Here is a 72,089-nt window from a genome sequence, read left to right on the forward strand (position 1 = left end):
TCCAAGCCTTGACCCAATCAGAGGAGTAGAAGTGGACGAAAAGTCTGTGGAAGCCAACTGCAGCTGAAGAGGCCTTTTTTTGGATTTGAAAGAATTGGGTTTTGGGCCTGATTCTCTGGCCCAAACCATGGCTCCAAGCCCATGCACGAATTTTGGATCTGGATGTATAAAAATAAAAGCTTAGCTCTTTGTTAATGGCAGTTAGGTTAGGAAGCTAATGTTAATGGAGTTTAGGGTTAGAAAAAGTTAGATCTAGATTAGTTAATTACTTAGTTTTCATTCCATTAATTAGTTTCATTCTTTGTTTTAGCTTAGTTATTTAAATCATTGAATATCATTGTTATTTTTTATTAGATCAATAAAGTTAATTATCTTTATTCACAATCTTAGTTTTAAATTTAGTTTAATTTAATTATGTCTTATTGTTATTATTGTTCTTGTGTTGAGAATGGTAGTATAGAAATTTCACACCAAACACATCACTCTCACCATTGTTCCTTTTGGATTTGAGTAGTTGAATTCTATTTAGTCTTGATAGATTGAGAGTGGAACGAATTCCTTACTCATTATATTGCATGAATATGTTTTGAGAGTAAGAAGAATTGATTTAAACGTAAGAACGGTAGGATTTCGTATTAGTGTTCTTGTAGCATTAATATTTAGGATTCTATTGTTTTTACGGTTATCAGGGACTTTACCACTTTAACTCATCCTTACGAGGACATCTTCGATGCCATCAAGAACAAGAACATGTTAAAGAACCCTCCAAAGATGAAGCCCGGTGCTATTGGAGCTAGGAATACTAACGTGTATTGTAAGTTCCATAAACAGGCCGGTCATGGAACTAAGAATTGTAGGTCTCTTAAACATGGAATTCAGGATCTCGTAGATCGAGGTTTACTAGATGAATATAAGGGTACTCCAATTCAGAATACTGCCGCAATTCCTTACACCATGTACACAATGCAGAGACAAGAACGGATAAGGTAGTGATTCACACGATCACTGGGGGAAATTCTAAATGCCCATTTGAAGAGTTGAGTAGAGGGCCAAGGTACCAGGAAAGACAGGTGAAGCATTTGCGAATCATTAACAATGTCACTTCCAAACCGACCAAAGAATCTAACTCCGCAGTTGTTTTCACTGATGACGACGCTAAAGGGGTTTTATTTCCACACTCGGATGCATTGGTTCTATCCTTAGAAGTTGTTGGGTATGATATGCACAGGATCCTCATCGACCCTGGGAGTTCTGCAGATATACTTTACTATCATGCTTTCAAACAAATGCCGATTCTAGAAACGAAACTTCGTCCCGTGAAATCTTCTTTGTATGGATTTAATGGTGACATGATGGCCGATGCAGTAGGAGAGATTGAATTGACAGTCAAAGCTCTTGACGTCGCTCTGAATGTCAACTTCACGATTGTCAGGGGAGTTACGCAATATAATGTTATTCTTTGTAGGAGTTGGCTTCATCGCTTGAAAGCGGTTCCAAGTACTTATCACCAAACCTTGAAGTTCCCTCACAAAGGCAATATCGTGGTGATCAAAGGACATCAACAAGCTTCCAAGCGATGCTACGCAACTCTTCTAAAAAATGGTTCCGGAACTGCTCCAATAACACTGGGGGCAGGTTCGGTACCCGCCAAATAGCAATTACAGAACGAGTCTCCCTCTTAAGACATAGTGTTGGCACCTTTGGATATAATTCCATTAGATTCTATATCTGTGTGTACATATTTTAACAAATAGATATGGGCCGGACACATGACGACATCTTCGTAAAGCTCGGATATGGTCTTGGTGTGGGTAGAAAGTACCATAACACACTTTAAGTCCAAATCCTGACTAACTCACTTCCTAGGTTCGAAAGTAAAATAAGAAGAGGAGGTTCGGAATTGGTTGGAGTAATAGACTCAAAGAACTGGAGGTTCGGAACTGGTTGGCCGGAATTGTAGGCTCGGAGAACCAATTCCTAACTATGAACTCCAAATCCGGAACTCAACTACTATGTTCGGAGCAGGTTCGTAGGCTTTGGAACTAGTTGGAGTAGTAGGTTCGTATAACCAACTCCTAACTATGAACTCCAAATCCGGAGCTCAACTACTAGGCTCGGAGCTTTAACTACTACTCCGAACCTAAACATGTTTTTCTGTTGTTTAAGTCAATAAAGGAGACCTATTTGACTTGGGAAACATGGGGCTTCTAGAACAGTCAAGATGAGTCTTAACAAGAGACGGTCTCCTAGTTAAACACTAATTGGGAAACCTCATCTATTGATCAAGATGATACTTAACAAGAGATGGTCTCCTAGTTAAACACTAATTGGGAAACCTCATCTATTCTTATAAATAGAATAGTTGAACTATGCTTTGAGTTTGATTCCTATTCACGGGGAGACCATTAAAGAACGTGGTTCAACTCATCATCTTCTACATCTCTTCTTCTTCTTGATCCAATACTTCTCATTGTTCTTTGATCATCAACAAAATATTTGTGTTTCTAGATTAGGAAAAATCATCACACAGATATTTTCATAAAAGCCAAAATACGATATTGCATCATTAAGTATGAGTTGTGATTTCCATGATAATTAAGTTTCCTTTCTTCTGTTCCAAAAATTTGCTTGCCACCTGATAGTCTGTCTCCACCTCTATATTGGTGGAAGCAAACTTCCTGCTGCATTTGATTCCTCTGAGTAAGGCTTGGCATTCTGCCTCCTCAGCACATTGATCCCATCCATGTTCTCTTCCTGCAGCAATATAAAACCCTTTATAATATCTCAATACATAACCATAATATGATTTTTCTCTCTATTTTTTGAAACTTGCATCTGTGTTAAGTTTCATGAAATTCCTTGAAGGGGGCTTCCATTGCCTACTTGCATCTTTAGAGCACTAGAGTTTTGCACAAAAGAATAATTATTAGTAGCTAGCAAAAAATTGATGTACGATATCTAAAGCTTATATTATAAAAGTTTGGTGTATGTTTATTGTGAAGGATGGAGCATCTTTCCAGCCAAATGTTCCATGTTCCAGTAGAGCATCATGCAGAATTTTGTCCATATTATTATAGTTTCTATTGGCCATCCAGTAGGTCGTGCATACCATATATCTATCCATTCTTTTACATGTAGATTATTATTAAACCTTGATAGTTGAAATTACAATGACGCTCTTGTAAAATTACAATGAAGAAGAATATGGTTTATAGATTCTATACACATGCCACAAAGGAGACAAGATTTATCAAGTATATACAAAAATAGACTAAGGTACGTGGTCTCTAGTATGAACTATATCATAATAACATTTCCAAGCAAATAAAGTGGCCCTAGGTTTATGTTCATTTTTCCAGAAAACTAAGTTAGATTTATTTGTATTATTAGTAGGTGCTATTTCACTAAGTTTAATGTACATAGATTTCACACTAAATTGTCCAGTATTGATGACAAGGGTCCATTTCAACAATCTTCGATCAAAATTACTTCTGGATAGAAATTTTTTGGATCTCAAGATTTGTGTTGGTACCAAACAAGTTATTAATGTATTTACATTCCATGACTTAGTATGATGATCAATGAGGTCAGAAACCTTAATAGGATTGGAGTTATATTTACAGATGAGGTGGTATTATATAATTAGGTAAGCTTTGGATCTAAGGATCTTCCCAAACATTTATGTTCATATTTGTCATATATATAGAGTTATCTTTAATGTTTTGGATCATATTTTGCATTCCAAACCAAAACCAAGAAATCCCTTTTTTATTATTACAATTGAAGACATTACAGTTATGGAAATACTTACCTTTACGTTGATATGCAAGAAAGGATAAAGGGTTAGTGACAATATTCCAAATAATTTTGCTAAGATGAGCATGTTTTTTTTTTTATTTATTTATTTATTGGCAAGTCTGTTTTAAATGAGATCAGTAACTCTTTGATGCTGGCGGGTTCGACCCCCAGACCTATAATATCATCACCCAAAGATTTTACCGACTTTGCTAGTCGGCACCTGCGATGAGCATGTTTATTTAGAGCCATATCTCTAATACCTAAGCCTCCATTGAATTTTGGTTGGCAAATGAATGTCCATCTTTTAAAATATAAAGGGTGTTTCTTAGATATGTATACCCTTATTTGTGCCCCACCAAAAGTCTCTCTGAAAAGCATTGATGGATTGTGTGACATGATATGGTAGAATGAAAGTATTCATAAAAAAAAACAATGATAGCAGATGAAATAGATTTAATCAACATTATTCTTACTGCTCGGAGAAAAAAGTTTGCAAGCAACCGTAATTGTTGTAGTCATATTTATGACCAGTGACATTACATGTATAAGATGCCTAAAGTATAACATTTGCATATAATGGGGAGCACAAAAGCTTAACTCAAAAGGGGTAGAGAGAGAGAGACAAGTGGTAACTTTGGGACCATGAGATGAGAAAGAAAGATCAAGGGCAAGAAAAAGATCAAAGGAAGAGTATAAAAGTCTATAAGAAATAGGATTAAAAGAGGGATTTCTTCAAGAAAAAGAGGCTACTCCACAAGGAGTAGAGGTGGTAGAGAGGGGAGGTGAGAAAGTAGTAAACTACAACAGCTTGATCCGAAATAGGTACTCAGACAACCTAAAATATTGGTACAACCGATCATAAAAAGAGTCTTAAGACAAGTAATAAGGTCATGAAAACAGTTCATACAATAATCTGCCTGAGATGCACAATAGTACCCCCGGAACTTAGGTCAATTAGCTTTACCCCCCAATTCTTTTATCTAGAGGTTCCCCCCCCCCCCCCCCCAAGATCACACCACATCCAAATCAACTGTTATCTTTTTGGTCAATGCATGTAAAAAGACTTCATTGCCCTTTGCCCTTTTAATAGTTTTCTAGTTTTACTCCCCAAGAACTTAGGCTAATTAGCTTTATCCCCCCAGTTCTTTCATCTAGAGGTTTACCCCCCCAAGATCACAACACATCCAAGTCAACTGAGTTTGACCATAATGTTTTTGGTCAAGACAAATGAAAAGACTCTAATGCCCTTTTCTATGTATAATTACATAAATACTTTGTGACTTTGGCGAAGACAAAATTAGAATTCAAATCATCTATGACACATATCATAATCTTGTGAACTCTATCCGACGGTCATACACCATCACTACTATCACTGTAGCATTATATTCTCCAAGCCATACACCACTACCACATAAAAAGACTTCATTGCCCTTTCACGGTTGGTTTTCTCCTAGCATACATGTAGCTTTTAACAACCGTGAGGTTAATTATGTAATTTCATAATGCTAAGGGTGTGGATATCATTTGATAAGGATTGGTGGTAGCTGTCGGATAGAGTTCACAAGATCATGACATGTGTCCTAGATGATTTGAATTCCAATTTTGTATTTGCCAAAGTCACAGGGTATTTATGTAATTATACCTAAAAAAGGGCATTAAAGTCTTTTCATTTGTCTTGACTAAAAAAACATCACGATCAAACTTCGGTTGATTTGGATGTTGATTTTTGGATGTGAAGTTTAGGGGGGGAGGAGGAGGGAGAGAGTAAAGATGAAAAAACTGAACTATAGTAATTAAACTATAATTGGCTTAGACAATAGTAAGTACTATTAAAGGATGAGGAGGGGGGAGAGTAAAGCTAGAAAACTGCACAATAGTAATTAAACTATGGATCGAGCACTTAGACAATAGTCATACTCATTGATCGATCACATCTCATGCATGATGCTTTGCATGTGGACTAAGTTCGATCTTTCTATATTCAACCACACAAACAGTAATTCTTTTTAAAGATAGTGACATGCATATGGCTCTTTAACTATAAGAATCTTTTTAAGTGGGGAGGAGAGATTGCTGTGCCCATGATAAAGTATAGCAATGGGTGCCTGGGTGGGTGGGCGAATGGACTTGTCTCTCACTTTTTTTTTGTTCTTCAATTTCTTCTTCCTTACTTCTTATTATCTTCGTTGTCCTAAGGGGAATTGATGTAAATTGCATGAGAAACGTTCCAGTGTCTAGCTTTAAAGCCACATAAACATAATAATCATTATGTTATGTAGGACAATTTACTTTTATGAAATTGTTAAAAATTATGTTAGTGTAAGTGGTGGTCCTAAATTCCTAATTATCCATCACCATCTCATCACTTGGTTTGAATTTTATTAAGCCAATTACCGGGAAATCTGGTGCATAAACCTGATTAAAAGCGACATTTATTCCTTAGTTAGTGATTTGAAATGTATTGTTAATAAAAAAAGACCCAATTACTACTGTTTCCCCCTGTACAAATTATACGGGAAAACTGATGGAGATCTGACCATGACATATTTAGTTATTGACATGACTACATGAGACTTGAATCCTGTATTAGAAATTAAAATAAATGCGAATAAATTTTTGAGAAACTTAGTGGAAATTGGAGAAGCATGAGAAGCACTAAACTCTTTAATTACCAAAATAAAAATAAAAATAAAAAGCACTAAACTCGCAAAGGGCCTAAGGGACATGAAGGGTAACTTTCAGCTGCATTTGCAACAGTCCATTTCCTTTTTAACTAGATGTTGAAGGACAACAACCCAGATACTTTTGGCCCATATGGTCGGGTGCATTTCTGTACTAGTGTCTTCTCATAAAATTTGAGAAGCTCGTGCCTACTTCTTTGTAGTCCACAACCCAACCCAACTATCCAAGGATCACACTTAGAGGGTAATATCGCAAATCACAGTAAGTCACAAATGGCAATACAGTATAGCTAGCCAATCAGAGGAATGTTTTGAATTATATTGTAGTTCAACATGGCACATTGAAACCTTGTAACACAATATATAAATTCCTGAGAGCGATCCACTTTGTCGATTGGTAATTGGTTTTGAGTTGAAATGTTGCATGCTCGGAATGTTGGATGCTCCGTTCAACAACTGATAGAGTGGCAATGAAATGGTAGTGGGTTTATTTTTTTGATGATATGAAATGGTAATGAAAGTAAAAAGTACGTGCATTGGCATTGAGGGAAGGAGGAGGCGAAGGAGAATAATTATGGAAGTTGGGAGGAGAAAATCACTTGGAAAACTACAAAATCTGGTTTTTCCTTGAACCACGTCCGTTTGCTTTGTCACAACTCACAATTCACAACCTGACCTCACAAGTCACAACCTGACTTGGTATCTCAAACCTCTTTACCATTCAAATTCTAAATATCTAAAACCTATATGGCTTGAAGTCTTGAGGAAATCTAAAAATATCCATTTCAATAAGTGTTATACATTGAAAAATCAAAATGCAAAATCCATATAGCGTCGAAATCCAACCATGTACAAAGACTTTCCCAAAATCGTGTTAATATATAGCACTTAGAACCTAAAATTATAAATAATTATAAAATTCAACAGCTAAAATCCAAATAGTATGATTTAAGTAGTGCTTAATTATCTCTATGTACGTCGCTAGCAGTATATCATTAAACAAAATTTGTGTATATATATATATATATATAATAATGTGAAGTGGAATGAGATGTCTCACTTACCACATAGGGCCGAGGTACATAGGGGTCATTCTCTATTTTATTACATAAAGGAATGTTAGGAATGTCTCACTTACCACATGCATGCTGAGGTTGTAATGTTCCTTTTTAGACTACTATGCATGTCCTGTGTGTTATCCAATCTTGTATAGTAAGAGAACTGTTGTTTTTTTTAATAACCACATGCTCATATAATCATGTCTTTCTTATAGTTTATTACTAGAAGGTAAACAATCAACTTCATTCTTTAGTTTACCAAAAAAACATCATTCCTTGCTGTGTTTTGTAGCAAGATCTTACTCATGCCTGGAACTATATCTTGATATTCCCACGCACAGATTTGGATTTTGGATGCGCACATTTGAAAAATCTTTGGCACGCCACTGCATATATCTTCAAAACCTCACCCTCAATTTACATTACCAGGAATGTTCATAAGGAAAAAATGTTGAACGCGACAGATTGATTATGTCACATTGGATCTCCATTTTCGCAAATTGACCCTAGACATATATATGCCGTGATTTGTCGATGGACCGACGCACCAGAAATTGAACTTGGCAGAACCTGAACTCCATAATGCCTTCATGCCCGAACAAGCAGAAAACATTGTTATCTGAAAATCGTTATCACAAGGAAAGCTGAAAAAAGGGCGATAGATAAAAGAAATAAGGTCACAAACAAGTGAACAACAATATTTTATCTAAAGCAGTCTTTCTTAATATTGTTGAGTATTTGAGTGCTTTTAGATCAAACAGCTCACATGAGAACTGGTGAAAGTAAAATAAAATTAACATATTCTAGTAAGAGGAGTTACAAAATAACAGCTAATCTTGTACTAAGAAATCTTCAATTCTCATTTCCAAATCATCAAACAATGAATTAAGATTCATGTCTCCTCTTTGCATAGAAACTACTCAGTAATCAGATCTTGTCCAACTCTTCTACCACTAGACTACTAGATCGAGTATGGCCGCCACAGGTTTCTCTATCAATAATTTAATAACATGACACCTTTGTTTCGTAGCACTTGGATAGAATATTATGTCTTATGGCTCTTCTAAGCACGTACTTCACATCATCTTATGGTCTTTATTTCCTTCCACACTTCATTGAGCAGAAAAAAGATGAAGATGGAGTGATGACTTCAAGTAGTGGTAGAACTATGGGCATGAAACAACCACAAGATCAACAAGTACTTAAGTGTCCTCGTTGTGATTCTTCAAACACTAAATTTTGTTACTACAACAACTACAATTTATCTCAACCAAGGCACTTCTGCAAGGCTTGCAAGCGCTATTGGACTAGAGGTGGAACATTGAGGAACGTACCCATTGGTGGTGGGTGTAGAAAGAATAAGAGGATTAAGAGATATTCAGCTTCTGATCTCTCACCAAAATTTCCTACTACAAAATCTAGTACTTCTCAGAATGGTTTCATTAGCGCCGGAAATGACGTAAATCCAGTGTTTTATGGCCTACAGCTCAACAATCAATCTGAAATCAATTTCACATTTCCAAAGTTCAATTCTAGAGTGCTTAATCAGATCACCTCCTGCACTGGTTTTGATACTGAGTCACAATTATTGAGTGCATATGGAACAGGATTTCCGTCTATGGGCATGACCAGTATTGGTGAACATGGTGAGCATTCAACTCAGACCCATGACGTTGTTACTTCCGCTCCAAGTATTCCAAATTATCCGGTTTTTGGATCTTCAGCTAATACTGCTTCCATGATTACTTCCAGCATTCATCAGCAGAAAAGTTTCATCTCTAGTGGTTTGAAGGATACTAGACCAAGTAACAATTTTCAAGCTGTTTTCCCCTTTAATGACTTACTACTGGGAAGTTTGGGAACCGATCGGACTACTTTTACGAAAGCAGAAAAGATGGAAGAAGGAAATGGCGTAATGAGCAATAAGGTAGACTTCAATGCTCCTTCTATTGAACGAATGGATTCTTTAGGTTCGTCGGTCTACTGGAATTCAGTTGGTGCTTGGCCTGATTTCTGTAACTTTTGATCTCCAACCAGTTATTTGGTCAAATTGGACACATTGATCTGAATGCATCTAACTGAGCAAGTTGAAGTTTTAGTATTTTTTTTTTTGTTTGGGAGCTGATTGAGTGGAATTCAACAACAAGGCGGCGTTGGATTCAGAAACATCTAATAAGACACAAGTAGTACTACCACAGCCATGTTATTTTTTGTTACTAAGGCTGAGGAAGTTTTTATATATATATATAGATGGCTGAGGAAGTTAATCTGCTCCTAGAGGACCTGGCGTCCTAAATCTTGATCTGACCAGTTTTTGGTAACTTCATAGCTTGATGCTGCATTAACTAGTCTAGTTAGTATAATATTGCACATTCTTATATAGGTATGTGTATCAAACTATCAATGACATTGTCTTTGTTCTAGTGTATCTATTTAGGTGGTGAATGGGGTCAATAGTGTTGCATGTTTGTAGTCCGGCCTTAACTGAAAAAGGATCTGTTGAGGAACTGAGTTTTTCCGTTTCAATTTTTCTTGTTTTGGGTTTAGGCCGGGGAAGGGGTTGGTATATATAGCAGTTATATATATAGAGGCAGATTAAATTGTTATTGTATTGTGAATTTGTGAGTGTGTACTTAATATGATTATATTGCTTATTGTATCATGTATTCATGTTTGAGCATTCTTTATTGGGTGAACTAGTATTACCCAATAAATTACCCCAACTAGATGAGCCAATTAGAATTTCCCCCACTAGATGGGAAATTAGGGTCTCCCCTAAATACACACAAAAAAATTTCGGTCAACCCACTTTGACTTTTTTTTTGTGTGTATTTAGGGGGGAGACCCTAATTTCTCATCTAGTGGGGGGAAATCCTAATTGGCTCATCTAGTGGGGGGTAATACTAGTTAACCCTTCTTTATTTCCCTCAATCTTATTGATAAGGGAGTAAGGGACTGAGGTTTCTAACTTTTTATGGCTAAAATAAGTACATAATTAAGTACCTTAGCACTAGTAAATCATCCCCGCAAATGCTTGCAGGAAACGGTTTCTGTGAGTTGCATACAGCATAAAGGCAACCTCACTGAATAGATACACTGCAACTCTGCAAGTGGTTGAGATTTCAAAATTGTACTTGAAGGTTGAAACAGTTTCTGTGAGTTGCATACAGCATACAGCATACAGGCAACCTCACTGAATAGAGACACTGCAAGTGGTTGAGATTTCAAAATTGTACTTGAAGGTTGAAATCTACCTAGATAAAAAGTGTATTTTAGCTAGGTGGCATGGCATACATGGCACGTATGCCACTCACAATTGTGCATGCTAGCATTCCTCAAACTCCATTAGCTCAATGCCTCAATCAGTAACTACAGCACAACACCCCTCAAACTTCACATGTACAATCAAATGATTCGGGGAATTTTGCACAAGGGCACATAGAAAATAGAATAAAAGTGGTTGCATCTTATAATAGTTTGTGGTGCATTAGGATTTAGGCCCAGTGACAATGTTTTGTTCAGTAGAGCCGTGTACAAGGACCACTGTGACGACAGAGAGATTCTGGTTTTACCATGTGACCACACTGAAATCTCAGTTCAGACTTTCACAACACACACATGACACACCAGTACGGTATTAGTACCGCAGTACCTTTGGCCTAATTGCAAGCTAGATTTTTTTTTTTTTCCCGATAAAACGATTGCACGCTTGATTTGGCAAGGTTAGAATTTCGAAACAATAAATCAGACTCATTAGTATGTTCTTTTTTTTTTTTTTGGTCAAAAGAGTAATCTTGGACCCCAAGCTTCCAAAGGCCAAAACCTCTGTTAAACCCCAGAATGACTTGTACTTTCTCTGTATCTCTGTCTTCTTTGTCACTGTTGTTGTACTGAAAAGAGAAACAAAAACAAAATGGAGCTTGTGGTCCTCACTTTCTCTTCTACTACTTCTCATTCCTCACCTCTTTCACTTCACTTTTTTTTTTCTTCATTCCCTTCTTCTTCTTTCCACTCAAAATGGATACAAACTTAAGAATTGGAGAAGTGAAGAATAGCTTGAAAAGAAAACAGAAAGCAGAGGAAGATAACTTCAGTTGTGATAAAAAGAAGGCCATGGTTAAGTTTTCTGGACCACCAATTGAAAAAGTCCCCTATGCTGAAAGAGCAGAACGATTGTGCCAAGCTGAAAATTGCATTTTTGATCTGAAGGATGCAAAGGTGTATTATAGAAAGCATAGGGTTTGTCAACATCACTTTAAAGCTCCAGTTGTGAAGGTTTCTGGACTTCTTCAAAGGTTCTGCCAGCAATGTAGCAGGTCGTTTTTCTTCCTTTTAAGTATTATTTCTCTAGTTTCTTGTTTTACAATTTCTTTGATTTAAGATTTTGGGTTTATAGAGTTAGAGTTGTGGTTTTTTGTAGTATTAATTAGGAAATCTGCTTCCATCAGCTCTGAATGTAGTGTTTATGTTTGCAATTTACTTGTGGAGTGTAGGTTTAAGCTTATGAATATGATATTATATTATTGTTTTTACAGTTAAAAAAGAAGAAGAAATAAACCCTTAATAAAAATCTTAAGTTTTGGCATAGTGTGATGTGTGATGCCCCCTTTTGCATATAGTGGTTTGGGTTGGAGAAATTCATCAATAAGTTTGAGGTATATTGTACATTGTAATGGAATTTCATCATCTGATTTCTTAGTTCTTCAAAGTGTCTTTTTCCAAGGGAAAGAATTAGTTTTACCAAATATTTGTATTGATGGAGGACTACTCCTTGCTTCCTATAAGCTGAACATACTATCATTACCATTTGGACACTTTCTGCTAGGTTTCATGGTAGAATTTTAGCATTTACACGTGAAGAGAGAGCTACCATATTGAGAGTTACATAGTTTAAGGTGTGGAACAATATTGAGGGAGGACCCTTTCTTTGTTTATGTACGTAGAAGCTGGCTGTCGGAGTTGAGAGGATGTCGAGACCACTGAATGTCAAGGATAGATAGTACACTAAATTAAGCTAGCTACCCTACTTTGTTTGTGGAAGATGAATACTATTCTTCCCAAATACACAGAGAGCGTACAAACTTGTACCGATGGCATGTCCCCTACAACTTGAAGTCATTCAACATTTCACTGAATGAGATCAATGAGATCAATGCAGGGCAGCTGAGTCGTACATTGTTGAATAAACACGTCTTCAGCTTACATTGCAGTGATCAAAAGATAAACGAAGTTACTTCACCATTTTTTTCCCTCTACATGCCTGATTAGTTCTTACAAAGTCCTTTGATTCTAGAGGAGTCATTATAAGTCCATTTTATTATGATGGATTAGATGAGAACTGGACTGACCTATTTGTATCCATTTGTTCATCATGTCACAACAAAGTGACCTTGCCTAACAACTGAGACCCAGCAAAAAGCCTACATGCTTTAGTGTGGAAATTAGAAAGGCTATCGACACCATTGTGCTTGTTAACTTTAATTTGGACTTAGTCTTGTCTCAGTTTTAGGTTATCTTGGACTTTTTTCCCAACTCCATCTGGATTTAGTCACATGTAGGTACTTCATACTTCATGGTTTGTACTAGGTAGATCAAAATTCTCAACTGTGGTTTTTCTCAATCTAATAATGCTTAATGAGTTAATGACATGTAGGCAACAGGGGTTTTTAGGCAAGTGACACATTCGTAAAGTTTAAACACTCCTTAATTGTTTGCCTAATACTTGTTCTGGAGAATACAATAAATGTTCTGACTCAGAAAGCTATTGTCAAACAATAATAGAGCTCATAGTTAGAGAAAATATATATATTTCTATATATAGAAGCCTAGATAATAACGGCTCTAGTAGAAGCCTTGAGAGCCAAATCTAGGAGCCTTTTATTTGTGGAAATAGCTATCAAGCTCCAAGCCTTTGCTTATTCTCTTCATCCTTCCACCTCCTAGCTCTTCTTGCTGTCCCAAATTTTAATAGAGATGTAAATTGTGAAACCTACCTGGCCCGTTGTAAGAACATATCGTGGTCTCGTGGATTATTTTGAAGTAAAAAAATTTAGAAATCTAACTTCGTATGGTTTATTACCTAGCTGTTTAACGAACATTGCTTCAATTCAGTGACTAGACGAGGATTTGGTAACTAAAACATGACTGGTGCTAGCCTAAGCATTAGTTTTACGGGTAAATGATGCCAAGTTTTGGCTTTTTCTTATTCCATTATCGGTTGAATCTCTTCTAAGTTAATTTTGCATCTGCAAGATATAGTTCAGGTGATGTACCAGTATTATTACTCTGCTATATAATGTACTGATTAGCAAGATAACTAGCAAAGATGTAAGCTACTCCAGCATTGATCTAATTATGTTTGGCATGGCGTCTAAATTCTAATGATGTTCTATGCAGGTTTCATGAGTTACCAGAGTTTGATGAAGCAAAGAGGAGTTGCCGTACACGTTTGGCTGGACATAACGAAAGGCGCAGGAAGAGCTGCACTGAATCTCATGGAGATAGCTCAAGCTGTATAAATATGAGACCTATGCTGGACATAAAGAAAGGCGCAGGAAGAGCTGTACTGAATCTCATGGAGATATCTCAAGCCGGTGAGATATGATGCCTCAACTGAAATCATATAAAACCTAACTGGGTGCTCACTCCCTTCTGTCAATCTCTGCCTTTGGCTAAAGAACCGTAACTAATTAAAACCTAGTAAAAAAGTATAGCTATTTAATGTTTATATTATCCTTGTAGTAGGTGTGGTTGATAACTGTTACTATGTTGTTCCCATGGAATTGGTTGTCAACATTGCACATATCTATGATATCTTAACACCATTACTACTTCTGTTACTTTGGAATTTATAGTGTACTTAGTAGAACTGATGGAAATACTCAAATGCATGACTTTTGCAAGCAATGTTGGGATACAAAAGAATCATTGTAGCTGCACAAGGTAATAGAGCAATGCAGAATAGGCGGATTATCAATTTATCATGGTAATACACAGTGTGTCTATAAAGAATGTAATCGGATTGCAGAACATTTACCTCTTTCCAAGGAGGGCCTCATTCATGCAGCTATGTCAGCGTGGTAATTCCAAGTCTTCTACACGCTTAAATTGAGGATTTGAGAACTATAAAGCAATCTTGGTCACCAAGCTTCCAAAGTCCAAGAACCTCTGTTAAACCCCTGGATCACTTGTACACTATCTCTGTGCCACTGACTCTGAACTGAAAATACAGACAGATAGAGACAAAATGAAGCTTGTGGCCCTCAAACTTCCTTCTACTACTTCTCAGTTCTCACCTCACTTTTTCATTTCTTCATCTCCTCCTTCCCCTCTTCTTTTCAGTTTTCAGTCAAAATGGAAACTAAGCTTAGAACTGGGCAACTGAAGAATAGTTTCAAAATAAAACAAGAGAAAGAACTTGTTTGGAGTGAGGAAGAAAACATAAGTTATGATGAGAAAGAAAAGAGCAACGAGAAAAAAAAGGCCATCATAAGTAAGTTTTCTGGACCATCAATTGAAGAAAGAGCATTATCAGAACCCCAGTGTTAAGCTGAATATTGCAGTTATAGGCTGAACGAAGCAAAGTTATATTATAGAAGGCAGAAAGTTTGTGAACATCACTCTAAAGCTCCAGTTGTTGAGGTTTGTCGACTTTTCCAAAGGTTCTGCCAACGGTGCGCCAGGTCATCTTTTATTGTTTTTAAGTATTTTCTAGTTTCATGTTTTACATTTTCTTTGACTAAATATTTTCCGTTATAGTGTGGTAAAATTGAAGTGAAATTATATGTTTTTTAGAGAAAGCCCTTTTTTTTTTTTTTCAGTCTTTGATTTTTTTTTTTTTTTTTTTTATAATCAAATATTTTATTTATATCAACAAGGGGGTTACATTTGCATTGTCATGCTTCAGGCTTTGTTTCAGCCATAATATTAGAGCTATATGACAACAAATACTCGAAATATATATTGATAGTCCACCTCTAGGTTTTGAGGGATGAGTGTCCAGTTGTTAGACTGTGGATTTCTAGAAGCGTAAGCGGCTAGTTTGTGAGCAACTAAGTTTCCACTTCTATATACATACTTAATATCTAAAGAGCATAAATGTTCAAAAAGTTTTACTGCATCTCATAATATCATGTGTTGTCCAAGTTAAAACTACAATTTACATTCAACTTTAGATGGTCAGGAGGAGGTGGGTTCCAGTTAACAGGGAGGGGAAAAAGCATATTGTTAGAGTTAGGAGTGTGTATAATAAGTTCATCAAAAAAAATTTTGAGGACTTTTACTGTTTAGTCTCAATTGGCCAGTCAGTGGGTGGTTTGAACCAAATGTCAATCCACTTCTTAGAGGAGTAAAGTTTGAAATCCTCAAGTTGAAACATCCAAAGTGTTAGAAACCACAAAGCTCTAGTGAAAGGGCAGACTAGGAGAAGATGGTAAACACTTTCTAAACAATTTCCACAAAGAAGACAAGATTTATCTAATATAAACATAATACATGATAAGTGATCTCTAGTAGGGACAATATCATGATAGAATTTCCATGTCAGGAGAGTTTGTCTAGGCAAATTAGCATTGTTCCATAAAGAAAGAGTGGCAATTGTAGAAAGTAATTTAGGGAAAAGTTAAGTGAATGAGAGAGCTCATCACTTATATTTATAGAATCATAATAGAAACCCTAAAAAGGGTAATAAAATAATTACAGGGGTAATATAGGAAAATACAATAATAGTCTTGCCAACACTCCCCCTCAAGCTGGAGTGTTGGACTATAGATATCACACATACCCAGCTTGGACAAAACCTCTGAAAATAGTCTACTACTAACTGCCTTCGTGAGAAAGTCTGCAAGCTGCTGAGACGTCGGAACATATAAAGCACAAATCTATCTAGAAGTCACTTTCTCACGTAGAAAGTACCGATCAACCTCTATATGTCTAGTACGATCATGTTGCACAGGATTAGCCAAAATGCTAAGAGCAGACTTGTTGTCACAGTAAAGCGTCATCGGAAGAGAGACATGTAGATGAAAGTCTTGTAGAAGACATTTTAGCCATATCAGCTCACATACACCTTGGGCCATCGCCCTGTACTCTGCTTCAGCACTGGACCTAGAAACAACATCTTGTTTCTTACTCCGCCATGTAACCAAATTACCACCAATAGTGGTACAATACCCAGAAGTAGATCGACGATCAGATCTACAACCTGCATAGTCAGCATCAGTCCATGCCTCGACCCGAGAATGACCATTATCTCGAAACAAAAGGCCACATCCAGGACATCCTTTGAGATATCGAAGCACACAAATAGATGCCTGAAGATGAGGAAGGCGCGGCTTGTGCATAAACTGGCTGAAAACTCCAACCACATATGTAATATCAGGACGGGTAAGAGAAAGATAGAGGAGCTTCCCAAGAAGCCGCTGATACTGACCAATGTCGTCCAACAACTCCCCATCATAGTCGGTTAGGTGATGGTTCTGTTCAATAGGTGTCTCAGCAGGACGACATGCAAGTTGCCCTGAAGCAGAGAGAAGATCAAGAATATACTTTCTCTGAGAGATAAAAATACCATAACTAGAACGAGCAACCTCAATCCCAAGGAAGTAACGCAAGGGGCCGAGATCTTTCACCTGAAAGCGGGTACTAAGATAGGATTTCAGGTCACTAATACCCTGAACATCATCTCCAGTAATAATAATATCGTCCACATAAACAAGCAATACAACAATCTTCGTACCAGAGTGTCGAAGAAACAAGGTGTGGTCAGCTTGACTCTGAACATATCCATATGCGGTCATAGATGCAGGAAATGTTTCAGCCCAAGTGCGAGGAGACTGGTTAAGCCCATAGATAGACTTTTTCAACCGGCACACCAAGCCCGAAGTAGAAGAAGAACGGAAACCAGGTGGTGGAGACATATACACCTCTTCCTGTAAAGCCCCATTAAGAAAGGCATTTTTCACATCCATCTGAAAAAGGGGCCATGACTTGGACACAGCAAGAGAAAAAATAACTCGAATTGTATTCATCTTGGCCACAGGAGCAAAGGTCTCCTGATAATCATGAATATGTGCATACCCCTTAGCAACCAACCGAGCCTTGTACCTACTAACTGTTCCATCTGGGTTTTGTTTCACCGTGAAAACCCATTTATACCCGACTACTCTACAGCCAGACGGAAGAGAAACCAAGACCCAAGTATTATTGACCTCCAATGCATGTAATTCCTCCAACATTGCAGCCTTCCAATGAGGCCGGGCTAACGCCTCGCATGTGACGTGGTATATATCAACCAATGAGAGAGAAACCTGAAAAGATCTGTAACTAGGAGACAAACGATGATCTGAAGTATAATCAGTGATAGAATAAGCCACAGTATTAACATATCTAGCTTGCATTCCTGCAGTACGCTAACTTCTCTTTCCGAACAGCAATAGGTGGAGTATCAGTTCTATCAACAACCAGTAAATCAACATCAATAGTAACTGGTACAGAAGGGATAGGAGATGGCTCAATACCTGATAAAAGTGAATCAATGGCAAGTGGTGAAATTGGAGAAGCAGAAGATGTCGGGCAGTCTAGTGAAGAAGGTTGGCGCCCTGGATATCGACGAGTATAAACCTGTAAAGGAGGAGAAACCAAATGTGGAACTGGAGGGGAGACTATAGGCTCTGACTGAACACTCATCGAAAGTGGAAAAGAAATAGGAACCGAATGTGAATCCTCATGAGGAAAAGGGAGTATTGGAAACCACTCCCCTTGAGATAGAACATCACCTGAAAAGAAAGGAGCATGTTCAAAGAAGGTAACGTCCATGGAGATGAAACAACGACGCGATTAAGGGTGATAACACCGATAACCCTTCTGAGTATGAGAGTAACCCAGAAACACACATTTCAAGGCACATGGATCTAGTTTAGAGATAGACCTGGTGACTTGGACGAAACAAACACACCCATAAACACGAGGTGGGATTTGAAAATCAGAACGATCAGGATGAATAATGGAATACAGGGTGCGAAATCCAAGAGATCGAGATGGAGAACGGTTAATGAGATACACCGCAGTAAGGACAGCATCAGACCAGAAACGGGAAGGAACATTCATGCCAATAGACATAGCACGAGCAAGATCAAGGATATGACGGTTTTTTCTTTCTGACTTGCCATTTTGCTGTGGAGTCTGAGTGTTAGAGGTTTGATGCAAAATACCATTGGCCTCACAGAACTGTCGAAGACCATGAGACAGAAATTCCCCACCCTGATTGGAACGAAAGACTTTAACTGTTGTACCAAACTGTGTACGAACCATTGGAGTAAAACTCTGGAAAATGGAGGAGACGTAATCCTTGGATTTCATTAAATAAACCCAAGTACACCTAGAGAAATCGTCAATGAATAACACAAAATAACGAAATCCTAAAACAGAAGTGACCGGGGCAAGACCCCAAACATCGGAGTGCACAATATCAAACAAAGACGAAGTTTTATTACTACTTAATAGATAAGGGTTACAATGATGTTTAGCCAGTTCACATGTCTCACCAGATAGACTTGACATGGACACTTTGGAAAAGAAAGATGGAAACAAATAACGTAGATACTCAAAAGAAATATGACCTAAGCGGTGATGCCAACGTAACACCCGCTTTACATTTTCACTACCAGACGAAGACTCTAACTGGAGGGCATGGGGAGTGATTGAAGAAACAGGTCTATCCAGTACATATAAGCCACCCTCTTCACGTCCACTGCCAATCACCTTTTGCGACACCAGATCCCGAAAAACACAGTAAGATAGATAAAAGGTTACACTGTAGTTTACATCTTTGGTAAGTTTACTAACAGAAATAAGATTGGTGGTCAACTTGGGGACATGAAGAACATCAGGTAACAAAAAGGAATCAGTAACTGGGATACAACCCTGTCCTACAATAGGCGTTTCAGCCCCATTGGCAAGACGAAATGTCCGTTTCCAAGAACTAAATGCATAATTCCGAAAAAGAGAAGACATACCAGTCATATTATCAATGGCACCCGAATCAACAATCCAGGGTGAAGTACGAGATGCAAAAACACTATTGGCAGATGCAAAATTACCTGCATGAGAAGGTCCCGGTTGAGAAGACATAGAGAGAAATTGCCAGAACCTGCTGATCTCGTCCAAAGAAAGAGCACTAGAAGCAGAAGACTTTATGTACTAGAGTCAACAGATAGGTATGCTGAGGACTGAGATGTTGATCGTGGTGGTTGAAAAATAGGAGGACGACTGTGTAATTGATAATATGTTGCCTTTACATGCCCAAATCTACCACAATGATCACACTTCTTGTTTGGAGGACAAGAACTACCAGAGGCTGTTGGCAATGGCAAAAGCCCAAGTAATGGTGCACGGAAAGTTTGTGGAGGAACTGATGGTGGTGGCGGATAAGCATAACAGACTTCCATAGCAGAAGTCTCATACAGAAGACCAGGAGTATGAGGCACAGGCGCTCGACGACTCTAATCAGAGAGACAATAGGCACGTGCTTCCTCGAGAGTTGGGAACGGATGCTTGTCAAGCAGATGAACAACAACATACTCAAACTCAGGATTGAGCCCAGCAAGAAACTGAAATACTCGATTCTTCCCCACAATTTTTGCATAAATCTCTGCTGCATTAGCTGGTCATTCAATAAAACTATCATAATGAGATAGCTCTTCCCAACTAGATCGAAGTCTCGCATAGTACTCCCCAAGAGATCGAGTTCCCTGTTTGAAATTTCCAATCTCATCGGAAAGTTGGAAACTCCTTGCATTATTCTGTTTTTGAGAATATACTGTACGGAGATATTCTCAAATAAGATATGTAGTGTCTGTAAACAAATAGCTAGCAGAAATCGTTGGTTGCATAGAATTAATCAACTAAGTCCTCACCATAGAATCATCTAAGAACCACTTAGCATACCGGATCGGCAGTGCCTTTTTCGTGCCTTAAGAAATCCTATCTTTCCACGGCCTCCAACAAACAGTTTTACAGATTGTGCCCATCAAACATAGTTCAAACCATCTAGTAGTTGTAAGGTAATTTTCAAATTCGGATTATCATGAATAGGGTAGAAGGACTGGACATCTTCACCCGTTCTAAACGAAGAAACAGTCGAGATAATAGACTCATCACTATCAGTCATATCGATTAAATAATTACCTCAAAAATAATAAACAAATCTGAGATTTAGATCAACACCTATCGCATCTCGCGATTGGTTATAAAAAAGGAAAGACAGAAGAAAAGAAGAAAAAAAAAAAACGCGGAAGCTTAGGTTGTGATCAGAACAATTTGCTTTAATGGTTCTAATACCATGTACAAAATAATTTAGGAAAAAGTTAAGTGAATGAGAGAGCTCATCACTTATATTTATAGAATCATAATAGAAACCCTCGAAAGGGTAATAAAGTAATTACAGAGGTAATATGGGAAAATACAATAATAGCCTTGCTAACAGTAGTATGGTTTGCAAACATATTTTCAGGCATGCTTAGTTTATTATACATAGATTTAACATTACATATGCATTTTTTTGTAAGGTTCCAGTGTAAAGAGTCTACTATATTTCTAGTGGAGAGATAAACATTGTGAATATGCATGTAAGTTTCATGATCGAAGAGAGAATGTACAATAGAAGAATTCCATGTTCTACAGTGTTTGATTAATCAAATGTGAGACAGTAGTGTAATTAATATTAATATTAACAGGATATGATTGAGGGATTTTACCAAATGGTAGCCATGAGTCTTCCCATATATTTATGTTTGTACCTGTTCCAACATGTCATGTGGAATTGTCTCTAATAAGAGGTAGAATATACAACATACCTTGCCAGAACCAGGAGGATCCATTTTTTTTTGCAAGCTTGTAAGATGTTATTATGTGAAAAATACTTACTTTTGAGCTGTGAAGCTACTAAGGAATTTGGATTTGTTAGAATTTGCCAGAAAATTCTAATAAGGTGAGCCAAATTATTAAGTTTCGAATCTCTAATGCCAAGACCTCTGGCTCTTTTGGATTGACATATGAAGGACCAAGTTTTAAGATAACAGGGATTAGTTTTTTCTGGTTGTTTTCCCCACCAGAAATCTCTTTGAATGGCATTTATTTTTTCAGTAATTCCTATGGGTAAAAGGAAGGTGCTCATCTGATAGACAAGCATGGCAGAGCTTATGGACTTAATGAGGACTGTTCTTGCAGCTTGTGATAAAATTTTGCTTTTCCAACCAGAAATCTTCCTGTTCACTTTGAGGATTAAATCATTGAAAATTTCTGTTTTGGGCTGCCCAAGAAAGAGTTTTGTTCCCAAGTATTTTTTCCCCCGCTTCAATTCTTTTCATGTTAAGAACTTTTTGTATATCCACTACTTTTCAGCTGGGTAAATTTTTACTAAAGTGAACTCACGACTTTTCAAAATTAATTTCTTGTCCAGTGATATGACAGAAATCATTAAGGATAGCAAGAACAGAGTTTGCTTCCATAATGTCAACTCTACAGAAGATAAAAGCATCATATCATCTGCAAATAGCAGATGTGCAATGGGAGAACTGTTTTTAGCAATTTTAATCCCATGAATGTTATTTGCAGATACATGTTTATTTATGAGTCTAGAGAGGACTTCCATACACAAAATGAATAGAAGAGGGGACAAAGGATCACTTTGTCTAAGTCCTCTTTTAGATTTGAATTGACCATGAGGTGTACCATTAACAATGACAGAGAAGTGTGGTGAGGAAATACAGTTATGAACAAGGGAACTCAAATGTGGGTCAATTAGGGAGTTCATGATCTCAGTTAAGGTATTCCAGTTTATTCTGTCAAAAGCCTTTGACATGTCCACTTTGATTGTCATAAAACCAGAGATACCTTTAATTTTTTCGATCTTTTTCATGGTGTGTAAAATCTCATGTGCAAGGATAACATTATCAGAGATTTTCCTACCAGTAACATATGCATTTTGATAAGGTGATATGCAAGGAAAGAGAGAAGTTTTAAGCCTGTTAGCTAAAGTCTTGGAAATGATTTTATAATAGATGTTACATAAGCTAATAGGCCTAAAATCTTTACTGCTGGTAGAATTAACAGATTTTGGGATGAGAGCAATGTTACTATGGTTAAGCTTCTCAAGACTATGTGCAGAGATGAAAAAATTTGAAACCATTTTGAAAATGTCTTCATGTAAAAGATCCCATGATTTTTTAAAGAATAATGCAGGGAAACCATCTGACCTGGTGCTTTAAGTGCACCCATCCCAAAAAGAGCAGACTTAACCTCCTGTTTGGTGATTGGAAGAACAAGGGCATCATTTTCATCTTGTGTAATGATAGGGGGGAAAGGGTGTCGTCATTAAGAAAATTTTGAAAGTGAGACACCAGAGTTTTACCATTGAGGGATGAGGATGAGACCCATGATCCATGTTCAGTTTTCAAGTGGTCGATCCTATTGTATTTTCTGTGTATCAGGTCTTCATATGAAAATACATTATATTTCTGTCACCCTCTTTTATGTCTACATCCCTATACTTTTGTTTCCAGAAACTATCTCTGAGTTAGGCTTGTGTTGCAACTAACTTGGTTTGTAGATTTAAGCAGATGACTTTGATCGTGTGCTTTACAGTTTAAGAAAAAAAAACCCCTAATAATTAAAATCTTAATTTTAGATCTATTGCATATATTGGTGGTTTGGGTGTAGGGAGAAAGGTATATCATTCCATATTTCTATCACCCTAATTATTCCAACAAGTATTTCAAAGAGTACAAGACAAATCCTGGTTTCGTTTGAAAAAATTTCTAGGTTTCATTGAAGCATTTTGCATTTACACGTGAAGTCATGAAGATGGAAGTCATCATTATGACACAGATTAAGGTGTGGACTTATGAGGAAGGGACTTAAGACTGCAATGTAGAGAGCAAGGTGTATCAAGGGTAGTGCGCTAAAATAAGCTAGCTACCCTACTTTGTTGGTGCCTGGTGGAAGATGAAAGATATTCTTTGGCAATACAGGATTAGTGCTTAGAACAATTTCTTCCCTTATGTACAAAACTGTGCATTAGCAACAGAAGCCATACATGCCATAATATATAATTCCCACAAATAAAACTTGAGATCTAATTACGTGTGGCTCATTTCTAGCTTTTTAATGAACATTGCTTGAGCAACCTAACGACGATTTGGCCTCGGCTATTTGCCAGCATCCATATTAGCTCAAAGAGAGTAACTCTCAAAGACAAAAATGAAGAAACAATCACTCTCAAATCCACCTTTTTTTTACAATCACTCACAAAGTCCACAGAGATTTTAGGACAAGTATACTCCTAACCCACGAAATAAAAACCGGCCTGAGTGGTAAAAAGCCTGACACAAAATTAAAAAAACGGCCTGACCCAACCAAAACGACCCAGCATATGTAGTATAAACAGTTGTTGTTTATACCTCAATATGAGCTATGACCAATCACTGGGCATACCTCAACATAATGTATGATTAGTAAAAAAACATATATTGGAGAATGTATTGTTCATACCTCAACATAAGTTATGAGCAATCTTTGTTTATACCTCAACATAATGTATGAGGTATATTCACTTATTTTTAGAGACAAACATTGTTCATATATGAGGAGGTATGAACCAAAACAACATAAAAAGACAAATCGGAAGATATTAATTTCAAATCGAGACTATTTGGAGAGTGATTTTGGCACAGGATTGGTCCTCTGGACCAATTTCTTGTATTAGCTTACCAGAAAAAGAAAAAAAAAAAACAAAACAAAACCAGGTGTGTAGATAGAATTTGTAACTAGAGCTAGCCTAAGCATTAGTTTACGGGTACACGGCGCATTGGCGCCAGTAATTATTAGGCTTTCGCTTGTTTTGAGCTCTTCTAAATACAATTTTGCATCTGTGTCAGGATTTCAGGTACACCAGTATTTTTTCACTCAGGTATATAATGTTCTGGATAGTAACGTTGATCAGCTCCAGGCCTCCAGCATTCATCTAATTATGTTTGGCATGGCATTTAATGATGATCCATGCAGGTTTCATGAGTTACCAGAGTTTGATGAAGCAAAGAGGAATTGCCGTACACATTTGGCTGGACATAACGAAAGACGCAGGAAGAGCGCTGAATCTCATGGAGAAAGTTCAAGCCAGTGTTCTAAAAAACGCTAGGCGGTAGTCGGGCGGTGGGAGAGTTTAGTGCCTTCCTAAGCTGGGTTTCTTCTAGGTGCCTAGACGGGCTAGGCGCTAGACGGTTTTTTTTCCTAATATATATAGTAATACACATATACTACAAGAAATAAAGAAAATCATTTACTATAATTCAAAAAATAAACACAAACAAAAATACTTATTACAAAAATGTGTAATAGTTGAAGAATATTGACTTCATATAAAAACATACTCTTTGTTACAGTGACATAATTTACATTAGACTTAAGTATTTTAAACTCATTTAAATCTTAAGCCTACACGGGCCTTTATTTTTCGACATTTAATCATTAAAAAAAAAAAAAAAACTTGACTGGACCGCCTAGAGGCCGCCTAGCCCGCCTAATCGGTCTGCCTAGACCCGCCTAGTCGGTTCACCGATTTTTTAAACGACTAGGGCCTAGGCAAGTCGGTTAGGCACCGCCTAGAGACCGCCTAGGCGGCCGCCTAGACCGATTTTTAGAACAGTGGTTCAAGCCATAAAGATGAGGCCTCATTCGAAGGAAAACAAGCGCATTCAGGCAAGCCAAAGTGGGAGATCTCCAAACCATCAGAAAAGGACTACCATCATTTCCAGATCAGATAAGATCTAACTAGGTGTTCGGTTGCTCGCTGTCTTCGGTTACCAAAGAAGTGTCACTAAAACATATACTACCGTTATAGCTCTATGACTATCATATTTATCTCATACTTATGTTCGATATGCTTCTAGTAGGTGATGTGGTACGTAACTGTTAAAAACTCTAAAATATTTAACTCTTGGATCATTTCTATTTTCTAATGTGTTTTGTGAGCTTGCTCAGCATACACCAGAACTGTAATTCGAATGCCCAGTAGCTATTTATATTTGATAAAGTTCACGCCAATCTCTAACTCATTATCACATGAGTTTGCTGTCCCCTGTCACTGTGTGCATGTGCTTCAGTTCTAAAAACGAAATTCTCACCTGACAGAATATTTTCATTCCCTTCAACCGAAATATCTCCTATAAAAATTTCTCCAAAGTTTTTCTAGTGGCAAAACTTCCCTTGTTTGCTCCTAAGTCATAACTCATAGTAAGCATCACAGAAAAATTTGATTGTCACAAAAGGACCATAATGACATGTGCTAACGGAGTTACTAAATGCATATGATCTCTCCCTCCCCTCATTTGACCTTAAATAGGAGCTCAGGTCCGCACCAACCATTTAAGTTTGAAAGATTTGCAAGATCCCATCCTAGTGCTAAGTGCTAAGGTTGGCAGAATTCTAACACATGCATCGTCCATTCAAGTTCGGGTACTGCATCTTGTATTTTAGAACTACTAAATTGATACCCATTATAGGCACCACGCACTACCAGCCATGAAAGTGTATGGACCATCTGTATCTACTCTCTTAAATTATTACACGATGTAGGATACATCTACTCTCAACTTCATACATGAATCATTTAAATTGTGTCTACTCCTTTCTCAGAATAAAACTGAAAAAAAAACGTACTTGAGTATAAAACATAATTGATACCAACTTAAATTTTTCTTTCTATTATTCAAACTCACCACAAACAACTCAGCCGGAATCCTGATGCCATTAACGGTGTGATATGAGGAGTCTTTCACCAGAACTGCACCAGATTCTCTTCCTTTCTGACTATAAATATCTACACCTTTCATATCATAAATCCCCTCCTCCATGGAGAAGCTCCCTACCTCGATACTTTCTGCCGATAAGCCAAAACCTGATAACAGCACAAAAGGAAAATATTGCAAAGCATTAGACATCTCGAAGAACCATTTGTTCAAGCGGAACAAAGAGTAAAAATAATATTAGAATTCTGTGTAGAACACTTCAACCAGATGGCCTCCACTAAAGTTGCAACTAGCTAGCAGCTCTCCCAATGTTTCTTGCTCCTCCACCAGTTGCAGCTTATCTTTGTTTGGATCAAGATTGGGAATCGATTCATCTGATGATGGGCTGAAACGAGGCTCTTTAACAACCAAAATTTCAACTTCTTCAGCTTGCAGCTGAGTCTGGAGAGCAACAAACTGTGTACAATACATGCATCATGAATGTTTGCTTGTAACTAAAAGCAAAAGAACCTCAAAACTAATATACAGTGATTGAAAATTTTACTTGATTCAGGTATCCAACAGTTAGTGTTGGCCGGCAACAAAGGAATGGCTCCTCCAAGCTTGGTACACTTTGTTCATCCAACGGAACAACAATAAGATGTATGTCCAACTGAATATAGCAACAAAAGTATCACACCATCATGTCAGCAAATACAGAAGAAGCCAAACAAGTAACCAAACCAATAGAGTCCATCTATACCTTATCCAAGTTCTCCTCTGTGCTTCGGAGGTAATCAACCAACTTTGCAATGCGGTTCCTTCCATTCTTACCATTCCCACTTACACTTCCATATCGAGTGTGACTCCGGACACCGCCCCTGCCCCAAGCGAGCACTTCTGGGCTGCCTAGGAGTCCAGGAGATGCCACTGTACTTTCTCTGTTTACTTCAAAATCATCATTTCCATCACAGCCTCCATCTGCATCAACAGCTGAAGAGGGCTGAGAGAACCTTGGCCCTGACCATCTCTTGCACCTTTTTGACTTAATCTCTGCACTACGCTCATCGGCAGAAGATGAATCTCTCCCTCCCTCATTACCATTTCCATCTTCTTCATCATCAGACCCCTGAAGTTCGGCAGCTCTACTGTTTCTGCTACTTCTGCCTCTCCGCCCCCGTGACCTCTTCATAAATGCAGCTACAGCTTTGGCTGTCGTACGTTTTTTACCTAGGGCTTCTGTTTGCCGCCGAAATGTCTGGGCTATGGATGCCTGGATCTATCGGATGAAATCTCAAGTTAGGGACTGATATAACAATGACTTGTCCAGTGATCATGGGTGTGCGCATGCACAGGTTCTCCAAATGAAGATCTTAGTTACAAGGTCGAGCATGTGAAGGTTACATATTTAAAAACCAAAGAGCTAGCCCTTACATCTAAATTCTTTAAAGATCGCTCTACTAACTATTGCATATTCTTCCCTTGCTCTTGTAAATATTGTGAAAGAAGTTAACATCGTCAATGTTGTGAAGTAACTTTTTCACAAATACTTTCAAATAAGTAAATTTACCTGTTTATTGCGTGACTTTTCTTCATCACGGAACGCCAGTTCCTGAGCAAGACGGAGGGAAAGAAAACCTCAAAATGTAAAAATACAGTTTAGAACCCGATAAGAAATACAACAACCTATCAATTTCAATTGATTTAGTACCTCTGCCTCGTACTTGTCTATATCTTGATACAAAGCTGCAATGAGCGCATCATAATTTGGATCATCCCTCAAAGAACGTCGGCTTGCACAATGTGTGCGGCATGCAGGACATTCATTATTTCTGTGAGAAGTTGGTTTGTCAGTCAATAAGGAATAGCGTTAGCTTGCAGATCCACCAAATGTTTATAGTTGAAAGATAATAACTGGAAGTGGTTTTGAGGAGGGATAAGTTCATACAATCAGACAAAAGAAAAGAGAGGGGGGGGGATTCTGTACATCCCCACCTATGTATGAAGTATCTGGTACATATTAAGCATAGACTACTCAATTTTAATCATCACGGACGCCTCCGTGAAATTTAGTTGGTTGTTTACATTTCTTAATGTTATAGAGAGCTACCCAAAAGACAACATTTGTTGGTGGAAAAAAATTACCATTGTAATGAAGAGGATCTTTTTTTCTAAAGAATGTTTATTGGGACAACACATGAAGTTTAGTGGATGGACAAAAATTAAAAAGAAACTTAAAAACTTGTTTGTTGGCCCATATTGAATCACATTACAAGTTTGACTTGTCTTCACCACTTACCCCACCCCCCATCCCTTCTGAAAGATCCCTAATTAAACATAAATAAATATTTATAACACCAGATAACATAAAAAATGAATATTTGATAACAGGTATTGCATTACATTTCTCACATGTATCATAATCATAATGTAAGAAATGATCACAGACTTCACCTTTACTTGGTAAAACTAGTGAATTAGTAGAAGACCTTTGAATTCTGTAAAAGTTGGAGATTAATAGAACCTTTAGAGATTATGAAAATGATATAACAACCTATATTCCATAGATACTACAATGATATAGGACCTGACATAAAACAGGTCTAGCAGCTAAGATAGATAGCAAGAGATTTCCAATGTCAATGAATCCGGTCAAGATAAGAGGACAATTTATACACACCCCATTCGCATTGACTTGTCAATGCACTCCCGACAGAAGCGATGAAGGCATTCCATCACAGTTCTCGTCTTTCTAATTATACCTAATACATAAGAGAAGGAACAAGCTTAGAGTTAGCTTAATCCAAAACCAATATTTACACAAATATAGCAACTAAATTAGACAAGACGAGAAGCAGAACTGGTTTATTTTTTATATTCTTCAATAGGATAAGTTTATTAGTGTGCAAGTAGGTTTTGAAAGCAAACAACCACAAACTTCACCAACTAAACTGGCAGAGTCATACATCAAACTTTCACATGGGGCAGTTGCCCCACCTCCCTCAAATGTAGCTCCTCCAGTGTCAAAGGGTAAGTGAACTAGTCCTTTTCAAGTCATCGAAGAAGAAATGAGATCTTTGTTTGGCACAATTCTTAGGCCCATAAAGATAAAATAAAAAATAAGCAATAAAAGTACGGAGAGTTGAGAAATTAAAAAGAAGGAACCAAAATTGTTCCTTCATAAAATCACTTCAACGGATGGAAGGAGAGATAAATGGGACGCCTTCTTTGTTGACAAGAGTCCAAGAAAGGCTCAAACAAGGAAATAGCATCACACAAAAAATTTCATCAGATCGGAAGTCCACAAAATTGAGATTCGAAGAGATCGATAGGCTTGCTTTGGAAATTTATCATTCAGAGAAAGGATAGATCACCTCCAATATAAAATTTGAACATAAGATGTTTAATCTAATTCCACTTGTCTTTGTTGCACTCTTTTCTAATAAAAAAGTTTCGCTGGTCATCTAATTTACTTATCTGTGATGAGAGGGCAGTGCATATGACGTTTAATTAATTAGTAAGAGCACACCTTTGTGCATCTCATCTTGTTGCAGCCCACAAGATACTAAGATATTAAGTCTTATTTACGTGAAAAATAGATAAAATTATAGGATGTGAATATATCTTATGGCCTCCCTATGTTAAGCATTGCTATCAAAAACATGGTCATATGTGGATAGTGCCCAAAGAATGCAAACTTTTCTCTTTCCCCCAGTGAAAAAGAAAGAGCAGGGGGGATATAAAGGAAATGAAGCACACCAGTCAACAACAAACGTTTGAGAAATCAAAACTAGGACCAAATTCAGAATAAAGAAAGCAAACATCTGGGACATGAAGTCAAGAAGTTGCAACCAAGTATGACTCTTAGAAGTTGTTACTTTGACACATCATAGTTGATGTGAAATTCATATTTACACAATAGCTCACAGTAAAATGATATCATCAAAATGAAATGATAATCTTATATAAGCCACGGAATTATGCTCAATGAAGCAAATAATGTGAAGTCTGATCATAAGAGAAAAAAACACCACATGACAATACCTAAACAGATAGGGCACTGTACTTCTTTGCGCATATCTGCTAAGTTTACTGATACATATCTGCAAAAACACAGAGCATGGGAATAAATATTATATTCATACGCGAGAAAATTCTTATATAGAAAAAGGTTTACCAACTGGTTTAGGTGAACAGAAGCCAAAGGCAGAAAAAAAATCAACATACTGCATAGCAAAATTTTCATGTGTTTATGAGATTCCCTTACAGGTGTCATTGTGCAAGCATGTTTATGGGCCTTTCAACAATGAATACATACTGTAGTAGCTATGTATAATGTAGATACAGAAACCTCTTAAACTTTGAAGCATCCAACTAAAAAGCAATTGGCGATGAGTGGAGCTTGTCCAGGTACATATAGACTGATGGGCAACGTGTTAATGTGGGAGTGTGGGGCTAAATGTCTCAATATGCTCCCTTGGTGTGGCTTGACTTGAGAAAAACACGTGGACTTTTATTTTAGCGGGTGCGTCAGAGCACACATGGGCCCTTTGGCCCCAATACTGAAATAGCATGCTCTGATACATACTTTTTCCTGGAGGGGAACTGTTGAAAAGTCTTTCGGGTCTCTTGATATGTTTTGAGTCCCTTTCAAAATTCAAGAATAGCAACAACCAAATGCCCTAATTTACACATCACTTTTGACCTTATTCGGCTGTACTAGTTAGATGTAAATATGGGTTCAATGTCATCTTGTATCTCATCCATAAAGAGAATTGTGAGGGTACTTACAAGTTGTAATGGACACACCCCCCTAGTGGCATAAGATTTCCTCAGCAAGAATACTGTTTAAAGCTTCTTAAATATGCCCACTTCTTCAGTCTCTAAACGTTGGGGGTACGTGGACCCAAAAACTTAGTCCCACGTCAACAAGCTGAAGCTCATCAATGTAGAATATGAGTGATTTTTTAAGACCTCAACAAGTACCGATGCCTTTTCAGTCAAAACACCACACCTGTGGAGCAATGCTCTTGCAGTGCAAGCCGAAAGGTGGCTTATTAAGTAGGGACAATGTCAGTGCTACGAAAGACCCTTTCGGGGCCCGACAAAGATTAATTCCATCCGAAGACCAAATGTACAAAACAATATGAGCAATATCATATGCCTTGAAACTGATGCACATATACTCCCACCAATAAGTCCCAGTACAACAATCTTACTTTCCCTTTCAACCACAAAACCAGAAAATTGCTTCGCGACCAACTCTTATTTTCATAACACTCTATCATGTAAAAATTAGGAAGGATATCCTCGAGGAAATCTTGAAGACCCTTTGAGACCTTATTCTCTCCAAAGTGGTTGTATGCGGATAAGAACTTCATGCTGATATAGACCACAGAAGAAGTGATAATCCATATGTTCCTTTTGAGTCTTAAATGCATATAAACCTGTTTGTGTTAGCAAGACCTCTTATCCTCTAGTAGGCAGCGGTATGATTTGAAGAAAACAAAAGGTAGCTATTTGAAGATCTACTTGCAGGGGAAGAGAGTAGCTTCCTACTGAAAAATAAGCGAGCACATAAACAAAGATATTGTAGGGACAATCAGCCAATAATCAGTTTCACTCTTTGATCGAGCAACTTCAAATGGAATTCCATACAAGATCCAAGAGCTGAAGAAACAACAGTTTCAAATCACTCGCTAAAGTTTCAAAATTCACTATTGCCCCAAATTTAGAACTGTTTGATGTCTACTTTTAGCTTGAAGCTCAACTTCGACATCAATCTGAAACTTGTGATGTCTTAAATCCATTTCTTCATTGTAATTCAAAGTATCATCTCTAGATCATGAGCCAACTTCCCAACTCCTAGTGAAAGTGTTATGTTGATGGCTGTTGCTCCTTACTGGTGATAGCATAAAAAAAAAAAACATAAAACTAAAAGAAGCTCTGTTCACTTTTAACAATTTATCCCCATCGAAAGCACCAAATTACCGTTCTACGCGAGAATCCAAACACAGCAACTACAATTAAGGAAAACTAAAAACGAAGTCATACATGCAAAGTATCAGGCAACTCATGTGCATGAGATCAAACGAGAAAGTGAGAAAAAAGATATACAATTTGACAACATGAAGATCGTCTAAGCTGAGAATAAGAAGTTGTGAATGTATTGATATCGCATACATGCAAATAATCAAGCAATTCATATGCATGAAAGCATAACAAGAAACAGATCTCAACAATCAAGAAAGAGATCGAGACGTTGGAAGAAGAACGTATAAAAAAAAAAAAACTTACTCGTCCTTATTACTACCGTCTTCATCATCTTTATACGATCCGTTAGTAGATTCTGTCAAACATGAATAAACATAACAGATAACAGATAACAGATCAGATAATGTTTGTTAAGACCAAGATCGATGACGACACGTATGCAGATAGATAGATAGATATCATTTCACCTTCTTCTTCTTCTTCTTCTTCTTCTTCTTCTTCTCCTTCTTGTTCTTCTTGTTCTTCTTCCTGTTCTTGTTCCTGTTCTTGTTCTTGTTCTTCGTCATCATCTTCTTGCTCTTGTTCTTGTTGTTCTACGTCTTCCTGTTTTATAAGTTGTAAACATTGATCGAAATTGTCAGCTGAAGAACGTTTCTGAGCTGGCATTGCTGACTAACTAACTAATTTATAAGTTATACAACAAACAAGAAGAATGAGAGAGAGAGAGTGTTCGGGCTGTGCTTCTCGCTCGCTTTCTCGGAGTCGAGGAGGAATGAACTTGTTTTGTTTTTTTTTTTTTTTGGTTGATTGTTTCTTTGCCTTTCTTGTTGATGTCGCGTGCGTGCGTGCGTGCTGAAGAGAGTGGAATCGGCGACTCACTTTTACATTTCACACACACACTAACCACACGCCGTAAGGTATTTTAAATAGAGGATTCGTAACTTCACCGGGTGGACATTAGATCAAATATTCAAATCAAGTGTGTTTAGGTATTAATTATTCACCTCGTAGTTTTCGATATCCCCGTCATACCTTTGATAACCTCAAGCACGGCCTTTGCCAGCCACCAAAGTCTTCAAAACCTAAAATCAAATAAGTAAAACTAATAATGTGGATTAAATCGGTTCCAAACTTTGCATATGAAAAACATTTGTCAAAGACGTGTCCCCGAGAAGTTTTTTTTTTTTTTTTTTTTTTTTTGCAAAAATAAAAACGGTTTTAAATTAATATAAGAAAGAAATAGCTATTTACATTCCTCTCTAAGACTCTCAGTCTCCTCTAACTCATTTACCTACAACTCTCTGCCTATGACATAAGCTATATAAGACACCCTTAACATATTGTCATCATCTACTACGGTTCACACAATTCTTGTGTATTTTTTCCCTCTCTTGTCCTCCAAAATAATCTTTGTCATTCCCTCATCTAGGGGTGATGTGGAGTATATTGTCCTTGTACTCCTTCCATGATTGTCAGGTACTCTGCTGCTTTATTAGACTCTTTATGAACTAGTACCATGACTACTTCTGTAAACTCACCTATACTATCCTGTATGTACCACTGTACTTGTACCCCTACGAACGACAATCATTGGGTACCACTATAAGAGCCGGCCACTAACGGGCGGGCTTTGCTAGCCCGCCATGTGGGCCCCGCTTTGTCTACTAATGTGGCATTCGGGCATGCCCTCTATTAAAGCAATGACACCGCCCACTAATATGACACCCAAGTTATATATAGCAGGTGGGAGATATGTCAAGGGATTTTTTCATATGAAGCTTTAGGAAAGATTTCATACAAAGAGGGAAATATCTCATCAAATAAGGAAAGGGTATTTTTTAGCAATAAGATTCCTATAAATACCCAACAATCATTTCAAACAAAGAACTACGTGCATTTTTGAGACTTGATTCCGTGAGAACAATTTGGATAATGAGGCTGACCATTGGTGGTACAAATCTCTCACTCCATATCAACCTCTCCAACAAGATCATTAGTGTGTTTGCGTGAGTTCTCACCCAAACATAATTGGCGCCGCCCGTGGTCCTTATTGACGGCCCTCTTCCACGTTCCTTCTTCCAAGCACCATTAATGGCAAAACTACAAGGTCTCAGCTAACAAGAATGCAAGAACACAACAACAACAAGACGAAAATCCGGAAATACTAATCAATCAGAGGTGATAGAACAACCGGGCCGCAAATGGTCCGCAAGATCACCTTTTCAACTCCCGGTGCCACGACAACCCGTGATCTAGGACGTCCGACATCTCGGGCTCCAAGAACTCACCTTCAAGATCTAGATGTTACAAATGCAAACGAAGTAGATCCGATAACATGGAGATAGGAGATGAAGACATGCCGTTGAAGTAAAGGCCGAGGTTCGTAAGAGAGAAGGAGCATAGCAACTACTTGCGTATAAGCGGTGGACAAAGGGAAGCAAGTACAAAGGGATGACGCCGATGTCGTGATCTTCCACACCGGCAAGAGCTCCCGTGATCCGTGAAAATCGGAGTGTATCCAACCGACTACAATTTAATTACGGTACATCCCGGCCCATTGGAAACGGTCCCCGAAAGCATCGTCACCCAAGGTCAAAGCGGACATTCATCTCATTCAAGAAGACGATCCGGATCTCAAAATACCAACAACACTAGGCGATAAGTGGTCATAACATGACAAGATCATTGAATGTTGATCATAAGCGTATCGTAAAGGTGGACAACATCCACCATAAGACTAAAATGCTGAATGCCAAGATCAGGACCTCATAGAGGCTAATTGCAACATGACCTTAGACATGGCTTGAATGCAAAGAAACCGTCTGATGCACGGGTTAATGACAATACCCAATATGGCCACACCAAAGAAATGGGTCCCCGCCGACAAAAGCCTAGCCCGTTTTATCGGCATAGGTCTCGCCGAGCCCAGAAGGAACCAGCCAAATATAGAAGCAAGCAACAACTGGGGGCGACAACACCGTGAGATGCAACGTAGTGAAGTTACTCCTCAAGTCGTAAGTCTAGAAGCCACAGGTGCACCATTCACGGAACAACAAATCAAAGACATCATCAAGAAAACAATGACTAATGTGGGTGTCATCGGGGCACGATGGAAAGACCTTCCAAGAAATGAAGATATCGCCGGGAGATTTTTCTCTAAAAATACAAAATGCGAGCATCGAAAAGGATTCAAACAACCAGACCTTCCTACGCTCAACGGCGGGGAGGAGACCCAAACGATCATGTTATGGAGTTTAAAAAGCGTGGTAATTCTATGGCGCAAAGATGACCCCATCGTGCAAACTTTTTCCGCCTCACGTTAAAAGGAGAAGCTCTACGTTGGCTTTCCGGCTTGCCACTCAATCTATCGGCGTCATTTCAGGAATTAGCAAACCAGTTCACAGATCGGTTTAAGCATAATTGACACGCCCTAAGGATGTCAACATCTTGCTCAACACCAAGCAAAGCAAAAGGATGAAGCATTGGCAAAGTTAAGTAATTCGTTTCCGCCAAGTGCAAGCAGAGGTCACCGATGTCCCCGACGTAATGATTATTCATGCATTCAAGGAAGGAGTCCATTTCGATAAAAACGAATTTACAACTCCCTTTGTACGGACCCCCACAATCAAAATCGATTTGTTTGTTTACCGAACACAGCTAGTTCATTAACGGAGGAAGATGTTAGATCAAAAGCCTCAAGAGACAAAGACTTCCGAAGTAAAGACTCAAACGAAGGTAAAGGCAAACAGAAGCAAAACATATCGGAAGGACCACAACAGAAGTTAGAATATAACAAGGTTAACACAGTTCGTGAGGAAATGAAGCTCACTCCATTAAATGCCAAGTACAATGTGATATATGAAAAGATCAAGGGCTTAACTTACTTTTTCCACCACTACCCTTGCCTGAAAACACTAAGTCTACACGTGACAAAAATCTTTGGTGTCACTTCCACAATGATTTCGGCCATGAAACAGGAGAGTGCAGATCCCTCAAGGGAAAAATACAGAGGCTAGTCGACAAGGGACAATTAGATGAGTTTGTGCTTTCAAAACGGGTGAAACAAAATGTAGCAATGATCGCCACAATGTCATACTAGCCGGGTCATGCCAAAATCAATGATGTTTCACTTAACAAGGCAAAAGTGTGAACAACGAGCAAAGTTTGGTTTCTTACGGGGGAATTTTATCACGCCAATAACATTGATTTTGTTGAAGGAATTCGTTCGTAAAACCACGAGCTTGGTCCCCTATGTTTTAGTGATAGAGATCTAATTGGCGCCCATCATCCTCATTATGATGTCGCCGCCATTTCAACTTTCGTTGGATTATGGCGAAGTTCGGCCGCGATCATGATAGATATGGGAAGCTCATTAATCATTTTTGCAGGTTGCTACAAGAACATGCAAACCGTCGAAAAATTTAATTACTACAGAAAGTACTCCAATCATTGGGTTTGACGGAACCGCAACAACTCCAATGGGAAGAGTCTCTCTACCAGTCACGCTCATGGACAAGTCTATTGACATTGAATTCCTCCTGATGAATTGCAAGTCCCCGTACAATGCAATCCTAGGAAGAGACTGGCTCCACAGCATGGGCGCAGTAGTCTCTACCTTTCACCAGGCAGTAAAATTCCCATCTCTCGACAAAATTTGTAAGGTGCGCGGTGACCAGATGGCTTCCCACAGCTGTCACGAGAAAGTCTTGGATGAATATCGTCAGTCGGATATGCGGGGAAATACAATTCTCAGTAATTCGCAAGCAGTGTCTAAATCAGAGTTAGCCACGCACAGTATTTATACTGCTAGTTCACAAAATGAAGGACCGCCGACTATCGACCGCCTCTTAGAAGTTCAAATTGGGAATTTAGGCGGACAAACAACTTTCATTTCGCGTAACCGACGGAAAATGAACAAAAGAAATGGTAGCACTCCTCGGAAAAACAAAAGATCTTTGTTTGGTCGGGTCGAGCGGATGCGGGGATCAACCGAAGTTGCATGCCACACACTTGACATGGATCCTACCATCAAGCGGCGGAAGCCCAGGGCGATGTCCCCGTGATAGAAAACTCAAAGTCGAGAGAAATTGATCGGTTACTCTCAACTCAGTTCATACGACCAGTTTCATATCCGCGGTGGTTGTCTAACGTGGTTGCAGTGCCCAAGAAAGATGGTAAAATGAGAGTGTGCATTGATTTCACGAACCTTAACAAAGCTTGCCCGATTCATCCCTACCCTCTTCCACCTAATATCGGAATTGGTAGATGCCACGCCGGCTACCCACGCTTTATCATTTATGGATCGTGATTCGGGATACCACCAGATCCCGCTAGCTGTTAAAGACCAAGAAGCAACTGCATTCATCACTGACCAAGGGATTTTTTGTTACCAAGTTATGCCTTTCGGTTTAAAAAACGCAGGGGCTACGTACCAAAGGATGATCAACACCATATTCGGAGATATGTTGGGCAAGACAATGGAAGCTTACATTGATGACATGGTTGTAAAATCCAAGCACATTATTATCACATCTCCGACTTACAATCGTTTTTGACGTAATCAACGAATTCAACATGCGGCTAAATCCTTTGAAATGTGCTTTTGGACCGATATCGAAAATTTCTAGGGTATTTGATGACTCGTCGAGGCATCGAAGCTAACCTTAACAGATCCGATCCATTCAATCCATGCCCTCTCCAAAACAAAAAGGAGATTCAACGACTCCGCGGCGTTTAGCGACTAAATCGTTTCATCTCTAAATACTCGGACCGGTGTCATCCTTTCTTTCGGGACGTTAAAAGACTTCGAGCAAAGTGGAATGATGATTGTGAAAATGCCTTTCAATCAATTAAGAACTACCTTGTCGCGACCACCAATCTTTACCCCAAATACTGTGGCAACCCGTTGGAGCTTACTTGGCCGCTATGTGATCTGGCAAATAAGTGCGATCCTCGTTTCATCGATGGAGAAGACGGTCGTCCAATCTTCTTCATTAGTAAAACATTAACGGGGGCGGAAAGCAGATATTCGAGAATTGAAAAAATTGCTCTAGCCTTGGTTCATGCTGCCAGACGCCTCAAGCCATATTTCCAAGGAAGACTGATCAAAGTGTACACGGAATATCCTCTACGCAAAGTTTTCCGAAGTGCCCAGGAATCAAGTAGACTCGCGGAATGGGACATCTACTTAAGTGCTTATAGCATCAATTTTGAACCTCGCATTTCAGAAAAGGGTCATGCACTTGCATCCCTAATGGCAGATTTCCCTATCGACGATTTTGTCCCCGAAGTCAACCAAGACAGCAGTATCTATAGTGAAACGGCTATAGTTGGGGGCGAGGAAGCCCTGCCAAAGCATACTGACCCTTCATCCGATTCATGGATTGTTTACACGGATGGCTCACCACAACAAACCGCCTCGATTAGGATGTGTTTTATCAAGCCGGATAAGTCAACCATTGAGCTCGATTCGTTTTGGGTTCAAGGCCTCCAATAATGTAGCGAGAATATGAAGTCATCATGTACGAATGCGCCTGACTTTGGACTTAGGAGTTCGAAAATTACAAATTTTCACCGACTCACGGTTGGTGGCAGTGGCAATTCTCGTGCTCTTTTGAAGCCCGAGACGATAAAATGGCAAAGATACCTAGACCTAATTCACGGACTTGCTCACGGTTTGAAACCATCCAGATTATACAAAGGCCACCGGAATGATGTTCGACATGCAGGACGCTTTAGCATATCTATCAAGAGCGGTGAGACATTGATGGACCAAGACAAGTTAACGTTGATTTCAAAGAAGACCCGAAAGCATTGACTTGTCCTTAGAACAACTCACATACATCGACATCAACGTGTTGCTTTTTCAAGTATGGATAGGGAACATCTACCATCGGACATTAATATTGTCCATAACGAGGAAAAGGAAGTATGATATTCCCCCTACAAGACAAGCCCGGTGAAGACGCTTCTTTAAAGATGGAAACATGACTCTTCAAGAAAATGATGCGGACTCTCGCTCTATACCTGAAAGTAACGATCAAGGTGATTTTAATTTAAATTACGTAAGATCCCGACAACTTCACTTACCCAAATATCGTGGGCGCACATCGACGATTGGCGACACCGGTCATTGCATTTCTACTTGAATGGCATAGTCCCCGCAGAGCCCAAGATCGCAGATAACGTCAAAAGAGACTCATGGAAGTTTATACTGTGATATCTTCATCCACGGGGAACTCTGCAATTGTATGCAGAAAGGTAATTCATTGTCTCCTATGCTGAGGTGTCTCACAACACAGAAGGAACAACCGCCGTGCTACAAGAAATCCATGCGGGGATATGCGGAAATCATTCGGTGGTGAAGTTTGGCTCATAAGGCAATGACGCAAGGATATTGGTGGCCTCATATGCAATTGGATGCGAAAAACATTTCCCGGCACATGTATTCCTTTGTCGGAAACACTATCATTTGGGTACTCTTCCAGCCAATCGAGCTACACCCAATTTTCTCACCATGGCCATTTGCAAAATGGGGTTTAGACATCATTGGGCCCCTACCTAGAGCTCCAGGGAATGTTCGCTGATAAAATGTAAAATGAGTAGTCTACCTACGAAATGAACTATGAATTCTCAACGTAAGTAAACTAGAACTATTCTTTTACGAGTCTATTATCAAAGCTTCTACTCTCGATGCGAATTGCACTAAATGGAGTACGAAGTTCGTTCCACTCCTAGTTCCCTAGCATGGATTGTTTTCTAAGTCTAAGAAATCGCTCTTAAGTCAATGAGAGCTTTAATGAAGGGTGTTATACTCACGATGAAACTAAAATGAGTCTACGTTGAATTTAACTACACGGATACTATGGAAATATGCTTGTTTTGAATCTAGATAAAGGATTAGAGGGAATTGAATCCACCTCGAATCCAACTTAATAACCTAGTATAGATTCTTGTATCTCGATTCTCAACGCTTCTACGGCAAGCAAGAAATTCGAAGTTCTAATCCCTAGTGTTCATGGCATTTCTACCGAAAGTACTAACTAGCATGTGAAGTCGCCCACCCATTCTCATGGCTTAAACACGACTTTCTAGAGTGGAATAGAATCTACAAACAATTCTATACTAACCAACTAAGTTTTCATCAAGGCTTCATCAACCCCTCTAATGGAGGATTTAGCCTTGATTCATCAAACTAACAATTCCCATTGAATCTAAACTAAACATAATATAAAGATTCTAACTTTATGAAATTTAACTAATCTAAATTAAACAATAACAAAAATCTAATTAACAACTAAGCATTGAATAACAAGTAGTAAATGAAATTAGATCTAACAATTGTAATTGACAAATCGAAATTGAATCAAGAACAACTATTTTATTATCTAATTCAAGGGAGAACAATCATTCAATACTAAATTTAAAACAAGAATAAAACTAATTACTTTAATATAAAAACTAGATCTAGAACTAAGGTTTAATGGAGGCTAACTAATCTAATTTATTTTCTAACCTAACTATCTACCATTAACAATGAACTAAGCTTTTGTTTTTATACATTCAGATCCAAAATTCGTGCATGGGCTTGGAGCCATGTTTTGGGCCGAGAATCGGGGCCCAAAACCCAATTCTTTCAAATTCAAAAGGCCTCTTCAGCTGCAGTTGACTTCCACAGACTTTTCGTCCACTTCTGCTCCTCTGATTGGGTCAAGGCTTGGACCATTGCAAAGCTCTTTCCGAGCCGGTCGTTTTGACATAAGGTATGCCCAATTCCGAGGTCTGAGTCCAAAGATATGGCATTCGGAAGTTCTCACGACTTTTGCTCCTTTATCTCGCTAAAGTGGTACATTTTCGCACATAATGGACTTTGAAGCCCGAAATGCATAAAACGCGTAATCGGTGTTAACTCTTACTTATTATTCACATAATTGGTCTAACAAGATGATTATTAAGGGGTTAAAACTACAGTTTTGGGCTCTTATCAAACCACCCCCAAACAGCATTTTGCTTGTCCTCAAGCAAAGATGAGAAATTAGAATAAGTGACCAAAAATGGAGTTCTAACTACTCTCGTTTCGCTGAGTGCGATTGCATTGACCATATGCAACAAGGCCTTAAACCACTAGGAATTCCCTAGTGGACGAAGTTATAGCCCTCGTGAGAGTTTTCCAAATGAAGGTACTCACAAACTTCATCTATACTACAACGACTAAGAAAATAAAACTATTGTTTCCTTATTCATGCTCAACTATCTATACATCTCTCTAGCAATTACATAAGAATAACCAGTCAAAACCCTAAGTTAATATATGCATAATAATCAATCATCTACAATAAACATATATACAATGAGTAGTACTATCAAATGTTTAGCGAGGTTTGTTTCGAGAACTTCGGAATAGCGCCCTTAAATAGGTTCTCACAATAATAGTCAAGAAACAACACTATGATTTTTCCACTCAAGTTTCGCTACTCCAAAGTAGTGGTGGGCACACTTTACCTTACAATCTCAATGACAACAAGGAAGCCGGGTCGATCAAACACATCCGCCACTTACTATCACACTAACCTATTCCTAATCGAGCTAGAGGTCTTTATTAGGTGTTACGGGATTAGGAGATGGTTTAAGAAGGAAGGAAATGGATATTCAAAAGGACAAGTCTGAGATAATAGAGTCTTCAGATTATGTAACTTAGAGAAAACCTTGTTATTTTCTTTTGCTTCTACACTTTGTTTCCATCCTTAGCCATTTTTTTTTTTTCTTTTCTTTGGCTTTTGACTCCTTTTTTATTCTATTTTTTGGAGTTTTTATTTTATTTCTATTTTTCTTTTCTTTGGATGGAAACTTTTTTCTTTATTTTTGAAGCAACTAACAATTTTTGTTTTGTTTAATGTGTTTTTCTCTTCTTCTTTCTTCACTCATTCTATTCTCAGACTTATTCTAAATTGGGTAGGTTGATTTATTTTTTTTTTTTTTTTTGTTTTTGTTTTTGTAACAGGGTAAAGGAATTGTGGTTTATGGAAGGCTAAAGAAAGGGCTCAGAGTGGCGACTAGCGGAAAATAATTCATAGGTTTGAATTTCTGGCTATATCGATCCAAAGAGCGGCCTAAATTCTCACTTAGGATATGGTTTAGTGATCAAGCAAGTGGACGTGTGATTTCTCTATCCGGATTTTACTTCTCCCTTGTGTCATTTCTCAAATGTTTCGCTCATATAAGGCTTTAGGCTATATTCTCACAGGATTTGTAGAATAAGTACTCTAGCCTAGATTTCAGAAACTTACTGCTAACAATCATAGATACTCATGTAATATATTTATAGATAGATGCAAAGATTATTACCTACGTATTAACCTACGTTTCTAACAATTATTCTGATGCAACAGCTATGTGAGACTTCTAGATTGTTAAAAGCATGGAGAAAGAAAACAATACCAATATTCCTAAGTGTATAGCATAACTTATTTATTTATATTTTTAAATTTTTGAAATTTTAACTAGAAAACAAATGCATATTATACATATCTATATCCTAACAGATGTCTTAATTACACGTGTTTCTATGCCCCCAATCAAGAAGCATGCTTTGTCCTCAAAGCATTTAAATAAAGAGGGTAGAAAAATACCATGGAAATGCGGAAATTCATAAACATCTGCAAAACAAGGTTAGAACATACTAATATAGGAAATAAAAATTGACGAACTCTATAAGAGTTCCACCCATTATGGGGTTAACAGTAATGAAATTGCTTGGGACATAAGCGCACACTCAACGTAAACTAAAACTTACCTCCACTCCGGACATGCATATTATCTACCCAATAGCATCATGGGTCTTGTATTTCAGCGGGCATGGCAAGTCCAAGAACAATTGCTAGCAAGACCCATAAGCGGTTCCTAGCCTACGGTGTGATCACCTCACAAAACCAAGCACCATAAGTAGTGCTTTGAAACAAATCTTTGAAAAAGATTGTTCGGTATTATTATAGGAGATGTCATCTCAAAACTACGCCTGGAATAGCTGCAAATGATCCGAAACAACCCGTGAAAACTGGAATTTTTCTGGTCCACGGAAGTCGAGGCGCTGGCGCTGCCAGATAGGGCGCTGAAGTCGCTCAAATTCAAAATTTTGAATTCCAGTGTTTTGGTCGCTCAACTTGGCCATTTCTAGGTCCAGTAGATGAGGGCTGGTCAAGGCTTGAAGCGCTGGCGCGCCGGAGCAAAATTCAGAACAAAATATACAGAGCTGAAAAGCGCTTCTTAGAAAGCGAAAAGCGCGGAGTTGCTGAAAATTGAAAAATGAGACGAAACGTGGGAGTGAAAGGTGAGTGATGGAAGTTAGGTGTAGTGTGGGTTGTGAGTGTAGAATGAATGAAGTTTATATAAAATCATGCTGGAATAGATAACACCACCCCCAAACAGTTTGGGAAGGTGGGATCAACATTAACTAATCACGCACAATGAAAATAACGACATTATATTCATATTGTCATTCAAACAACATTTCACTACAAAAGTCAAAATTAACTACGGAATTTAACAACGTAACATCCTATCTACTAAAAATATAAAAAACAACATCAAAACAACAAAGAAGGAGAAATCTAGCTACTCTTCAAGGGAGCGAGGTGGGGTAAGAATAGGAATTTAAGTGATCAAGAATGGAAAAACCAAACACCTTATTCCCCCAAACAAATTTTGAAAACAGGTTTGTAAAAATTTGTTTTAAAACGGGGTCTTTTAAAGTCGATTCCCGAGACTTGCTAGATTACTATTTTTATAGCTTTAAAGTTTTTTTTACTTTTTATGAATTAGGTTTAATATAAAGGAAAACAATAAGCAGTAAAGACATAATTCACACCATAGAGAAACATGACTCAAAAACCGAGAAAACATGCAAGAGTGGAAAACGTGAATTATGTGAAACGTGGACTTAGGATCCGGTACTTACAGCCACACACTCCATAGGGAGGGCCGGTTACCTGAATGGTGCACTCACCAATATATGGAAATGAAAGGAAATGCACCAAACACAAAAATTGAGTCGTTTATAGTCAGATACTCGAGACTTTATCTAAATATATGTATGAATATGCAGTTTATCATATATCAACAACCGAAATAGTTGTGGATCATTCCATAAATAAATATCACAAAAAAACATATCCAAACACAATCAAGCACCAAGATTTCCTAGGACGCAGCCTAGTGGAATTCTTTAAGTCGAATAGACCTATAACATAACCGAAAGCATGCACCTTATGTTTCATCTTTGAACGAGAGGGTGTCCTAGTGAATAAGTGTGGAAAAGTGAATGGTGTGGAAGATATGGTGGATTGGGATAAGTTTTAGAGGGAAAGCATGGAAAAAATGAGGATGTGGGTTTAGCACAAAACTCATTCATGGTGTAGTTAGGGACTGTCTCAAGTCTGAAAATGAAGGTGTCAAGTGGTTTATCCTTGGGAAGTATTTGTTTACTAGGTGGATTTAAAAAATCATGAAGCACAGGAGAAACTAAAGGATCGAGTGCAAACTCGAGGTTCCTTTGAAAAGGTGGAGGGTGGGGAATATTGGTGATGGAAGGTGAATGATTCTCAGCTAGAGCTCTCAAGTCCATATCATCAGAAATCTTGATATATGCAAGACATTCCTCAATAGTTGGGTCAAAAGGATCACTGGGATAAAGATTGAAAAATTCATCTTCCGTCATAGCATCAAAGGATGAATGGTTGTTGGCAAGGGGACTCGCTGAAGTGGTAAAGAAGAGGTGCAAAAAAGAGTTGCAGGAATTCTTCTTCTATTTCGCCTACTACTACCGTGGAGTCATTGTTAAAGTCGGAATTTCCAAAGGAAAGGAATTTGTTAATCTGTTTCTCCGAAACATGTTTTGAAGTAATCTTGAGCTAAGCTCTCGATCATGCTAACCTCTCCATTTGTAGATGAATCGGGATACCGCGGTCCTAGTTTTGAAAACATTTACCTCAACGTAAAGATGGCCAAAGGACAAGGACATCGAACCATCGCGGCAGTTTATAAAGCGTTGGCAGTAGCCAAGAAGGGACGCCCTAAAATGATAGGTACAGAGTCGTTAGTGACTTCGTGGTCTAGGACAACGGTCCTACCGGGTAGTAAAATTTTGGACTTTAACCAAAGACGTTTTCAACCACACCCTTAGGATACTTAATAGACCGATCGCCTAATTGCAATGTCATTTTAGTAGGTTGCATCTCCTCTAGACCTATTTGTTTATACAAATAAAATGGGAGTAAGTTAACACTAGCCCCCGTGTCTAGTAAAGCCGGGTCGTCGTGGTGAGAATCTCCTAAGGTGCATTGTGACATGAGGGATCTAATTGTGGTCCTTGTACTTAACAATTCCATTATTTTTCGTGATAAAGTTGGGAATTGTTCCGTTAAAAAGGCGCCTTTAGGTATATTGGTCTTACGCTTTAGTAGTGCACAACTCTTTAAGAAACTTAGCATGGTGTGGTAGCTTTTTATAGCTTCGAAAAGGAAGGTTTATAGTTAGATTTTTGAAAACGTTCCTAATCTCCTCAAATTTGTATCCCTAGTTAACATGGCTAATTTTTTGGGGAAACGGTGGTTTTCTCTCTATAATTAGCATATGGATCAACAGGATGTTTTAACCTTGGCTTTTTGTTTCTTAGGTTGTGGTTTAACTGGTACCTCTACAGTGGTAGGCTCTTCAGTTTCTATTTCGGTATCTAGTTCGATATCCGTTGTAGGGAGTACTGGTGGGGTAACTATAGGCATAGTTACTTTGTTATCAACCACTCTTCCGGAACGGAGAGTGGTGATGGCATTTAGTTCACCTACGGTTGTAGTTTCCGTACTAGTATTACCGTTTACCTCAAAGGCTGTGTTTGCTGTTTTAGGATTAGGTATCGCTTGACCTGGAAACACACCTTTGGGTTGGGCTAACTGTTGGTTTAAATTATTAACGGATTGTAGAATGTGTTGGTTAGATTGAGCCATGGTTTGGAAAAGTTGTTGGCTCACTTGTATGAAGGTGTCAAGACGATCCGGTTGTGTGGGTGTAATAGTCACGGGTGGTGTGACTGGAACTATGTCGCGTTGATTATTTATAGGCGGATTGTGATAGTTATTATTTACCGAACGATACCTCTATTAGCATTATAATTATTATAATTATATTGACCTTGTGCTTGACCTTGTCGAGGTTGTGCTTGGTTGTTATAATTATTATAATTACCCTGACCCTGTCCTTGTCTGGAGGAGCTTGGTTATAACGTGTGTTGGCCTAACATATTGATTATTGTACCTCGAAGGTGTGACTTGTTGGTTATTTCTCCAACCGAAGTTGGGATTTTGTCTCCCGGGGGGTTAGGTTCACTATTAATGGAACAAGAATGTTCATAGGCTATAGGACGATTGGGAGTCGGGGATGCTCGGGACTCCAAATGAAACTACATGGATTTGAATTTACATTCATGACGGGATAGGCTTTTGTTGTACAGAAATGGCCTCAACTTTTTAGTTAGAGATTCGATTAAATTTTTAAGTTCTAGATCGGGTTTAACCTCAAACATCTTGGTAGCCTTAATCGTGGAAGAAGAACTAGCTGATGCGGGAGTAATCGCCACTACCCCCCAGTTGTTATTTCGCTTTTAGTTTGATCCTCTAAAAATTTGTAAGCCTCATTGGCTCCTTTACTTAGGAAACTACCCCCATTCATTATGTCAAGGACTTCTTTATGGTGGTGTAGAAGTCCTTTGAAAAAGGCACGAACTAACGGTGTCTTTAGCTAAGTTATGGTGTGGACACTCTATAAAGAGATCGGTGAAACGATTCCAAGCCTCGAAAATGATTCATGAGGATTTTTGTCGAAAAAATGAATCTTGGAAAGCATCTCATCCCGCTTTTAGGGTGGGTAAAAATGTTCCATAAACAGTGAACAAGTTTGGCCCACGAAGTCCTGAGAATTAGGCTTGGGGCGCTTAACCAAAGCCGCCTTTATCAGCTAAGGTGAAGGGAAATACCCTCGGTTTAATCTGTTCGCATCAACCGTAGGATGGTGGAATGTTGTAAGGACTTGTTCAATCCTACGATGTAAGTTGATAAGGTTTTTCATGGTCTAACCATGGAAAACGGGTAACAGATTAAATATATTTGGGGATTCAAAAATCCCCATTGGTCCGCTAGAACGATGCAAGATTTAGGGCTATCGCCAAAGCTTTGTAAAAGCCGGAGAGGATCTCTCTTTCTTCACCATAATATCGGTATGGTGTGTGTGAAAGTTAGAGGTGATGGGTGGTGGTGTATTAGATAGACTTGTTTGTTGTGGTGTAATTAATTTGTTGTTTTTTGTTATACCGGACCTTTAATTCAAAACTTAAGCTTAACTAAACATGCAACACTCCAAACAAGGATATACTAGTAGAAAACCTCTAACTTGAAATGCGAGGTATGGAAGAAAGGAATAGCCGCTTGCTTGTTATGAATAGCGTCTTGTGTAAATGTTGTTCAGTGTAATAAGAGATTAGAACACTGAAAAACTTGACAATTCGAAGTTTAAATCAAACCGTGGAAATCCGAATTTCAGAGGCTGGCGCTGGCGCTTATCTCGGTGTAAATTCGAAGTTCCAAGAACTTAGCGCTGGTCGCGCCTTCTGGCGAAGGCGAAAGTCGGTAAGAAGAAAATTACAAGTAACTTAGCTGGTGGTCGCGCTCTTGTATGCTGGGCTTCAGTGTATTGTTGAAATTCCAAGAACATAGCGCTGGTCGCGCGCTCTCTTTGATGCTGGGCCTCCCCGGTATTTTTTCCGAATTTTTCAAACTGAAACGAATAACCACGCGGTATGAATCAAACAAGGGTGGGTGGGTTTAATGGGACTTAAAATGACTACTTCTACAAAGAAAACAATGCTAAAGTGCAACTAAGATGGCAGCGGCGCCATTTGATAATCGTAAAATGAATAGCTTACCTACGAAATGAACGATGAATCCAAACGTAAGTAAACTAAACTTATTACTGATGCTATCTTGTTTATCAAAGAATTTTTGTTCTACTCTCAATGCGAATTGCACTAAATGGAGTACGAAGTTCGTTCCACTCCTAGTTCCCTAGCATGGATTGTTTTCTAAGTCTAACTAGTCATTTTAAGTCAATGAGAGCTTTAATGGCGGGGTGTTATACCACGATGAAACTAAAATGAGTCTACGTTGAATTTAACTACTTAATACTATGAAAATATGCTTGTTTTGAATCTAGATAAAGGATTAGAGGGAATTGAATCCACCTCGAATCCAACTTAATAACCTAGTATAGATTCTTGTATCTCGATTCTCTCACGTTCTACGGCAAGAAATTCGAAGTTCTAATCCCTAGTGTTCATGGCATTTCTACCGAAAGTACTAACTAGCATGTGAAGTCGCCCACCCATTCTCATGGCTAAACACGACTTTCTAGAGTGGAATAGAATCTACAAACAATTCTACACTAACAACTAAGTTTTCATCAAGGCTTCATCAACCCTCTAATGGAGGTTTTAGCCTTGATTCATTAAACTAACATTTCCCATTGAATCTAAACTAAACATAATATAAAGATTCTAACTTTATGAAATTTAACTAATCTAAATTAAATAATAACAAAAATCTAATTAACAACTAAGCATTGAATAACAAGTAGTAAATGAAATTAGATCTAACAATTGTAATTGACAAATCGAAATTGAATCAAGAACAACTATTTTATTATCTAATTCAAGGGAGAACAATCATTCAATACTAAATTTAAAACAAGAATAAAACTAATTACTTTAATATAAAAACTAGATCTAGAACTAAGGTTTAATGGAGGCTAACTAATCTAATTTATTTTCTAACCTAACTATCTACCATTAACAAAGACTTAAGCTTTTGTTCTTATACATTCAGATCCAAAATTCGTGCATGGGCTTGGAGCCATGGGTTGGGCCAGAGAATCAGGCCCAAAACCCAATTCTTTCAGAGTCAAAAGGCCTCTTCAGCTGCAGTTGACTTCCACAGACTTTTCGTCCACTTCTGCTCCTCTGATTGGGTCAAGGCTTGGACCATTACAAAGATCTTTCCGAGCCGGTCGTTTTGACATAAGGTATGCCCAATTCCGAGGTCTGAGTCCAAAGATACGGCTTTCGGAAGTTCTCACGACTTTGCTCCTTTATCTCGCTAAAGTGGTACATTTCTGCACATAATGGACTTTGAAGCCCTGAAATGCATAAAAACGCCAGAATCAGTGTTAACTCTTACTTATTATTCACATAATTGGTCTAACAAGATGATTATTAAGGGGTTAAAACTACAGTTTTGGGCTCTTATCAAACCACCCCCAAACACGACATTTTGCTTGTCCTCAAGCAAATATGAGAAATTAGAATAAGTGACCAAAAATGGAGTTCTAACTACTCTCGTTTTCGCTGAGAGTGCGATTGCATTGACCATATGCAACAAGGCCTTAAACCACTAGGAATTCCCTAGTGGACGAAGTTATAGCCTCGTGAGAGTTTTCCAATTGAAGGTACTCACAAACTTCATCTATACTACAACGACTAAGAAAATAAAACTATTGTTTCCTTATTCATGCTCAACTATCTATACATCTCTAGCAATTACATAAGAATAACAGTCAAAACCCTAAGTTAATATATGCATAATAATCAATCATCTACAATAAACATATATATACAATGAGTAGTACTATCAAATGTTTAGCGGGTTTGTTTCGAGAACTTCGAATAAGCGCCCTTAAATAGGTTCTCACAATAATAGTCAAGAAACAACACTCTGAATTTTGCACTCAAGTTTAGCTACTCCGATTAATACAAGTGGGCACACTTTACCTTACAATCTCAATGACAACAAGGAAGCTCGGGTCGATCAAACACATCCGCCACTTACTACTATCACACTAACCTATTCCTAATTGAGCTAGAGGTCTTTATTAGGTGTTACGGGGATTAGGAGATGGTTTAAGAAGGAAGGAAATGGATATTCAAAAGGACAAGTCCGAGATAATAGAGTCTTCAGATTATGTAACTTTAGAGAAAACCTTGTTATTTTCTTTTTTTTCTACACTTTGTTTCCATCCTTAGCCGTATTTTATTTTTTTTTTCTTTTCCTTGGCTTTTGACTCCTTTTTATTCTATTTTTTTGAAGTTTTTATTTTATTTCTATTTTTCTTTTCTTTGGATGGAAACTTCTTTTCTTTATTTTCTGAAGCAAGTAACAATTTTTGTTTACACAGGTTTTTCTCTTCTTCTTTCTTCACTCATTCTATTCTCAGACTTATTCTAAATTGGGTAGGTTGATTTATTCTCTTTTTTTTTTTTTGTTTTTGTTTTGTAAATGGGGTAAAGGAATTGTGGTTTATGGAAGGGCTAATGAAAGGGCTCAAAGTGGGGACTAACCGAAAATAATTCATAGGTTTGAATTTCTGGCTATATCGATCCAAAGAGCGGCCTAAATTCTCGCTTAGGATATGGTTTAGTGATCAAGCAAGTGGACGTGTGATTTCTCTATCCGGATTTTACTTCTCCCTTGTGTCATTTCTCAAAAGTTTCGCTCATATAAGGCTTTAGGCTATATTCTCACAGGATTGTAGAATAAGTACTCTAGCCTAGATTTCAGAAACTTACTGCTAACAATCATAGATACTCATGTAATATATTTATAGATAGATGCAAAGATTATTACCTACGTATTAACCTACGTTTCTAACAATTATTCTGATGCAACAGCTATGTGAGACTTCTAGATTGTTAAAAGCATGGAGAAATAACAATACCAATATTCCTAAGTGTATAGCATAACTTATTTATTTATATTTTTAAATTTTTGAAATTTTTAACTAGAAAACAAATGCATATTATACATATCTATATCCTAACAGATGACTTAATTACACGTGTTTCTATGCCCCCAAACAAGAAGCATGCTTTGTCCTCAAAGCATTTAAATAAAGAGGGTAGAAAAATACCATGGAAACGCGTGAAATTCATAAACATCTGCAAAACAAGGTTAGAACGTACTAATATAGGAAATAAAAATTGACGCAACTCTATAAGAGTTCCACCCATTATGGGGTTAATGTAATTAAATTGCTTGGGACATAAGCGGACACACTATGAAACTAAAACTTACCTCCACTCCGGACATGCATATTATCTACCCAATAGCATCATGGGTCTTGTATTTCAGCCGGGTATGGCAAGTCCAAGAACAATTGCTAGCAAGACCCATAAGCGGTTCCTAGCCTACGTGTGTGATCACCTCGCGAAACCAAGCACCATAAGTAGTGCTTTGAAACAAATCTTGAAAGATTGTTCCGTATCAATGTAGGAGATGTCATCTCAAAACTACGCCTGGAACAAACCGCAAAACAACCGGGCACAACTCGAGGAAAACTGGAATTTTTCTGGTCCACGGAGTCGAAGCGAAGGCGCTCAACTAAGGCCATTAACTAGAAGTCGCTCTTTTGTATTTTTGAATTCCAGTGTTGAGAGCGAGTCGCGCTCAACCGGGCTGCTGGGCGGCGCTTTGAGCAAAATTCAGAACAAAATATACTGACGCCGAAAGCGCTCTTTAGAAGCGAGAGCGCCGGAGTTGTTGCTGAAAATTGAAAAATGAGGCTAAACGCGGGAGTGAAAGGTGAGTGATGGAAGTTAGGTGTAGTGTGGGTTGTGAGTGTAGAATGAATGAAGTTTATATAAAATCATGCTGGAATAGATAACACCACCCCCAAACAGTTTGGGAAGGTGGGATCAACATTAACTAATCACGCACAATGAAAATAACGACATTATATTAATATTGTCATTCAAACAACATTTCACTACAAAAGTCAAAATTAACTACGGAATGTTAACAACGTAACATCCTATCTACTAAATATATAAAAAACAACATCAAAACAACAAAGAAGGAGAAATCTAGCTACTCTTCAAGGGAGCGAGGTGGGGTAAGAATAGGAATTTAAGTGATCAAGAATGGAAAAACCAAACACCCCACCCCCAAACAAATTTTTGAAAACAGGTTTGTAAAAATTTGTTTTAAAACGGGGGTCTTTTAAAGTCAGATTCCCGAGACTTGCTAGATTACTATTTTTATAGCTAAATTTTTTTTTTACTTTTTATGAATTAGGTTTAATATAAAGGAAAACAATAAGCAGTAAAGACATAATTCACACCATAGAGAAACATGACTCAAAAACCGAGAAAACATGCAAGAGTGGAAAAGCGGAATTATGTGAAACGTGGACTTAGGATCCGGTACTTACAGCCACACACTCCATAGGGAGGGCCCGGTTACCTGAATGGTGCACTCAATAATATATTGAAATGAAAGGAAGTGCACCAAACACAAAAATTGAGTCGTTTATAGTCAGATACTCGAGACTTTATCTAAATATATGTATGAATATGCAGTTTATCATATATCAACAACCAAATAGTTGTGGATCGTTCCATAAATAAATATCACAGAAAACATATCCAAACACAATCAAGCACCAAGATTTCCTACGACGCAGCCTAGTGGAATGAAAGCGAAGTCGAATAGACCTATAACATAACCGAGCATGCACCTTATGTTTCATCTTTGAACGAGAGGGTGTCCTAGTGAATAAGTGTGGAAAAGTGAATGGTTGTGGAAGATATGGTGGATTGGGATAAGTTTTAGAGGAGAGCATGGAAAAATGAGGATGTGGGTTTAGCACAAAACTCATTCATGGTGTAGTTAGGGAGGGGGTCTCTCAAGTCTGAAAATGAAGGTGTCAAGTGGTTTATCCTTGGGAAGTATTTGTTTACTAGGTGGATTTAAAAAATCATGAAGCACAGGAGAAACTAAAGGATCGAGTGCAAACTCGAGGTTCCTTTGAAAAGGTGGAGGGTGGGGAATATTGGTGAAGGAAGGTGAATGATTCTCAGCTAGAGCTCTCAAGTCCATATCATCAGAAATCTTGATATGTGCAAGACATTCCTCAATAGTTGGGTCAAAAGGATCACTGGGATAGAGATTGAAAAATTCATCTTCCGTCATAGCATCAAAGGATGTATGGTTGTTGGCAAGGGGGGACTCGCGAAGTGGTAAAGGAGCGGTGCAAAAGAGTTGCGGGGAATTCTTCTTCTATTTTTCGCCTACTACCGGGGAGTGATTGTTAAAGTCGGAATTTCGAAGGAAAGGAATTTGTTAATCTGTTTCTCCGGAAACATGTTTTGAAGTAATCTTGAGCTAAGCTCTCGATCATGCTAACCTCTCCATTTGTAGATGAATCGGATATCGCGGTCCTAGTTTTGAAAACATTTACCTCAACAGAAAGATGGCCAAAGGACAAGGACATCGAACCATCGCGCAGTTTATAAGCCGCGTTGGCGTAGCCAAGAAGGGGCGCCCTAAAATGATAGGTACGAGTCGTTAGTGACTTCGCGGTCTAGGACAACGAAGTCTTTTGGGTAGTAAAAATTTTGGACTTTAACCAAAGACGTTTTCAACCACACCCTTAGGATACTTAATAGACCGATCAGCTAATTGCAATGTCATTTTAGTAGGTTGCATCTCCTCTAGACCTATTTGTTTATACAAATAAAATGGGAGTAAGTTAACACTAGCCCCCGTGTCTAGTAAATCGTCGTCGTGTGAGAATCTCCTAAGGTGCATCAGACAATGGGATTCACCGTGGTCCTTGTACTTAACAATTCCATTATTTTCAGATAAAGTTGGGAACTGTTCGGTTAGAAAGGCGTCTTTAGGTATGTTGGTCTTACGCCTAGTAGTGCACAACTCTTTAAGAAACTTAGCGTGGTTAGGTAGCTTTTTTATAGCTTCGAGAAAAGGAAGGTTTATCGTTAGATTTTTGAAAACGTTCCTAATCTCCTCAAAGTTAGTATCCCTGGTTAGCATGGCTAATTTTTGAGGGAACGGTGGTTTAGCTCTATAATTAGCATATGGATCAACAGGATGTTTAACCTTGGCTTTTTGTTTCTTAGGTTGTGGTTTAACTGGTACCTCTACAGTGGTAGGCTCTTCAGTTTCTATTTCGGTATCTAGTTCGATATCCGTTGTAGGGAGTACTGGTGGGGTAACTATAGGCATAGTTACTTTGTTATCAACCACTCTTCCGGAACGGAGAGTGGTGATGGCATTTAGTTCACCTACGGTTGTAGTTTCCGTACTAGTATTACCGTTTACCTCAAAGGCTGTGTTTGCTGTTTTAGGATTAGGTATCGCTTGACCTGGAAACACACCTTTGGGTTGGGCTAACTGTTGGTTTAAATTATTAACGGATTGTAGAATGTGTTGGTTAGATTGAGCCATGGTTTGGAAAAGTTGTTGGCTCACTTGTATGAAGGTGTCAAGACGATCCGGTTGTGTGGGTGTAGTAGTCACGGGTGGTGTGACTGGAACTATCTCGCGTTGATTATTTATAGGCGGATTGTGATAGTTATTATTTCCCGGAACGATACCTCTATTAGCATTATAATTATTATAATTATATTGACCTTGTGCTTGACCTTGTCGAGGTTGTGCTTGGTTGTTATAATTATTATAATTACCCGACGACCGTCCTTGTTCGGAGGAGCTTGGTTATAACCGTGTGTTGGCCTAACATATTGATTATTGTACCACGAAGGTGTGACTTGTTGGTTATTTCTCCAACCCGAAGTTGGGATTTTGTCTCCAAGGGGTTAGGTTCACTATTAATGGAACAAGAATGTTCATAGGTTATAGGACGATTGGGAGTCGGGATGCTCGGGACTCAACGAAACTACATGGATTTGAATTTACATTCATGGACGGGGATAGGCTTTTGTTGTACGAAATGGCCTCAACTTTTTAGTTAGAGATTCGATTAAATTTTTAAGTTCTAGATCGGGTTTAACCTCAAACATACTGGTAGCCTTAACTGTGGATGAAGAACTAGCGGAGCGGGAGTAATCGTCACTACCCCGGTTGTTATTTTCGCTTTAGTTTGATCCTCTAAAAATTTGTAAGCCTCATTGGCTCCTTTACTTAGGAAACTACCCCCATTCATTATGTCAAGGACTTCTTTATGGTGGTGTAGAAGTCCTTTGAAAAAGGCACGAACTAACGTGTCTTTAGCTAAGTTATGGTGTGGACACTCTATAAGCAGATCGGTGAAACGATTCCAAGCCTCAGAAAATGATTCATGAGGATTTTGTCGAAAAAAAATGAATCTTGGAAAGCATCTCATCCGCCTTTAGGGGGTGGGTAAAATGTTCCATAAACGGTGAACAAGTTTGGCCCACGAGTCCACAGAATTAGGCTTTGGGCGTTAACCAAGACGCCGCCTTTATCGCCTAAGGTGAAGGGAAATACCCTCGGTTTAATCTGTTAAAGGTACCAACCGTAGGATGGTGGAATGTTGTAAGGACTTGTTCAATCCTACGCGATGTGTTGATAGGGTTTTTCATGGTCTAACCCATGAAAAGCGGGTAATGATTAAATATATTTGGGGATTCGAAAATCCCGTTAGGTCTGCTAGAAGAGCGATGCAAGACTTAGGGCTATCGCTCAAGGCTTTGTAAAAGCCGGAGAGAGGAGTCTCTCTTTCTTCACCATTATGTCGTATGGTGTGTGTGATAGTAGTTAGAAGAGGTGTGGGTGGTGTACTAGATAGACTTGTTTGTTGTGGTGTAATTACATTTGTTGTTTTTTGTTCGACCGGACCTTAATCTCATGCAAGACTAAGTTAAGCTTTAACTAAACATGCAACACTCCAAACAATTTCGATATACTAGTAGAAAACCTCTAACCGGAAATGCGAGGTATGGAAGAAAGGAATACCCGATAAGCGTCCTTGCTTCGCTTATGAATAGCGTCTTAATGCTGCGTGTTCAGTGTAATAAGAGATTAGAACACTGAAAAACTTGACAATTCGAAGTTTAAATCAAACTGTGGAAATCCCGATTTTCAGGAGGATGGCGCTTCGGTGTAAATTCGAAGTTCCAAGATAACTTAGCGTGGTCGCGGGCTCTCATTGCGGCGCCGCTTCGTAAGAAGAAAATTCCAAGAACTTAGCGCTGGTGGCTCTCTTTTTGAAGCTGGCCTTCGGTGTATTGTTGAAATTCCAAGAATATAGCTGGTCGCTCTCCTTTCCTTGCTGGCGTAGGCCCAGGTGTATTTTTTTCCGAATTTTTCGATTGGCTGAAGCGAATAACCACAGTATGAATCAAACAAGGGTGGGTGGGTTTAATGGGACTTAAAAATGACTACTTCTACAAAGAAAACAATGCTAAAGTGCAACTAAGATGGCAGCGGCGCCATTTGATAATCGTAAAATGAATAGCTTACCTACGAAATGAACGATGAATCCAAACGTAAGTAAACTAAACTTATTACTGATGCTATCTTGTTTATCAAAGAATTTTTGTTCTACTCTCAATGCGAATTGCACTAAATGGAGTACGAAGTTCGTTCCACTCCTAGTTCCCTAGCATGGATTGTTTTCTAAGTCTAACTAGTCGCTCTTAAGTCAATAAGAGCTTTACGAAGGGTGTTATACTAACGATGAAACTAAAATGAGTCTACGTTGAATTTAACTACGAATACTATGAAAATATGCTTGTTTTGAATCTAGATAAAGGATTAGGGGAATTGAATCCACCTCGAATCCAACTTAATAACCTAGTATAGATTCTTGTATCTCGATTCTCACGCGTTCTTACGGCAAGAAATTCGAAGTTCTAATCCCTAGTGTTCATGGCATTTCTACCGAAAGTACTAACTAGCATGTGAAGTCGTCTACCCATTCTCATGGCGAAACACGACTTTCTAGAGTGGAATAGAATCTACAAACAATTCTACACTAACAACTAAGTTTTCATCAAGGCTTCATCAACCCCTCTAATGGAGGTTTTAGCCTTGATTCATTAAACTAACATTTCCCATTGAATCTAAACTAAACATAATATAAAGATTCTAACTTTATGAAATTTAACTAATCTAAATTAAATAATAACGAAAATCTAATTAACAACTAAGCATTGAATAACAAGTAGTAAATGAAATTAGATCTAACAATTGTAATTGACAAATCGAAATTGAATCAAGAACAACTATTTTATTATCTAATTCAAGGGAGAACAATCATTCAATACTAAATTTAAAACAAGAATAAAACTAATTACTTTAATATAAAAACTAGATCTAGAACTAAGGTTTAATGGAGGCTAACTAATCTAATTTATTTTCTACCCTAACTATCTACCATTAACAAAGACTTAAGCTTTTGTTCTTATACATTCAGATCCAAAATTCGTGCATGGGCTTGGAGCCATGGGTTGGGCCAGAGAATCAGGCCCAAAACCCAATTCTTTTCAAATCCAAAAGGCCTCTTCAGCTGCAGTTGACTTCCACAGACTTTTCGTCCACTTCTGCTCCTCTGATTGGGTCAAGGCTTGGACCATTACAAAGCTCTTTTCCGAGCGGTCGTTTTGACATAAGGTATGCCCAATTCGAGGTCTGAGTCCAAAGATACGGCTTTTCGGAAGTTCTCACGACTTTTGCTCCTATATCTCGCTAAAGTGGTACATTTTCGCACATAATGGACTTTGAAGCCCGAAATGCATAAAAACGCGTAATCGGTGTTAACTCTTACTTATTATTCACATAATTGGTCTAACAGTATGATTATTAAGGGGTTAAAACTACAGTTTTGGGCTCTTATCAGTTTGTACGTTTCTTTTTGGGTAGTTGTTTAGCTACTACTAATTAAAAAGGTCAAAATTGTAAAATGCAGTTCGAAATTTGTGCCGGATGTCCAATTTCGGTTTTGTGGATGAAAAACTAAAAAAAAAAAAAAACCACTTTCCTGTGACAATAAAAAGTTTGTGTTTGGGTATCTACGCCCAATTTTATGATATATTATTGGTAAGTCGTATTGTTTTTGCTTTTGGACATTTATTGTTAAGTGTTGGTAGTGTGGTGTGAGTATGTGAGAGAGTGCTGGGCCTGGGAGGTGGTGTGTGTGCTGGTGGTTGGGGTGCGCCGATAGTCAAAAATTTGGATTCGATTTGTATTCGAAAAAGCGGATATTATCTGAAAATTTCAGATATTGGATACGGATAAATTTTGCTATTTGACAGGGTTTCAGATACGGATGTGGATTATGGTCATATCCGTCGGATAATATCCCTTCCGATTTACTTAATAAAAGTAGTATATTATTATACAATTAATTAAATATAAAATATGATTAATTATTGAGCTATAAAAAGGAAAGTGTGAAATTTCTAGGGCTTCTTTTCATTCATTCTCCAGAGACCAACGCATTGCCACCACTCCTTTTCTTCCTCTATACGCCACCACCACTCCTCCTCTCCAATTATTCCTCAAGTCCTCAACGCACGACCACCACGACTTCCACCACCAAGGCAAGTCATCTATTTTTCCATTTATCTCCACTATTTTTTTGTTTAAGTCATCTAATTTTTGTCTTTGAAAAAAAACGTAGCTTGGTAATATTGTGATATGGAAAGACCATTAATGCGCTTTGTTCAATTGAATCCATTTAAATGAGTCTCTTAAATCACATGATCTAAAAAGTTTGATATTTACCCATCATTCTAGAAATACATCTTGTTTGATATCCGTTGTGTCGTTGTCTTTTGTGTCTAATGGTAGAGCAATCTCATAACATAATCAAGTTACATGGTAAGCAAAGGAGAATGTTCCAAAACCACGAATTTCATGAAATAAGTTGTGTGGTGCTTTGCATTTAACTCTTTTTATGCTCTAATGAAGAACTATGTAAATCATATCTTTTATGACATGATCTTTCATCTTACGTGCAAGTCATTTTATTTATTTTCTTTAAATGAAGACATGTGCCTCGCTGTGAAATTTGGATCCGTAAGAAACTTCAATTCACTTACTATCCAAAGTAAATGTTATTGACAGTGCAACTATAACGCGGATATTGACACATTACTATTACGCAAATCTACTATTTTTTGTTCAAGGAAGAATTTCACTATTTGATAGTGATACATCATACATCCATGTTCCTTTACTAACATAATATGGTTGATAAGGTGCATGTTAGAATAAGAAGAAAAAGTATCCCATTGTTTTCTTTATACATGGTTTTTCTTGTAACTTCCAATAGCCATTTATTATTGTCCATGATATTGACTCTAAGCTATGTTGCACGGACGCGGACACAGATATAGCGACTCGGTTATATCTCAAAAAGTTAGGACGCGGACTCGGCAAAGGACACGGAAATTAATTAATATTTATAATTTTATTTTATATAAATTGAACATTAAAAACTAAATTAAATATATCAACATTCATAAATTCAAAACTATTAAAGATAAATAGCTACAAAATTAAGTTTAATATTTCCTAATCAAACTTTAAAAACATGTCATAAGTCTTAACAAAACAAAAAATGAAAAAATTGAGTTTTTTTAATATTATTTTGATTTATTTTTTATTTTTTTGGGTCAACATCCGCGTCCTAACCATGTTGACCATGTCCCGATCAAGGCGTCTTGACCTGCGTCCGGTTTAGTTGACCACGTCTTGACCGTGTTGACTGCGTCCGATGCGTGTCCATGCTGTGTCTGTGTCCGCGTCCGACGCATGTCCGATGATAAGCACCCAAAACTGTATTATAAAACCCCATAGAGACGTAATATTTCGGTTAATTATGTACTTAATAATTATAAAATAATCGTATTTTCGTGCTTTTGTAGGTTTGTGCAACTAACGTAAAAATGATGATAAAGCCAGTATTTAAGCACGAAATAGTGAGTATACGTAAAACATTCGAGAAAGCCCATGTGAAGCCTAACAAATTTGGACTAAAGCCCAAAGACTCAAACAAGGCAGAATCAAGTCGGAAGCGGGATTACGTGCGGAGGCATCAAACTTCAAACTCATTTCTCTTGAACCAGGACTCCGAATTCGGCAAGTGAGCTGCTTAGACGGTCACTGTGACGAACTCTATACAAAGGCGAGAAGTTGTAAAAATGCCAAAAGACAGACCTACCACTAGACGCAGCACGTGGACCTACTTTGCGGGCCCATAAGATTGGATGTGTCATCATGTCCCAAGTCAAGCTCACAAGTCAAACAAATAATTTGCACCACATGACACCTTGTATCTCATTAATTGGAACCACATGACACCTTGCATCTCATTAATTAGCAAGACTTGACTTTGGATTCTTGTAATAGTGAATATTTTATCTTGATTTAGTTTTAGATAGGATGGAATTTAATGTGGGAGGTGGCTTCACGCGTGGGATGGAAGAGAATGCTCTCATATGTAGTAAATTGGAAAATGAGAGCATTCATTCCTTGTCTTGTATTTTTATCTTTTACTTGTTTTATGTTAAGCTCTTGTAATAGTTTTAATGGTGGCAACACTTATGTTCTTCTAAATTAAATTTACATTTCCTTAAGGCAAAGTTAGTTTCTTCTCTTATTCTTCTTCTTGCTCTTTCATAATAGCATAACACATAATACATGAGCATTGTAATCCCATGATCATGAGCTAAAACCATCCTTTGTGGAAGGTTAATGAAGCTCATTTGAGGAATAATTTTGTTATTGATTTCTAGTTATTTGTTTAAGACAAATAAACTAGACTTTATATCCCTACCGAAAATGGTAGTTGGTGTAGAGTCTAGTTAGGAATTGAGGTGATTTCTTAGAGATAAGTCATTGCTTTTGTTTCTCATGCTAGCAATATGATCTTAGAGATGAGTTATATTGTTAGGGATCAAAACTCTAATCTTTATTAAGATTTGTCTATGAATTCTAAGAAAGATTAAAGATGTAATAAACTAGATTCAATCAATAAAGGTTTGTCTTCACATGAGTGGATTTAACTCTCCACCCCTTTCTATTTATCCATTTATCTTTTTTAGTGGTGCATGTTTACGTAACCTTAATTTAGGAATCTAAAAGTAAGCTAAGTAGTTTTAGTATAACTCAATCATCAAAAATCCTTCTCACTAGTTTCCCTTGAACAAACTCTAGTTGTAATATCATCCTTGTTTTAAGTTGGAACGAACCCTTACTCTAACAATACACACGATAGAGCGTGAGTAAGGAACTTGAGTATTGGTATGAAAATGGATAAAAAAACTTCATTTCTTTACAATGCAAAGTGCTTAACATCATCCGACGCGGACACAACCCATTGGTAGGTGCGTCTGTGCTTTAGAGAGTCTAAGTTGTATTATGTATGTTGAAATAATGGCTACCCCAAGTAGTGTTGTATCTACAGCTCCTTCACCTAGTGGTAGTGTGAGCCAAAACGTCGAGCCTACATCGATTGATGTCAAAACTGCACTGACAGTACTGTACGTGTGGGATGAAGAAATAACTCCTTTTGATCCAATGAAAGGTAAATGTTCACAAGTGTGGCTAGACTATGATAATGAAACATTGTGAGATAGAACCTCTAAAGCTTATTGTAAACACTACATAAAGAGTTTTGGTCCTAGTAGTAAGTTGGGTACTACACATTTGATAAATCATTTGAAAATTTGCAAGAAGAAAAACGTTCTACTTCAAGTCAAAAACTTTTGTGAAATTATTTTAGCCCAAATGAACCTAAAAAATTAGGAAGTTGGAAATATGACGACCCACGTACAAGTAGACTTGACTTTGCATGCATGGTTGCTAAGCATCACTGGGGGTGTTCATGGGTCAGTTCAGGTCGGGTTTGGGATAAAACTAACCAGCAAACTAGCCCTATCGGTTTATGTTCTATGGTAACCGAACCGACTCGATACCTTGGACTTAACCAACCTGACCAATTTCCCACCTAATTGATACCCGATCCAAAAATGACAATGTTACGGTAAACTAACCCGACACGACAAATATGTGTTGCCCCAAGTCTAATTTTCTCAAACTTAAGCCCAACATTCAAATTGGCTAAGGATTAAATGAACGTTCAACATATAAGTCTGTAAGCCGAACATTCAACATGTAAGTCTGTCAACTTAAACCCAACATTCAAATTGGCCTAGGATTAAATGAACATTCAACATTTCAACATGTAAGTTTGTAGGCCAACATTCAACATATGAATCTGTAACACCAATTCAACAATACATGTGCATGTAACACCAATTCAATAGTACATGTGCATTCTTTACTTCATCACATAATAACCCAAAAATTAAATGAAAAGAAGCGCTTACATCTTTTAACATCATCACACAATAACACAAAAAATCAAATGAAAAGAACTACCCGAGCTTTTAAATCCACAATCATAACTAGGCATATAAGTGCATAACTAAGCGTACGAGTAACATGTTCATCGTCCCAACAAAAAAAATTGTCAATGGTAACATCATTTCTAGTGTAGTACGTACTGCATCAACGCACCATTTCCATTTTCTAGGAGTGCACCATACAAACATAGCCAAAAAATAGAGTACTATAGAACCAAAAAACAATAGCATCTACAAAATCCACAACTATCAGGCAATCCACACTATCAAGTGCTAACCACAACTACATTTCATAACAAAAAAACAATCCAACTTATTCATGTTAAAAAATAGTGAATGAACATTACCAAAAAAAAAAAAAAAAAAAATGTAAAAACCTGATCACCAATAAATTCTCTGCAGCATTAGGGTCAGAAGAAGAAGTTGATCCAAATAATTTTGAAAAACCAAAAAAACACAAGTACATGTGATAAACACATAAATGCTACGCATTTATGCCCACATTTATATTAAGTTGTCCAGTTAATTTATGTATTATCCTTTAATTAGTTTGTTTAATTGGTTTTACAGAAATCAACATGAACGCAATGAAACAGGTTGAGACTGGAGATGATAAGTGCTCAAAAAGTGTAATTTAACCCTCGATTATGCCTCTTGTTTAGCCATCTTAGTGGACTAATAGTGTTTGTAAGTTATGTTTTATGATTCTACAGGTGAAAGAGAGAGTTTTGTGGAATATTAGAAAAATGGGTAAAATAGAGCAATTCGACATTAAAGATCACATGGAAAGCCCGTGGACAATCATGGAGAAGGCCAAGGAATTGAAGCTATTAAAGATGTGACTTGGACCTATTTTAAAGCCTATTTGGAAGCCCAAGGCCAAAGGATTTGTTACTTGGACCAAAGCCTGCAAAAGAGGATAGAAGGATAGAGCAGAAGAGGTAAAATACACTTCCGCGTCAGGGATGCATGGATCGCACGTCTAAACGTATTTCTCGCATCTAAGACGCATAAAACGACATTGTAGCCAATTCCTTCTCAGTTTTGGAGACGAAGTTGGACTCTAAAAGAAGTATATTTGTATTAGGAAACAAATGGCGGTTTAGAATGCTTCTAGAACTCATTGTAACCCCTATAAATAGAGGGACCTAAGTGCCTCATGTAATTTGCCAATTCACTTATACTCTTTGTCTCCTTAACTTGAGGCAGAGAGAGATTAATAATAAAAGATTCGGTTTTAACTAGCCGAGTCTTAATAAGTTAGTCTTTCTAGTCTTATGTTCTTCAACTCTTCTTCTTCTTCTCATTCTTCGTGTTCTTCCTTTTTTATGGAAGGCTAATCTTCTCCTTCAAGGGAGAAGATGAAGCCGGTGCTTAGGGTTTGTTGATTCTTCTGGTTCATGGTATTCTCCAATCGGGTTAGTTCTTTATGTTTTTAGTTATTAGTTCTATTGCCCAGACTAGGGGATGGAAGTATGGATTAAAGTTTTTATTTATTACAATTGGATATCATGTTAGTTTAGGGTTTTATTTATTGCAATTGAATATTTGCTAGTGACATGCTTTTATTTATCAGAATTGAATATAATACTAGAATAGGGTTTTATTTATTGTAATTGAATATTATACTATTATTCTCTACTTTTCTTCTAGTTGTGTAGTGTTTTAGAGTAAGGGAAGTATTCCTTGTGTTTGCCTTAGATAGTGATTCATTGAATAGCTGCCCAAGCTCACATAAAAGGAAAGAAGATACTAGTAACATGAACATAGGAACAACCTTAAGTAGAGTTATTAAGTTAACGATGTTTAGATCAAGAGGCATCGGCAATTTTCATTTCAATTACCTAATTTGGTCTACTTGTGAGAACAACCACGAAGCAAAAGGTCACAAATCAAAAGTATGGGTGGATTCTAATCTCTTGAATTCCCTCTCTTATAAATTATCAATAGTTTAGTTAGTTTAGTTTAGTTTAGTATTAAAATCTACAATATCTATAATCACAATTTTTAATCTCTCAAACCCCTTTCTGTCACTCCTTCATATAAACATACACTTAAAAGTGGAGCGATACCCTACTCATCTTTTACTTATTGAGGGATAACTAGGTTTTGATACGATTCTATTTTGTTCAACGACCATCATTCATCTACATCATATACCATCTCACACACAAAAAGGAGAGCGTGTCAAATGGCGCCGCTACCGTTTTAAGTTGTTTATGTTTAACGTTTTCTTTCAAGATTAGAATTTTGGATCTTGAGGTAATTTTAGCCACATCATCCATCCTTTTAAGAAAGAAAGAAGCTTGAATGACATCTCGAAGACAATATCTACCATCCAGGTTAGTCGAATCTTCATTCTTTTTATTTCATTATTAGTATAGTTGCATCGTAGTTTAGTTTTATTGCTTTCTAGTATAATTACATTTAGGACCTTTTCAACAATTGAAGTTGTAAGCCAACACAGGGAAACATCAAACTCTAGTGTTTCTTGTCTGAATCTAGACAAACGGACTATCGTCTGTGGGCTGTGGTACTTAAGCAATCCAAGTGATTCACCATAACCCTAGAAGAGACAACTTTAGACAATGGGCGAAACACTAGCTGCAAAGCCCAACCCAGTTGAAGGAAAGTAGTTTTGCTTTTTAGTATAATTTAGAATAGTTGCATATTAGTTTAATTGCATTCAAGCATAATAGGATAGTTTTTCGTCATTTTCGCATAACATTTTCTAGTGTATGCCCCGGTCATCCATATCATCATTATGGTAAGAATACAACAATGGATAAGGTTTAGCAACTGACTCACAAGAATACTAGGCGAGATTGATACAATGGCGAATGCCATGATGGAAGTGTTATGAACCTAAATAATCCTAAAGCTATCCCACCCACAAAGCATAACAACAAAGGAAGAAGGCGAAGCGATTTCTATTCGCCAATCATTGAGACCCACCCAGCGGTATTGTTTTTCCAGAGATAGAAGTGAACCAGTTTGAACTTAGAGCATCAGTAATCTCTATGCTTCCAAAGTTCAATGGTTCAGACAATGTTATATGTTCACATGAACAAATTTCTATTAGTCCTCAGAACTTTCAAGAACTAGAATATCAAAGATGAGAGTATCAAGTTGATTCTTTTACACTCTCACTTTCGAAGTTAAAGCCTCAGAATGGTTAACTACCACGGTGATCAATTCAATAGACAACTGGGAGAAGTTGAGAACGAAGTTTATGAACAAGTTATCGGCAATTTCAAAAGATCGATGCCATGCGACAAGCTATCGGCCGATTTCAAAGGAAAGGCTTATGAAGAATATCATTGTAGTTGGGGCGATTCAACAACCTCGCTAGTCTCGTGCCCACATCATGGATAATGACAAGAAGAGCACATTGGCTCATTTTTATATCGAGGACTCTTGATGATGAACAAGCAGATGATATAGTCAATGCACAAAGGCAAGTTTACATCAATGGATGGAGAGGAAGCTTACAATTTTCTTGAGAATTTAGTTGAAGAAACACAACAATGGACTACTAGCAATGAGGATGTTGCTAGCATGGAGGGGGAGCTAAAGCAATTTGGTTACAAAGCACATGAACAATCAGATCAAGAACTGAAGTCTACATTGGCAGCCTGGCCACTAGCATTGAAACTCTGAGTAAGAAATTTAATCAGTTCTCTATGAATCCTTCCAAGATCAACAAGTCTCAAGCTAAATCTCTCCCAGGCATGTAAGTTAGCCGCTACTGCGAAGTTTGTTCGGACACTTCTCATGCAACTCTAGAAAGTCCTGGTTACTATCAACATGCATCAGTTGGAGAGTACAATATAAACTTATTTCAGAGGCCCAACCAAGGTGGTACTAATTTTCAAGGCAATTATTGGAGATAGAACGCTGGACCCCCAGGTTCTCAAGATCAAAGTTATATTCCACAGACAAGTCAAGCTTCACAGTTGGTTCCTTAACAACAATTATACTCTCAATAGAATTCCAATACAAGTGGAGAGTTAGTGCCTAATCTTATGAGAAATTATGCCACACCTGCCAACCTGGAGAATGCAATTACTTTGCTATCACAGAAAAATTAGAAGTTTGAAAGTGTTCTAGAGCTTCTTGCACAATCTTAGCTTAATCTCCAGTAGTCTCAGGCAAGTCATTGTTTTAGAATGGAGTCTCTAGAGCTAAAGATTCGACCAACTCACTCACTACTACTTTGTCTATAAAGACACAAGCCACTCAACCTAGCTTATTGGAACCAATATTGAGGAGTGAAGATGTATGCCACATTAGGACAACTTCTAGTCTTGATCACCTCCATGATCATGTCAAATTTCAGTTACTACTCTCGGATCGGGATTGAAGATAGACAACAAGGTTGACTTACCTTCTCATGATGACATTCTTCTGAGCAATCGGTCAAGATTTCAAATGAAGTTCAAAAGGAAGTGGGGAAATTATTTCCACTCCCATTTGTCAAGATTACTAAGACAAGATATGCAAGAATGCGAAGAGAAAGAAGAGCGGAATATTACGTGATGTGTTTGTACCAAAGGCACCTTTTCCTATGTTTTTGCTCAAAGCAAAAAGGACAAGCAATTTTTAGAGATGGAGGCATTTGAGAAAGATAACATCAATATCCCCTTTTTCAAAGTGATCAAGCAGTTGCCATCATATGCCAAATTCTTGAAGGATGCATGCAACATAAAGAGAAGTACTCATGTTCCAAAGCGGCGTTTCTATTTGGACAAACAATGTCTATTATCCATGACAAGCTCGGTCAAGCTCAAAGATCCGAGGAAGTCCTACAATATCATGCAAGATAGGAGGAAAAAAATCACGGGTAATGCTCTTTTTAGACCTTGGTGCTAGTGTTACTCTCTTGCCATATCATGTGTACCAAGCGTTGGGCCTGGAGAACCTAAAGCCTACAAAAGTCAAATTGAAGTTAGCTGACCATTCTACCAAGATTCCCAGAGGCATAGTTGAGGATGTTCTTGTTCAAGTAGCCAATTTCTACTATCCAGTGGATTTCATTATGATAGACACCCAGGAGGCCTTTGATAAAATTCCAATTATTCTAGGCCGACCTTTCCTATTCATGCAAAAGCTTTGATAAATTGTCACAATGGTGAAATAAAGATCAACTTGGGTAAGATGTCCATGGACATAAATATCTTTCACAATTGCATAAGGATTGTGATGACACCGAAGGTGGAGAGGTGTACTTCCTTGATAGCATGATACAAGAATCTTTCCCATTCGAAGATACTGATTGAGAGTGCTCAATCTACGTAAAACTGTGATGAACACGAGAACCCTACCACGAGGCGTTGCTAGCCATGTTCTTGGAATCTCTGCGCAGAAAATTAAGGATTTAAGTGGCGAGAATGGAAAATTAACGAGAGAGAGTATCATATCTTGAGAAGATGAACTCTACATTTCAAGATGAACAATGAGGACTTACGCTTCCAGAGGAAAAATTAGTTACTAGAGAATCATCTTAAAGATGTTTTGGAAAAACAACATAATCTAGAAACTAAAATAAGTCTTCTGAAGCAGAAAGTGGACCATATTGATAAGAAGCATTGCACTGTTGAAGCCTCTTCTACACCATCATTGTCTAGACGAGAGAAGTACGTGAACCAGTCTACCGCCCACCTTGAGTGCAGTCAGCCAGATATCCATTATCATCACTGTGGTGGTAAAGGGCACATCAGATACTATTGTCCTGTTAGAAAGAAAGATTTTCGTCAATATTCTACACAGAGGAACCAGAAGGCCTATCACATAATCATCAGACCTAAAATACTTCAAGGTAGAGAAGCAACTTCACCAGCAATCTTTCCAGCATATCAAGGAGTATTTTTGACAACCCACAAGGTGATACCTCCTTGTCCTCCAAACATTCATCAGATTTGGGTAAGAAAATATGATCTCCTCACTCCAAATTGATAATGCATGATATATAGTCTTAGGGATCTGACTTAAAAGACCTAACCAAAAAAAAATCTTGGTAAAAGGAAATGTTCTTATTTTTGGGATTAATTTTGATATTCGGCATCAATGGTAACATCTTCCCTTTTTCTCATTCATTTCATTCATTCATTTACTTAATTTCTATACATTGAGGACAATGCATATGTTAAGTTGGGGGAGGGTGTACTTGAGAAATGAATTTCGAAAATTAGTCAAAAATATTTTTGTTTCTATATCAGTAGCATAAGAAAAATGAATTTTAATGATGAGTCTGGGATATAGATTCTATACTGCTTAGTGTTGAGTTTGATAGATAGTTGATATTATTGATTTCATTACCGCTTAGACTATTTATTATGCTTAGACATAGTTCTTGTTGATAGAATTCTTTATCAAGGCACCACCATAGTACTTTGGTTAGGTTTTGTGTATGCGTTTGTTAGAAAGAGATTTAATCCCTAGTAAACTGGAAGTAGATTTTTTTAGACTTAGTTCGTGAGACTTGAGATTTATACCCATTCTTTAGAGAGTCTTTCGAAAAATCCGAGTCTTAGTGACTCAACATCATTCAGTTCTTTATGTCGTTGTAATATAGTCTCATTATTCATTGATTTGGTTAATCACGAAGTGACATCAACTGGGGAGATAGCCATTAGGTCTTGTAGTCTATTCAGAACAGAGTATCATATTGATAAGTCAAGTAGTGAACCTATTCAGCCTTTATCCCACCTAGTAGGACCATCATGTTAATCCCTTTTGAGCCTTACAATAAGCCATTTTCTTTCATAAAACCCTTTACCCTTTACCCAACTCCAGGCAAGGAGTATAGCCAAAATCTCTATCAGCCATACCCATTTGTTTCTGAGAATACGAGGGGCACAAAGAGGAAGAAATAGCACAAAAGGAAGATTACAAGGATATATCAGAGAGATACAATGAAGACAATCATTCTGTTCTAAGTGAAAGAAGCTAGTGGAAAATAAGCATATCTAGTACTAATCAAGGATATACCAGTTAGCTAAAGAAAAAAAAAGTTGAGAGAATGGATGGAAAAGCTAAGACAACGAAAAGAATTTTCTCTACAATACAGAATTTGAAAAAATCTTTCAAAGAAAGAAGCAAAACCTTTAGTGTTTGAAACAACCTTTGAATCTTTTTACCTTTCCTTCATAAACCAATACCTAAGCCAAGTTACAACCCATGACTTATCATTACAGTATGGTATGAAGTCTAGAATAGGTGAGAGGATGCTAAATTGAAGGATCCGACACTTCATATGTGATTGACATTCTTTCCATGAGACTACTTTCATCGAGGAAGTCCGCTTTTTCAAGGTAGTATGTGGGATGTTCATATTCATTATTTTTTTCCCCACATACATGAGGTAAAATAGTATACCATCTTCTGAGAGATTCTTTTCTAAGAGTACAACTGGTGAGGATTGAAAGTCGAGATTATCTGTCTAAAGGTAAACTAGGGATTCCATTTATTGGATAGGAGAGTATAGGAGATTGACTAAGTACACATATAAGCCTTGATTGAGAATTTTGTCAATTTTTACTATCTTCCATCATAATCTATGAGTCTTTGCAGCAATATAATTAGTAATGGAGACCGTCTGTTGGAGTAAGCACTAAGTGGATAAGGAATTTCTCTCTAAAAAATACTATCATTCTTGAACATGTTATTGATTGATTTTGTGGTTATATCACCTAAAAACCCTCACGAGACTATAACTCATCCTTTTTGGGGAACTTAAAGGTTTAATGCCATGTTGCATATGGTAAATGCAATCGCGATGCCTGCGAAAATGAGTTAGGATTTTATTTTTGTTATTAGGATGTGATTTTGATCACTTATCTATTTTTTATCTTATTTGCTAAGAGACTAGTTGGGAGTTGGGAGTTGTGATAAGTACTCAAAAAGTGTAATTTAACCCTCAATTATACCTCTTGTTTAGCCATCTTAGTGGACTAATAGTGTTTATAAGTTATGTTTTATGATTCTATAGGTGAAAGAGAGAGTTTTGTGGAATATTAGAGAAAAAGGGTAAAACGGAGCAATTTGGAGCATTAAAGATCACATGGAAAACCCGTGGACAATCATGGAGAAGGCTAAGGAATTGAGCTATTAAAGATGCGACTTGGACCTATTTTAAAGCCTACTTGGAAGCCCAAGGCCAAAAGATTTGTTGCTTGGACCAAATCCCACAAAAGAGGATAGAAGGATAGAGCAGAAGAGAGAAAATACACTTCCGCGTCTGGGACCAAAGCCCAAGGCCAAAGGTTTTATTTATTGTAATTGAATATTATACTATTATTCTCTACTTTTCTTCTAGTTGTGTAGTGTTTTAGAGTAAGGGAAATATTCCTTGTGTTTGCCTTATATGGTGATTCATTCAATAACTGCCCATGCTCACATAAAAGGAAAGAAGATACTATTAACATGAACATAGGAACAACCTTAAGTAGAGTTATTTGTTAACGATGTTTCATCCAAAAGGGCATCGGCACTCGCTCGATTACCTAATTGTAGTCTACTTGTGAGAACAACCATGAAGCAAAAGGTCACAGATCACAAGTATGGGTAGATTCTAATCTCTTGAATTCCCTCTCTTATAAATTTTCAATAGTTTAGTTAGTTTAGTTTAGTTTAGCATTAGAATCTACAATATCTATAATCCACAGTTTTTTAATCCCTCAAACCCCTTTTTCCAGTCCCGTCCTTCATATAAACATACACTTAAAAGTGGAATGTTACCCTACTCATCCTTTACTTATTGAGGGATAACTAGGTTTTGATACGCTTCTATTTTGTTCAACGACCATCATTCATCTATATCATATAACATCTCACACAATAAAAAGGCGTGTGTCAAAAAAAGCGCTGCTTGGGGAAATAATTAATTGAAGCCCTAGGAGCGTGTCGGGGAGACTTTACGGGATTGTAACATCCTCATGGTTTGATTATAGAGAGGATACTCGATACAAGGTTGAAAATGACATGCATAAGACATTCTGATGCTTCTGTGAAAGTTTGGAGTTCTGCAGTCAAAGTTAGAGGGCGCACGCCCCTCCTTCTCAGTATGCACATAAACAATGTTCTTTTTCCTGATTTTCTCGTAGCTTTGAAATCGAATTGGAAAACTCCCAATTCTATTCAAACACTAAACGAAACATTCCCAAAGAGGTTCCAACTCTTGCATGCCTTAAACCAAACTCCTATATCTACTAAAGGGAGATCGAGAGTAAAAGATCCTCAACTTGCATTAAAAAAGAGGATCCTTGGAGGTGAAGATATAGCGCTGGAATAGATGAATTGGAGAAGAAGACACCACCCCTCTTTTGGATTTAGGTTTTTGTCAATGGCTTCTTTCTCTTTGATTTTTGTTATTCTATATATCTTGTCTAGCTAAACTTTAAGCTAGGGCTTAGATGAAGCCCTAGACTTGCGTAGGTTTTCACTATTTAATGACTTCATTATTCTCTGACTTGGGCTAATGATAAATTGTTTGTTTTCATCGATATTAGTACAATACTTTCATTAATTA

At 37.7% G+C, this 72,089-nt stretch overlaps 4 protein-coding genes across 4 annotated transcripts; 3 read left to right on the forward strand and 1 right to left on the reverse strand.

The window, feature by feature from the left end:
• The first annotated feature begins 750 nt into the window (after nucleotides 1-750).
• LOC147476527 (uncharacterized) lies at nucleotides 751-1,655 on the forward strand. Its single transcript, XM_086585756.1, has 2 exons — nucleotides 751-916; nucleotides 970-1,655. Exons 1-2 carry the CDS (start codon nucleotides 751-753, stop codon nucleotides 1,653-1,655), a joined length of 852 nt encoding a protein of 283 aa, XP_086441882.1.
• A 6,939-nt stretch (nucleotides 1,656-8,594) lies between these two features.
• On the forward strand, nucleotides 8,595-9,566 carry LOC147476528 (dof zinc finger protein DOF1.4-like). The gene has a single exon (XM_086585757.1). The coding sequence runs from the start codon at nucleotides 8,595-8,597 to the stop codon at nucleotides 9,564-9,566; it is 972 nt and encodes a 323-aa protein (XP_086441883.1).
• Nucleotides 9,567-10,387: 821 nt separating this feature from the next.
• On the forward strand, nucleotides 10,388-14,346 carry LOC147476529 (squamosa promoter-binding protein 1-like). Its single transcript, XM_086582965.1, has 2 exons — nucleotides 10,388-11,856; nucleotides 13,937-14,346. The coding sequence occupies exons 1-2, from the start codon at nucleotides 11,558-11,560 to the stop codon at nucleotides 14,142-14,144; spliced, it is 507 nt and encodes a 168-aa protein (XP_086439091.1). The 5' UTR covers nucleotides 10,388-11,557; the 3' UTR covers nucleotides 14,145-14,346.
• An 11,689-nt stretch (nucleotides 14,347-26,035) lies between these two features.
• LOC147476530 (putative E3 ubiquitin-protein ligase RING1a) lies at nucleotides 26,036-33,121 on the reverse strand. The gene is made up of 10 exons (XM_086583206.1): nucleotides 32,784-33,121; nucleotides 32,620-32,671; nucleotides 30,367-30,425; nucleotides 29,003-29,084; nucleotides 28,034-28,154; nucleotides 27,893-27,934; nucleotides 27,086-27,601; nucleotides 26,888-26,995; nucleotides 26,608-26,799; nucleotides 26,036-26,492 (listed from the first exon to the last, which is right to left on the reverse strand). Exons 1-10 carry the CDS (start codon nucleotides 32,980-32,982, stop codon nucleotides 26,460-26,462), a joined length of 1,404 nt encoding a protein of 467 aa, XP_086439332.1. The 5' UTR covers nucleotides 32,983-33,121; the 3' UTR covers nucleotides 26,036-26,459.
• Between the last annotated feature and the right edge of the window lie 38,968 nt (nucleotides 33,122-72,089).

This window comes from Coptis chinensis, chromosome 9 (genome assembly GCF_015680905.1).
Source record: "Coptis chinensis isolate HL-2020 chromosome 9, ASM1568090v1, whole genome shotgun sequence".
In the NCBI taxonomy this organism is placed as follows: domain Eukaryota; kingdom Viridiplantae; phylum Streptophyta; class Magnoliopsida; order Ranunculales; family Ranunculaceae; genus Coptis; species Coptis chinensis.

Excerpts from the sequence above, each read along its gene's own strand:
- LOC147476527 (XM_086585756.1), top strand. The coding sequence starts at position 751 with ATGTTAAAGAACCCTCCAAAGATGAAGCCCGGTGCTATTGGAGCTAGG. Across the intron at positions 917-969 it reads TTTACTAGATGAATATAAGG|AGACAAGAACGGATAAGGTA; the intron begins GTACTCCAATTC and ends TACACAATGCAG.
- LOC147476528 (XM_086585757.1), top strand. The coding sequence starts at position 8,595 with ATGGCTCTTCTAAGCACGTACTTCACATCATCTTATGGTCTTTATTTC.
- LOC147476529 (XM_086582965.1), top strand. The coding sequence starts at position 11,558 with ATGGATACAAACTTAAGAATTGGAGAAGTGAAGAATAGCTTGAAAAGA. Across the intron at positions 11,857-13,936 it reads TTCTGCCAGCAATGTAGCAG|GTTTCATGAGTTACCAGAGT; the intron begins GTCGTTTTTCTT and ends TGTTCTATGCAG.
- LOC147476530 (XM_086583206.1), bottom strand. The coding sequence starts at position 32,982 with ATGCCAGCTCAGAAACGTTCTTCAGCTGACAATTTCGATCAATGTTTA. Across the intron at positions 27,935-28,033 it reads TAGACAAGTACGAGGCAGAG|GAACTGGCGTTCCGTGATGA; the intron begins GTACTAAATCAA and ends CGTCTTGCTCAG. Across the intron at positions 26,996-27,085 it reads CAGAGGAGAACTTGGATAAG|TTGGACATACATCTTATTGT; the intron begins GTATAGATGGAC and ends TGCTATATTCAG.